Source organism: Parasteatoda tepidariorum, chromosome 7 (assembly GCF_982258835.1).
Source record: "Parasteatoda tepidariorum strain Cologne lab strain chromosome 7, Ptep-v5.0, whole genome shotgun sequence".
Classification (NCBI taxonomy): Eukaryota; Metazoa; Arthropoda; class Arachnida; order Araneae; family Theridiidae; genus Parasteatoda; species Parasteatoda tepidariorum.
Window position 1 is genome coordinate 35,434,518 of NC_141761.1, and position 59,610 is coordinate 35,494,127.

General features: G+C 30.1%; 2 protein-coding genes across 4 annotated transcripts; both read right to left on the minus strand.

Moving 5' to 3' along the window:
* Positions 1 to 453: 453 nt before the first annotated feature.
* LOC107452919 (chymotrypsin B) lies at positions 454 to 34,135 on the minus strand. Of its 3 annotated transcripts, none has more exons than XM_087167661.1 (9): positions 33,984 to 34,095; positions 17,457 to 17,599; positions 13,793 to 14,030; positions 11,418 to 11,528; positions 8,914 to 9,142; positions 6,654 to 6,777; positions 6,157 to 6,316; positions 2,894 to 3,018; positions 454 to 689 (listed from the first exon to the last, which is right to left on the minus strand). In XM_087167661.1, exons 1-9 carry the CDS (start codon positions 34,036 to 34,038, stop codon positions 504 to 506), a joined length of 1,371 nt encoding a protein of 456 aa, XP_087023787.1. In that variant the 5' UTR covers positions 34,039 to 34,095; the 3' UTR covers positions 454 to 503. The 3 variants fall into 3 exon arrangements, with proteins under 3 accessions (XP_087023787.1, XP_087023786.1, XP_071039720.1); XM_087167660.1 differs by lacking the exon at positions 33,984 to 34,095 and adding an exon at positions 18,825 to 18,959; XM_071183619.2 differs by lacking the exons at positions 454 to 689; positions 2,894 to 3,018; positions 6,157 to 6,316; ... (3 more) ...; positions 13,793 to 14,030; positions 17,457 to 17,599 and adding exons at positions 23,489 to 24,727; positions 25,716 to 25,840; positions 26,526 to 26,685; ... (3 more) ...; positions 31,506 to 31,743; positions 32,545 to 32,687 and having other exon boundaries at positions 33,984 to 34,135.
* Positions 34,136 to 39,476: 5,341 nt separating this feature from the next.
* LOC107445558 (chymotrypsin B) lies at positions 39,477 to 58,428 on the minus strand. Its single transcript, XM_087167662.1, has 9 exons — positions 58,274 to 58,428; positions 56,397 to 56,548; positions 54,663 to 54,900; positions 52,766 to 52,876; positions 51,155 to 51,380; positions 47,597 to 47,720; positions 46,396 to 46,555; positions 45,000 to 45,118; positions 39,477 to 39,702 (listed from the first exon to the last, which is right to left on the minus strand). Exons 1-9 carry the CDS (start codon positions 58,323 to 58,325, stop codon positions 39,517 to 39,519), a joined length of 1,368 nt encoding a protein of 455 aa, XP_087023788.1. The 5' UTR covers positions 58,326 to 58,428; the 3' UTR covers positions 39,477 to 39,516.
* Between the last annotated feature and the right edge of the window lie 1,182 nt (positions 58,429 to 59,610).

The following is a 59,610-nucleotide window of genomic DNA, read 5'->3' on the forward strand; positions in this document are numbered from 1 at the left end:
TGAAAGGTTCATGTAGAATGAGAATTCCTTAACTACTCACGTAATGCAAAATTGTACATTTTGGATCCTGAAATATTTTAAAATTAAGTTCGCGGATTAACTAAATTTTGACACACTAACTAATTTTTTAATCATATTATTTTATTGATTAATTAACTTTTTATAGCCGTAGATTATTTCTAATGTGATTTTTTTTAAATATAATTTAATCTAAGCAAAAAAAAACCTGCTAAATGTGGCTTTAAAATTAAAAGAACCTATCGATATCAGTCATAGACTCATTAGGCTTAAAGAAAATATGGCTACTAAGTTAATAACTGTAATTTTAACTACCGGTTAATAACTGTAAGTTTAAATTTCCATGTCTAGTTACGGAAAATCAGTTAAAATTTTTAAACAACGCATTGATAAGTAAATATTTTATTTGACTATCTAATATACATTCACAACGCATAGATAAGCAAATATTTTATTTGACTATCTAATATACATTCAAAATGTATTTAGTTATATTTATTAATAATGTTTTTAATCCAATCAGCTTTGTCAGCTGTTGCAGCAAACACAACTCTATTTTCTGGCAATCCGCAGAGGCCGCCCATGAAATTGGTGGCACTGGCATAGCTTACAGCTCCCATCAAAAACCATTTATCTCCCAGTTTACAAGAAAGGGGTCCACCACTGTCACCCTAAAATAATAAAATTTGACGATTGAAGCTATGTCACTAATTAAAACACTCTCGTTTCAGAAAACACATGTTTCAAATTTCTCATTTCCTTCTTTTTTCTGCATTTATTTTCGTCCTAGCAAGATATTTCAATGAAATATTTCTAATACTTACACTAAAATTTAAAGACAATTTATGCACTGTAAAAATATCGAAAAAGGAAAAAAAATATAGTTTTCTGAATTTTAGTTACAACCTTTGTTTTACACATTTTGAGCATCTTTAAGTTTTTCTTTTGTCAAAAATATAAAGGATCCATGAACATAAAAATAGAAAATATAATAAAAAATGTGAAGAATTACAACTTTAGCATCATGTGTATAGTTAATTTTTTACTATTAAAATTTATATGAAAGCTTTAAACGTATAATTTAGCTTATAAAAAAATCTAATCGAGCTGTAACAAAAATCTAAACCCGTCTAAATATTTATTAATTAAAGGTTAACGCAATAAAAACAATGTGAATAAAGCACAAATGAAAATACATAAATGGGCATACTATAGTTTCGGCTCTATAAATAAGAACCTTCCTCTGTATCAAAACACCAAAAGTGTTAAAACAATGAGATTACACTAGACTCTTAGTGAATTTAGTGCTTAGATACTGAGAAAGGTTCTTGTTTATAGAACCGAAGCTTTATAGTTTGTCCAAATTTATACTTTCATCTGTGCTTTGATCACGTTGTGCTTTGATCTTTGATCACGTTGCTTTTATTGCTTTAATCAAGAAGATTCCAATTATTCCCTATCCTTTTTTGGAGATTTAAAAGATTTGAGACAAGTTCGTAACTATTAAAAGGAAAAAAAAAGAAAAACTTCGTAAGTTAAAAAAAAAAAAAAATTAGTATTAGTAAATGTGTTTAATCAGTAGTTATTGCGAAATGAATTGTACAGAAATAAATACTAAATAAAATATAAAATAAAATTTGACAAAATAAAATGGAACAAAAATTTGAAATACTATTCACTACAAAACGAAGAAAATTGTGATTGCCGCAAGGCGATCACAAGCATCACCCAGTGGCAAAATGATTGTTGTCTAATTGTTTTTGGAAGAGAAACTTTATTGTTACATCTTTACATCTAGTTATTGTTACATTGTTACATCTAGTACATCTTTAACTGTTAATCCTAAACTGCTTGGTAGACAATTTCGCAAACATATTTAAATGCAGCTCAGACACATTCTGTGTAAATTCTTTTGATGACTGAATAGACATTGAAGAGTCAATCGAGATCAATATTAACATTTTCGGCTTGGTACAATGGTGTTTGATGGAGATTGTAAGCTGCATCATACACCCGTTTCAGATTCACAGGTTCATACATGAAATATGATTTGCAAGCTAGGCATTTTTTTAATTTTTCATGAATAGTGAATTAATCATTTAAATTGCGGGGAAGACAGACTACGGTCTTGTGCAAGTTATTGGGTACGTTGACAGTGGATTATTTTATCCCTAACTGGTGATCAACACCCATTTCTTATGTTTGCATGAGAAAGGTTCGGTGAGTCACCATTCGCTCTTTGGTAGGGTTCAATTCTCTCAACCACTTTGGTACTTTTGTGAGGGACGGACTTCATGCATGCGTTTGCGAAAGGAATCCTTTCGTTTTTTCGTTTGTGTGTAACGCTTAAGGTATTCCCGTCTTCGTTATTTGGCTTTTTCAGCCTCAGTAAGTTTAGGCCTCTTCATCGTTTTTTTTTTTTTTTTTTGCTTCAACTCTAACTTTTGGGACCATGTTTGGACTCTCTTAATTTGTGATATTTCCCTGAATTAGTATTGAAAATGATCCAGTAGAATTTCTGATTCCTAATTAAAACAATAAAAACAAAAATAGCGTTCAAATGATGAAATTCTCTTTTATTCACAACTCAAGAAGTATTTATGAGATCTCTCTGGTCCCATATTTCAAAAATGAACTCACAAACTTCATGCATAACAAAATTAAAAGTGAAAAAAAAGAAGTTTAAAGAACTATCAAACAGCAGCAGTCGCCATAGCAACGCATGCGTACTGTTTACTATTACTCTTGATTATTGTAGTTGAAAAGTGCGGGTGCCTTGAAATTCAAACAAAGACCCATTTTGCCAAGGGGTAAAATTATTTTATTGTTGTTAAAATTTATGAAAGCATGCTTAGATAAATTAATAAAATCTTACGTGGCATGGGGAGTTGTTTATTTTGTGAACGCAGATTTGTACTGGTGGACTATAAACATTGTTGCATGTTTCTTCACCTTGCACTACTTGCTCAGTTTGTTTCAGAACATCGGTAAATCCAGATCCTGCAATTTAAATTTTATGTTTTATTTATCAGATACCGTGAGCCCCAATTATCACCAGAGTTTCAAGAAACATTTTTTTTTTTTTAAAAAGAAAGAAAAAAAAGAAAGAAACAGGAGGGTATAGAAATGTACGCGAATTATTATAGAAATGTATGTGAAATTAGAATTTCTTCATTCTATAAAAATTAGATTTGTTTTCACTGAGCTTTAAAATTAGTTACAAGCTTCCTTAAAGAACTTAATGGCTAACTGTGAAAACTATCAAATTATGGTTTTTTTTTTTAAAAAACACATTTTGAAGCAACAACATAGAGCTCTTTGTGGATAGATGATTTTAAAAGATTTAGTTGTAGTGGTGTGCCATACAGCACAAACCTCTCTTGCAAGTTTATTGCTGATATATCCATGTGAGCTTGATGAGACTATTCCCGAGTTAAAATTCTTGATGGTCCCATCAAAAAATTTTGACTTTGGTTTCAATGCGATTCATGATGGTCCAACATCATTTGATGCTCACCTTTGTGGTGAACCACCTTCTCACCAGATGGCGATGAACTTTGCTCGCCAGGTGGCAGTACAAAACTTTCCACTCTAGGAAATGACTTTTCTATAAGAGGGCAACATCTCTGTGTTAAAACCTTAGTTTCAAGAAATGGCAACAGGTAAATTGAAAAACATTCATTCTATCTTGCTGACCGATGGACTTACATCTTTTTTGAAATGCTGCTGTTGCTAATCCTATTTGTTTTTCTATGTTGTAACTTAATATAATTTATTTTATTTTTTATTATTATTAAACTGTGTTGATAGTTAATTTTTATTGAATCAATTTATTTAATATAGTTAACCTAATCACCACACTTTCATACAACATTTTTCATTATGGGTTCATGGTTTTAGATATACCAATAAAATTTCCTCATTTCATGATGGAAAATGCTACTTTAATACTATCATGGTTAATCATCAAGAAAATTTTCATTCTCATTGACCAACAATTCATGATGATCCCGATGATTGCTTCGCAATAATTGTCTTTTCTTGGCAGAAAACAGTTTTTCTACTAAAGTTAAAATTATTCACTTAACATATATGTACTAAAAGGAATTCTGTTTGCTTACTCTGGTGCTATTATTACTATCTATTATTACTATACTAATACAACTACTATACTGCTTTTATTATTATGCTACTATAACTATAGTAATATTACTATCTATTAGTATTTTAAATATTTAGATCTCTTGCTGAACAGAAGTGATTTTTCAAAGTAATCGATTTTTAAAATAGCAATTATGTTCTTATAACATTATATTGTTCAAACTAATTTCATGAGTTCACAACCACAATTTAATATTTTCGTTAATAACAGCAGTATTAGAAAATATCGTTAGAGATACAAAAATATTTAAAGGAAAATAATACCTTAGCGACTTTCGTTAATTTTATGCTGATGACAACCAAAACAATATTGAAATGAATGAGGAGAAACTGGATCCTACCACGTGATTTTCCGGCCAATTAAAATTCGCTGACAACAATGGAAAACGGTGTTATACCATTATGATTTTATGTTATACATATGTTACCGGCAAAGTATGAAATCCGGCATTGTATAGAATGACTAGGCATTGTAGAGAATGCCTAAATTTAGCCGGTAAAGTAGTTGGCGAGCGCCAGCGAGCAGGGGGCGAAGCCTCCTAGTTTAATGAAATTTACATGGAAAAATTTAATGAAATGTAATTCAAAATGTCATTCAAGCCTGCCTTGTTGCAGCAAGTAGGTTAATTTCATATTTTTTATATGAAAATTTTGTTTCCCTTCATAAGAAAGGCTTAAATTCTGTTTTGAATAACTTTTTAATTTTCTTTCCACATTTTGAATAAATGTGGAATATGAAATTGTGAAATGTTTTTCAATGGCCCTCTCAGTATTTTTTCACAATAACATTTTTATTTTTAAGAAATGCATGTTACTGTGAATGATCGAAATCAGTAGTTTTACATCCGATTTGATATTAATTTATTCGTGGATGTAAGTACATTTATTCGATATTTTAATACTTACAGACGATAGATTAGAAGAAACATCACTGTTTGAAGTATCGGGCAAATGTATACCGGGCAGTGGCCCTTGACCTTACAAAAAGCATCAGTGAAAGGTATACCGGCAATAGCACTTAACTAGAACTAGTATGACTGGACCTTTGGTAAATGTCCGAAATATATACTAGATCTAGTTAAGCGCCATTGTCCGGTATACATTTGCCCGGTATACACTGATGTTTTTTTTAAGGTTAAGTGCCATTGCCCGCTATACATTTGCCCGCTGTACCCTAAACTGATGTTTTTTTAAGGTCTGTCACTGCCCGGTATACATTTGCCCGATACTCCAAACACTGATGTTTCTTCTAATCTATTATCAGTAAGTATTAAAACATCGAATAAATGTACTTACTTCCACGAATAAATTAATATCAAATAGGATGTAATAAATATTTCGGACTATCACCGAATCGACTATGTGATTGTCAACATTCACCGGTGAAAGTCAACAACCACCGATTTCGCTCATTCACAGTAACATGCACATCATTTACATAATAACCTCGTTTATTTCATACTTTGACGGTAACATACACACACACACACATATATGTGTATATATATATATATATATATATATATATATATATATATATATATATATATATATCAGCGAGAAAAATTTTATTTTAAATAAATTGAGGGCGCAGATTCCAGAGGAAAGATGTTTGGGAATTTCGAAAAATGAACAATTTCTATTTGATTATTTCCCCCTCGTTTCTACCAAAATGAAAGGCAATAATGATGGACAATAGTTCCTTCATTCCATCACTAAAAAAAATGAAGGAATAAAAGCTAGGGCAACTCACCTACAGTAGTTTGCAATCAACAACTAGAGATAAGACGATCAGAAAACCTTTCGTTCCTTTATAATTTTTTAGCTAGCAGACAAGTGATTAAATGCATCCCCAAAACAATTAAATACATGACGTCTTATTAGTTTTCATTTATCTACTAGGATTATTAGGATATTTTGCTTGCTTTCCTGTAACTGAACTTTTGTCTAAGAATAGGTGACACAAGATGTCCTTACCTCTGGTTTCTCCCCAGCCAGAAGAGTAGCATCTCCATCCTGGTTTTGCCTCCCATCCGAGTTGTGGCAAGCAGGCTGGTTGGATTCCATCATTAAAAGCAACTGGGGCATTCAATTTTATTAAAGTTATATCGTGCAAAGTTATTGACGCTTCTCTCAACTGAAAAAAATATTAAAACAAACGTAGCATATTAAATATCTTTTAAAGTACAAACTTTAACATCCAAGGCTTTGATTGCCTTGGATTGAATGCACGATTTTTGCATGATTTCATTTCATACATTTTTATTCGACATTTTTTGCAGTATTTGTAAAAAGAGCTACAGAGAACATTGCCATGATATGGTCCATTTCATTAGTCTAAATTTATATTTTACTTATACACTCATACTACTGAAAAATTACTGAAAAATTTAGATTCTGTTGATCAGAATAATAGTACATGGAATTTTTCAAGGAATAATAAAAATAAATCTTGAGAATTTATAAGTCATTACCCTGTCTCCCTCCAAATCAGGATAAGATATAATCTTTTCAGCATATCGAACGGCTTCATATTTCGTTCGAATGTACTTGTTATGACCCCCTAGAACAATTTTTAATTCTTTTGGATCAGACTTCCTGCAAAACATAATTCAACAGTGTCAGTTATTATAATTAGAAATTTATATATAAGTATGAAACAAACTACCGTAAAATAGTTTTCTACTGGAAAAACTTAAGATTAAAAAAATGCATTTGGTGAACCATAAAAGATTTGCATTTGGTGAAGATTTCCGAAAATTGCGGAACACTTTTGATGTTTGGCTAATTTACTGGCTAATAATTTGAAATTCTTAACGTGAGCCCTGTATGCATACACTTACAGACCGTGGCCAAATTACTAGACGCACTATAAGATTCTTCGTAAAATCTTAATTATCAGATGATACTATACAGTTTTTTTTTCTTCGTCACTGCTAAAACCGGTTTTCACTTGCGTACGTTCGTGTATCAATTGGTTAAAATTGTAAGGCAATGCGCTAAAAATAAATACAAATAGATAATATATAAAAAAATCTCCTGAATAAAAACAAATTACATGCATGTTCTAATATAAAATTAACACGGATAAACTCCTGCAAAACATGTAATTATTTAAAAACTACAGTGCATCTAATAATTTGATTTAATTATTACAATATAATATAATATATATATATATATATATCAGGTTGAGTAAAAAGTTTTCCGCCAAAGGGAAATACCTCCGTGCTAGCAGCAGCCATTAACGTGGTGGTTAACTTTTTTTGAAACGGGCTTTCGTATTTTAAAGCAGAAAGTTGGAACTACACAACTGTGTAATTTGTTTGTCAAAACTTTATCATCTTGTGCACCAAAAAATTTCTTAAGATGGAGCTATCAAGTTAACAGATCAGACCCATTATGTACTATGAGTTCCGAAATAAACTAAGTGTAACTGAATGCCACAAGAAAATGTGTGAAAGCTTAGGTTTCAATACTGTTTTTTATGAGGATACAGTAAAAGTTTGGTTTCGAAAGTTTAATACTGGGAATTTCAACATTGAAGATGAACCACGTTCTGGCAGCCCTATTGAGGTTGATTGTGACCAGTTAAAGCAAATTATTCTTCAAGACAGAAATTTTCAACACGAACTATTGCGTTAGAGCTTGACATTTGCCAAAAAACAATAGCAAATACTCTCAAACGCATAAATCTAACAGTTAAGTTTAACCGTTGAGTGACTCGCGAATTGACTGCTGAAGACAAGAGCAAGAGAAAAGCGGCCTGTTTGGTTCTGCTCAGAGATCAAAGAAAAGAGGACGCTCTGGACAGAATTGTGACCTGTGATGAAAAATGGGTATATTACAACAGTACTAGCCGTAGAGGAGGGTGGTCAGCATCCGGGGAATCCGCAAGTTCGGTTGCAAGACGAACGCTAACTAACAAGAAGGTCCTTCTCCGTATCTGGTGGGATTGTCGTGGAATTATCTACAAGGAGTACCTGAAAAGCGGGTAGGCTATCAACAGTACAATATACAGCAATATGCTAATCAAAGTTAGCGATGCGATTCGCGAAAAACGAGCTCAAAAGGAAGGTGATTCTCTTTCATCAAGATAACGCTTGGCCACATGTTAGTGCAATGACCGGCATGACGCTCCACACGTTAGAGTGGGATTTGATGCAACATCCACCATATAGCACAGAGATGGCGCCTTCGGATTACTATCTGTTTTCAAATCTGCAGCTGCATCTTGATGGCACAATCTTCCGTTCAAATGACGAGGTCATAAATGAGGTCGATTGCTTTCTCTACTCGCGCACCCCCCAGTTCTTCGCAGAAGGGAATGAAAAGTTGCCAAAACGTTGGCAGACTATTGTTGATTTGAATGGAGATAACTATTATCATTAGCTTTGCTGATTTTGTATGTGTTTGTCATTTGTCAGGATTTTTTTTTTGGCGGAAAACTTTTTACTCAACCCGATATATATATATATATATATATATATATATATATATATATATATATATATATATATATATATATATATATATATATATATATATATATATATATATATATATATATATATATATATATATATATATATATATATATATATATATATATATATATATATATATATATATATATATATATATATATATATATATATTGTAAAAGAAAAAGAGTTACTCTGAAAAAAAGGCAACAATTTGAGATCATGTTTAGTAACATAAAAAAGAACTTACCATACCACGCAATGAGCAGCAGTAACTACCCACTGTGGACTTATGAGAGAACCTCCACAGAAATGGTCATTAGGTTCCTTTCTATTGCTATGCTGTAAGGAAACTTGCCAGGGCCAACTGTTTGGTATGGCTTCAACTCCTCCCACTTGGCGGTCAGGAGAGCCGTAGATGGTGTTTGGCGGTATGGGAGTTGCGCCACAATTGTTAGATGGCAGTGCAATGGGCTTACCTTACACAGAAACATGACTGAAGGTAAATGATTGAAGCATTTGAAGACGTACAAAAAATAATTAACTTTCATGAAATATAATGTTCAATTATAAATGTTCCCGTGCTGTCAGTGGAAGTTTCCAAAAATCCTAATTATGTGTTAAGTTTGCAACGAGATCTTTACTTTATCTATAAAAATTTTACAAAGATTACTGAAATTTTCAATGATAGTATGATTTAAAAGAATTATATCGAATAATTTGATTTAAGAGTATTACACAAAAAAATTTTATGTTTTACACGACTAATCAGTCATCATTACAGTTTGTTTTCAATGATAATAATTTTATTACATTATCATGTTTAAAAAAAAATCAAAGAATGAGACAGTCATTGTCGAAGTGAAAATTCACTTTCATGCAATACCATGAAATCTTGATAAATACCTTACAATTAATTCCTCATAAAAGCATTTTGTCTTTCATAAAATACTAGCTGCCACTGGATATCAGCTGATCTGCCTTTTTAAATCAGTAGGAGTTGAAGTATTTCGAGACTTAAAATCATACTGTCAAAAATCAAGACAATATGTAAGTATAAACTCAAGTAAGAGTGGATTAAGTCTTTGCCTATTGCATGTTCGTATGGTATAATAGTAATTGTAATGAATTTGTTATTAAAACATTCTGCACATCATTTGAAAACATTTAAAAACAAATAAGCTGGCTGTCAAAATGACGCTTTTGACGATAACAATACAAATTGGCAGTGAATATTGCACAAATCTTCGGTAAAATACTTCCACCGCTATTCTGATTCCGCCGATTTTTGACAATAGCGCCACTTTACAGGAACTAATCTAACCAGTCAATTCAGTTCATAACGGTAATGTTAGGGTTTTGTTACGATATTGGTAATGTTATTCAACCGATCTAAACTAAACCTTAAAAGCACCTCAATGTACTGGGCAAATGTTTACTCTGCAGTTGCACTTAAATGTATACAATATTACTGGTATATCGGGCAGTGACACTTAACCTTATGCAATATTATTTGTATACCTGACTGAGTCACTTAACTTTTGAAAAATATCAGTGTAGGGTATACCGAACAAATGTATACTGGTCAGAGGCACTAATACTTAAAAATACATAGTGTAAGGTATACCGGGCAGTGGCACTTCATCATATTAAAATTCAAATAAAATTAAACATTTTCTAATAGAATTAAACATAATAATTCAAATAGAATTAAATATAGTAATTCAAAAAGAAATAAATATATTTTTAAACATTTCATTAAGTATTTCTAATTCCTCATAAAAAGAAAAATGTTATCCCAACACAATCGTTACCGTCACACTCATGATTAAGAAAGCTAAAAGTCACGAGAACTCAGATATTCACCACTTTTTTCTGCTTACTTTTGACAACAGCATCACTTCAGGAACTAACCAATCTAAGCTTCAGTTCAGTTCAGTAGCGGTAACGTTGTTCAATCAATCGGAACTAAACTTTAAAAAATGAGGTAAGAAAGCATCAGAGTGCCAGGTAAATGTACTACATCAAGCAGTGTCACCAAAACTTACGCAATGTTCTTTGCATATCGGGCAGCGACTTTTAATCAATATTATTGCAATATTATTTGCATACCTGCAGTGGCACTTGGACTTATTTATTAAAAGAACCTGCTATGATCAAAATTAACTTTAAAATTGTAAAATTAATTTTATTAATTTTTTATATTATTCCGTTGTTTTATAAGATTTAGGACATTTTTATTTGAAGGAGAGTTATAAGCAGTTAAAGTTAAAAAATTTGTGTTTAATAACGATGTCAAAAATAATAATTAGTATTATTAATATTAATATTTCTGAAACAATAGTTTTAGTCTTTGAATTCAATAAGTTTAAATTTCTTGAAATTGAAATGCCGTTTTGACGTCTAAGAACAGGAATATTTATGTTTTAATATGCTTTTGACGATTAAATATAATATTTCTTTAATTTTCGAATACTTATAAGCCCCCAAATACGTTTCTAGCGCTCGTTTTATTTCTGCATGCGTCTGGCACTTAAAAACAATTATTTACGTCGTAGAGAATAGTTATTTATCAGTGCCATGCCTAAGTATACCTATTTATAAGACAGAATTCTGCTTTAAAGCATATTCTTAATTAGTAAGTAGGTAGTGCAAAATGCTTTACGCTGATCTGCGTAGTTTATAAAATACAGCACAATTTCATCAAAATCGCATGACTTCAAGGTATGAATTCAAAATAATTTGAGCTATTACCACATTTTTCTTCATCCGTTCCATCACCGCAATCGTCTACGCCATCACACTTTTTGTTGAGTCGATAACATCTACGATTTCTGCATACCCCCTCATTCGTTGCACACAACTCTGAAACAAATGTCCATGATGACGTAGAAATGCGACACCAATATGTTTTCATGCAATTTAAAAAATAACTCTCACGTGATTTTTTTTTGTATTTTCTTCAATAATTACACCCTGTTCCAAATGTTAATTTCAAACATTTATTAAAAATAAAAATTCCTGTGTATTTAAGGGTTAAGAAACACATTGAGGCAAAAGAATTTAAAAACAGCTTCAAGCTCACATAAATACGTGATAATCGAAAAGCTTAGCAACAGATTTTGTTGAAGTAATTTTAATAGGCTTATGCCTAAAAGCTGTATTCTTGAACTTTAAGTCAAAATGGATGCAAAATTTCATCTTTTTTCTTAACTGTAAAAACAGTTGTTTTAGTTCATTAAATATTTAAAATTTATACTAATAAGCAATAAGAATAACTACTCACAATTTATGAGAATAACCTTAGATTTTTATCATTCCTTTCATTTTCGCTTTGATAAGACTGAACTTTCATATTGAATTGGGTAAAGATTCGAAATTATAAATGGAATAACTCAAATAAGTAATTATCTCTTCCGCAAACATAAACATTGAATACTTAAATCATTTTGTTTTACGATAAATTACTTTATATCTTTATAATTCTTTCATAATTCATGTGACTTTATACGATTATATCTTAGCTAGCACAACTATTATTTGCCATCATCATTGTGCACATGCAACATAATTGATGTGCAGAGTGTTTCGTAATCACGACTCTTAAAATACATTTTTAGTATCCTTGGAAAAAAATGAAGTTAAGAAAAGGATGTCATAAATTATTGGATGTCATTGGATGTCATAATTGACATCCATGGATGTCATAAATGTCAATGGGTGTGGATGTCATAAATGTCAAACGTCAATGTAAATGGATGTCAATGGATGTTGACACATTGGATGTCATAAATTAAATGAGGAAAACGAAAAGTGCTCTAGAAAACTGATGCAGTACTATTAAGGAGATATAACTTCGAAACTGATTTGATTGTCCAATTTTAAGGAGGGGAGCTAAAAAGCAATTACTTGGAATACCTTAAAATTTATCGGGCAATTAATGGTTTTGCTGTTTCTCATGCCGCCTTTTTCGTTGGTGACTTGACTTTCGATGCATATTTTGTTTTTTCTCCTTCTAAATATTGATTGTGATATTTAAACACTTGAGTTTCACATAAAATTTCGAATTGTTTAAATAATATATTTTAAAGTTGTTTTTTTATTGGTTTAAACAAATAAGTCTTATTTTACTTTATTATTAATTAAATTTTTTTGTGATTTGTTTCATTTCATTCTCCATTCTGGATAAATAATTTCAGCGTTCTTTCAAATGTACCCAGTAGCACTAATTTTTAATTTCCTGCATTTTTTACCAATTTTTTAATTCTTACCATTCCAGCAAAGGGCTGACTCTACCTTCTTGAGAAAGCAATCTGATCCTAACGTTTATTTGTTTATTTATTATTATTTTTTTTTTTTAGCTTTATGTTAAATTTACTTTCTTACTTTGTTTCGTTATTCTTTTTAAACTAATTTACAATTGTGATATTATTTCTTTTTTTTTAGGTATCGTTGCATTATAAAGCGTAACTTTTATCACAGAAGAGTACTTTTATCTTACTTTCTTGAAAAGTATTTCATAAATATGCATTTAGCTTACTCATGACCTATTACACAGTCAAAGCTATTTTCGGCTCTTGTAAATGAAGCAATAAATATTGCTTTGCCTTCATACCGGAGTATCTTTCTCAGTCTAAGACAAAGACCAAAATAAAATTTTGTTATAAAAACTTTGGTCCTAAAATCGGGAAAAATATCCTTTTTAACCTAATCAAAGTTTTGTCAGCTTGCAGTTATGATTCGAAAGCATTGATTTAAAATTTTATAAAATCTGAATTTTCACTCAAAATAAAAAACGAATATATTTTCGAGATTTTTGTACTTTTTCGTAACATGGCCACACGTTTAAGAACGCATGTTCTGCGTACCGCAAGTTCTATAGAGAAAACTCAGTCCCCTCCAGAATTTGTACAGAACGTTGCAAGAAAGTGAGAAAAAAAATCCCTCTTTTAGAGAGAGGATTTAATATTGCCTTGTAGCATCCCATGCGTACTTGTGTACAATGTTGCAGATTTACGATAGGAGGAAAATCTCGGTTCCTTACACAAAACAAACATTCGTGAGCATTCGGCATGCTGCATAAAAGTGCTTAGTAACTCTATTTTTATGAAACTCGACTCGTAACTTACGTAAATGGGGAGCAGACTCATACTGTATTCGAAATCCTTTGGCAGATCCCATTTCGTCTGACGTGAAAAGAAGCTGCATTTCACTCTCTCCAGGAATTGAGAGAATAGGCTGAGGAAGTTGTTTGCCGCAATAAACTCCCAGTCTAACTTCTTTATTTTTTCCATACACGGCTAGACCATCATAACCACAACTATAAGTTGGATCAATGTCCAAGTCTTTGAAAGTCAGCTTTATCATCTGTATGCAAAATAAAGAGGACATTAATTGTTTTATTAGAGCACTTTTAAATCTACAATGAACAGTAGTTAACGGGCGTCTTGAAGAGAGGAATTGAAAATCCAAAGATAAACCTGTTCCTTCATCTTCTTTCATGTTTCGATTTATTTCAAATCGTTGATATTTTTTGGGACACTTGGTGCTTTTGTTATTATTCGCGATCGTAGCGTTTGAATACACCAGCTAGAGAGAATGCCGGTACCATTTCTTGACTTTCCCTCCTTCCCTGTTCAAAGTTGTATGGGAATGTACAACACGTTTTTACCTTTCATTACATTTTTCTCATTTAATTTGACGAAAATATTTTCTAACTACACTTTCTTTAAGAGCTACGTTTAATGCAGTTTTGAATTCCATTTAGTGTTTTTGTCCTATGACTGTCCACAAGGTGATGGTGAAAGCATGCAAAGTGCTGCCATAATAGACAGAGTTCTGCTTTGCGCCACCTATAGACCATTGCAATCGCCAATTGCAAATAAAAAACATCAAAAAACACCAATAGTGTCTACAAAATTAAAATAAACAGCTCTCATGCTTAGTTTGGGAAAATATTTGTATTCTTATAGCTGTACACGTAAAATTATGTGCTCTTATTTCATAAGTTGTGCTAGGATTGCAAATAAGCAACTGTCTTCCGTGCATGCATTTGAAAAATACGGAAAATATATGAAGAATCCAAATAACACCCTGTGGCATAAATATTTGGCTTGCTATTTAAGTGAAATAAAAATAATTATTGAATTCACCTGTATGGCATAAGTACCGTGCAAAAAAAATCCCGATCAAATTACCGTATAAAGTAGCGGCACTTTGGGTACATCATCTGTAAAATCCATTTTTACCGTAAATTATTATACCATAATTTTTACAAAAATATTTATTTAATTATCCATCTTATGGTAATTATTACTGCAAAAATTATGAGATATCAGATTTTTTGTTCCGTAATATGTTCCGGTGGAAATAGATTTTACAGTAAAAAACACCCTATGCGCAGGTACTTTTTACCGTAATTTGATCCGGAATTTTTTACAGTGTAGCATGTTATACTGAAGAAAACGGTAGGTTAAATAAATTATCAGTGCTGAAAAATCAAGAGAAGAACTATATTTGATTTGTTGCTAAGCTTCACAAGAACCTGCGGAAACGGCAATAAGAAATAGTAATTCTTATCTTTTCATATTTGGAAAAGAGAAATTTTATGCACACATTTAAAACGCATTTTTTATTTATTTAAATATACTAATTTATGTTCAGTGTGGGGTTAATTGTTAAATTGCCCCATAATATCAATTTCTATGTCTAATTTAAAAATAGTCAGAGAATTATGTTAACAAAATCTTCCGCTTCAAGCCCATTTTCTTAGCTTATTAAATAAACAAGTTATGTTATTTTAAGTTCTTCACTGAAGAGAAAGTACGATCGAAACTAACAGAATATGGTAAAAATTACTGCGCTTCTGGCTCTATAGAAGCACCAAAAATCTTGATAATTTTTACCGAAGAGCATTGGTAATGCCTTAGGTAAAACTAACAAAATAAGGACGGTTTCGAATTATGTGATAAAATTTAGTAAATGTGACAAAATTTGGAAATTTCGTCATTCCCTATAACATGACATAAGTATAATTTATTCATTACCACGTTTATATAAACTTGCCTTCGTGTATGTCTGTCCGGGTGGAATTTTGTAATCAGTATTAAACTAACTTCCCGACTAGCTACAAACTTCAAATTTGGTACATAGTTCAGAATTGGATGACAATGCATGAAAATGAAGAGAAAGAACACATACAAAGTAAAATAAAATTAAAATTTAAAAAGAAATATTATTTTCGAGATTGTCTTTTGTTGTCGATTCCATTATTTCAAATTAGTATTACATGTCAGGTGAAAAGATTTTTATTGTCGGAGTATTTTTATTGGCTGAAAAATCACGTGGTAGGATCCAGTTTTTCCTCATTCATTTCCAGATTTTTTTGGTTGTCATCAGCGTAAAACTAATGAAAATCGTAAAGGTATTGTTTTTCTATAAGGATTTTTGTATCCCTAATTTAAAATGAAAGTTCTATTATTTTAGTAGTGGTCTTGTAGTAGTCTTGACTACTCTTGACTAAGAAAAATAATCTAAATAAAAATATATATTTTTAAAAACCACGTTTTTTACAGTGAAGAATAATAATTGAAAAGTAATAATTTTTGAAAAATATAAAATAAAAATTAAAAAAATTATAATTTAAAATAAAAAAATTCAAAATAAATAATTCAAAATAAAAAATAATATTTTTAAAAACCGCGTTTTTGTAGTGTAGAATAATAATTAAAAAAAAATTTGAAAAACAAAAAACGTGGGGCGCATGAAATACATAACAGTACATATACACATACATGTGCACATTTTCTTACTCATACACCTGCACAGCCACATATACATCCACATACATATGCATCTACACAAACATATTCCACATCCACATTCAGATACAATTACAATTACAGATATACATACACATATTCTCAAGAGCACACATACACACACTAATATAACATTACTGTTACATATTTCATGCACCCCACGTTTTTCGTTTTTCAATTTTTTTTTTTAATTACTATTCTCCACTACAAAAACGTGGTTTTTAAAAATATTATTTTTTATTTTGTTTAAATTTACTATTTAATTTCATATTTTTGCTAAGTGTGAATCGTAATATATATATAATAGAGAGAGAGAACCATTTAAGTTTACAATTTCTACAGCCCTTTTAAAAAGGATCAAACACAAATCTCAATAGGTTCTCCGTAACTAAGTTTTGATTTCATTAAAAATATAAAGGGTGCCGCAATCATGGTATTTCAGGTCACCATGACGGGTTTGGTGATGACTGGAGGGTCTCCACTGATGACGAGCTCGTCACAGAAGTGGGCGGATTGGTGACGGATTTGGATGTTCAGCAAGTTTAAAATATCTGGCAAAACACTGGCATCTGACCATCTAAAGCTTGTTTACTTCAATAGTTTCATAGTGCTTATTGCATTTCTCTTTTCTCCTTTAATTTGACTTCCTTTCTTCAAATTTTTAAAAAAATGGCTTTGGAGAAGAAAAAAAACTTCCGAATAGGAAATGATAATTGAACATTACGAGAGTGAGTTTTATTTTATTATTATAAAAATATATTTTATAAAGTTATAACGATGTTATGTTAAGTTGCCATAAATAGAGAAATATCCCAGTTTATCACGCCACACAATAGAAATATTTACAGATTTACCGAAAAGCTTTAATTTTTTCCTTTCTTTTTATTCTAATGTCTGGGTAAAATAACGACATATCGTTACGTGGTACGAATGAGGAAAACTCATGATACTCATAAAAAAATTATTCACTAACATGTCCCTCCGGAGCTGTAATCTTGTACTGGCACCAAAGTCTGTTAGGGTAGGCTCCATCGTCGTAAAAAGGACTTTTGATTTCTCCAGTAGTGCTTGCGTCGTATTCATAGATATCTCTACAGTAGAATTCTTCAGCAATAACTAAAAAATTAAATAAATTAACTATAGGTTGTTCAACAGTTTCGAACATATTTTTTGAACGCTTGTTTATTTCTTAAATAATATAAAACATTCTAATCATCCCCACTCCCCTGTTCTCTGATCTCTCCAACCCCTCAAATCTACTTCTGCAGTTAATTTCAGATTGCTTCGCTCGCTCATTGGATACTAATGCATTTAAATCTAGTTTTGCATGGCTGATGGTAATTATTTTAAAGTTCAAAAAGTATGCAACGCATTCACCCTGCAAAACCATTGATTTATATGCAATTCGTTCTATTTATGTGATTTTCAATATCAGATGGAGATATTTAAAACAAGTGATTCATAGAATTTCCCTATCAACACAATTATAAATTTCAGTGTTTGAAGATAACAATAAATTACAGTTCCAATAAAATTAATTTAACAGTTCCAATTAAATTAGCATAAAATTTATAAAAACTTGATAAAATTAAAAATAACAACAGCTCTCTATTTTTTTTTGACGAAATTGTCTTTTTCTACTTCGTTAATTATAAACATCATTGCGTTGAAAAAATTTTTATTCCAAAATAGGCGAATATGTATTTCAAATCAAGTGCCAATCGAATGGTTCAAATGGGTCACCTCAAACATGTTAATTAATTAAAGCTAAATATTTTTTAAGCTACAGAAACAGTCCCAAAACCGTACTTTCTCTGAGGCAAAAATTTTTTTCAGCTTAATTCGGGTTTTAATCATTAAAATGTTGGGTTAGTTGCAATCTGAAAAGTATTGTCCCAATATCTTCAACTAAAGAACTACCAAAAATGTGGGACTTTTATTGCTAATTTCAGTTTTTTCGTATTTAGCCATAGATCGAGAAATTTTAAATTGAATCGAAAAAATTTTGCACTCTAAGATTAAATTCGATTATCTGAAAATAATTCCATGCATAAAAAAATTCATTATTAATATTTTATTCAATGACGGTCAAAAAATTAGTGAAATGAAGGGTATACAAATTTTTAAATAGTTTTAAAGTATGTAATTTTAAATGACAATATGCAAAACTTGAAAGAAATCTATCGAATGACAAATCAAGTTTTTTGATACAAGATTTTATTTTGTATGAAATGTTTCGTAAATAAAAATAATTCTCATTTTCAAAATAGTATCAAAATAATTTTTATTTTAGCAACTTTCTTTTTACATAATTACTGTCTCTATGTAGAAATTTACTTACCCAAATTATTGCTTAGAATAAATATAGAAATCAAAAATCCTATCAAAATCATCGTTCCACAAGAAGATGTGTCCAAATGATAAGGAATTTTACAAATCATGTACTCAGCGGGAACAGGTGAAAAACATTACACGGATATACAATCTCATGTTATGATAACAGGTATGGATACTCTACAGGTATGGACACTTAAGTATTTGTTAATGAAAAATTCATTAACAAATACTTAATTATTCAATTAATTAAGTATGTGTTAATGAAAAATGTAAAATAATGTATGTAATTATTCATTAACAAATGCTTAATTATTCAATTAATTAAGTATTTGTTAATGAGTATTGTAAAAGAATATAATGTAATGTAATTCATTAACAAATACTTAATTATTCTATTTAGATTATTTTTTACAAATTCTACTATTCAAATGTGGGACATTCTGTAATGTGTATTTGCACTGTCTATGAAAGCCAATAGATATCTGCATTGTATCGATATTTGTTATGCATTTTATGTCTCAAAATTTGTGCAGTTAAAAAATGTGATAAAGGATTAAGTTCTTAATTTTGCGAATCTTACCGAATTAACTTTTTAGAATGATTAAGCTTAAAAATGCTTGTTTTATAAATCATAACAAAAAAAAATATTTGAGTGAAAAAAAATAAGACCGGAATAAAATCAGGAAAAAAATAATTCACATTTCAATTCAACGAGTCTAGGACTCATTTTGCAGTGGAGATGTTTTTGAATGGCTTTCTACTCCTTTCAGATCCAAACTTCAATTAAAAAATTCATAGAATAATTAACTAAAACATTTTTATAATTTAGTTTTGACTCTACAGATCTGTCCGTAATCATCGTCTTAAATATATATTTTGGAATACTTGTCAAAACTATAGTTAAAAAAGGCATAGTCTAGCATTTAAGCGAGAGAAAAAATTCTAAATTTGTTGAATTACTTTTAATTAAGGAAAAATAACAGAACCATTTTGTGTGCAGGATGAATCTTGAGTGTACATTCAATTATCTCTTTTAATCTTATTTCAGTTTTTTTTTTTCAAATTAAGCAGGATTTTTTTTTATCTCACCTTACATTCAGGGGCTCGTTATACTTTAATGGTAGCTTTACGCTTTTTATTACTTAAATACCAATTTGCGAGCTCATGCATGCATATTTGTTTTATTTCTCTTTAAAAATGAATATTAGAGATGGTGATTGTGAATTACCCCGCATGTTCAATGCTGCGTTGAAGAGCCTCTCTTGAGTACATATTAATTGTTAAAAAGCGCTAAGTATTCCCTGTGTATCCACTTTTGTGGGATATACAAACTAAAGAACCTTCTATGCATATTAGGGCTTGATAATTCCTTGTAATGACGTTGAAAAAAAAAGTTATGCAATTGTTGCACGATTCTTGAAGATTTCTATAAGATTTTTGATTTTATCTTTTCGATAAAGCCACAAAAATTTGGTGTTGAAAACATTTCATGCCAAAAGAAAAAGAATTATTAGTATTAAACAGCAAAGTTAAGCTTCAAAATGAAAAGCAAGAAATTTGAATGCGCGCGAATTGAAGGAAAACTTGCACTATAAACTATATTTCACTGAAAATGCTGAACATTATTTTATTTAAGTGCTATAGCATTTTTAGACGCTGTTTTTAATGCATAATTGTTTTAATGTACTATTTTATATTTATTTACTATTCTTATCTATATATATATTTCTCTTACACGGCACCAAAAAAAGCCTCATTACAACTCCCCGAATGGCAACGTTAGAAAATCTACCAATGATTGCTGCTAAAAATGTCACATGGCAAATGTCACATGAGGTGGCTCAACATATAGCGCTTAAAAAACGGAAACAATAACCAGAGTGAACATTGTCAGGTTGTTCAATTCAGATTCATGCACTAAAAACATGATAATATTTAATTCAAACTCAATTAGGAATTAATTAGGCTGGCCTTCTCCATGACTATAAATAAGTCACAAGGTCAGACTTTTGAGAAAATCAGTTTAGTATTGACTAAGCAAGTTTTTAGTCATGGACAACTTTATGTTGGCCTGTCAAGAGTTAAGTCATTTGACAGCCTTTCAGTAATTGCTCCAAGATGCCAAATCTATAATTGTGTTTTCAAAGAAATTCTAAATGCTTAGTGTTAATTTCTTAGAGCTTTGCAGAAAAAAATGTTTTTTGGAAAAAATTTAATTGAAACTTCTATTGGCAGTAGGCAAAGGGAACTGCCAAAATCAAAACTCCCCGATTAGAAATGCAGCATGGCGACCTCCACGTGATATTTCTCGGGTAATGCTAACAGCCATGCATTTTAATTTATTGTATGTAAAACATCCTTATTTTGTTCTAAAATGTTATCTACTTTATCACAAATGTTATTTAATATAGAAATTGATTTCAATAATGCTGATCACCAAAAAATATTTCATTTAGAGATAAAACAAGTTTTTGTGTTCCTGAAAATGAAAGACTTTTTGAGGGTTATTATCTCACAAGGAAAAGTTAGGGTTTAAAGTTTATATTTTTAAATAATAATTTTTTTTTCTAAAACTTTCAGAATTTCTAGCATTAACTAATTTATTATTCACATTTAGTTGAATTTAGGTGAGTAACTGCAACATTTGATAATTTATTTTGCTAATATGTTTCTCATTTAGCTAATGTTGTGATTTTTTCACCATGTACAATCTAAATAGCTAATATACTTTTTTAAAAGCCAATAAGAACATTGATAGAATTCTTCTACATTGGTACAATACTATGCCTTTGATGATAAAATACTATGTCTTTGATGATAAAATACTATGTCCTTGATGATAAAATACTATGTCTTTGATGATAAAATACTATGTCTTTGATGATAATATACTATGTCTTTGTGCTAGAACATCGTGTTCATTGGCGAGCTAGCGCAGCGAGCCATGGTTCACGGCGTGAACCACATAGGATTGCGTAGCAATTCTCGGGGGCTGGCAAGCGATAGCGAGCAGGGGGCGGAGCCTCCTAGTTTTATATAATTCCTTGAAATAGAAAATACAAATGTTACTGTGGGAGAGGCATAAAAAAAGGGTGATTTAACAGATTGAGCTATCCATTATCTTTTATGAAGAACTGTTTAACCAATTGCGTGATTTTGTCTTTTAAAAATACACTGCTTTAAATTATGTGATTATTTGTATAATTTAGAATCAAAATAATTTCGTTTATTTAAATTGCAATACGAATAACTTCAAAAAATTTTTTTTTCCTTTGAATCTTATTTTATTAAATCATAGCATTTGTAATCGTGTCCAAAACAATTTAATCATGGAAATAGTTTTAGAAGTTAAATCTACATTGCAGAGCTTAAACTTTCAACCATTCTCTTAAGCAAATTAATAGGTCTCTACTAGTCAAAAAGCGATAACTTCTGTATTTTAAACGTAATTTTCTGTCTATGTTAGCATATTTCAGATTATTTGATTTCATCAGCATATTAAGACGAAAAAAAAGAAAACGCAAAGACGTGAACTGATTAAACAAGTCTAAGGAAGTAAATATTTCACTCCATTAAAGCTTTATAAAAAGTAATAAAAGTGAGACATGATCTTCATTTCCTCAAATTCAGATTTATTTATTTTTAAATAAATGAAATGCTCTACACCTCCATTCACCAGCCCCCATGACTGCCTTAATCATTTTTTCGTTTAAAAGTAGATATTTCACACACAAATATTTTGTTAATAAAATTTATAATTTTTTTTAAAAACATTTGTTAATATGCTACTCATAATTTGAGATTTGTATCATTGTAACAGTTCAAATTGCTTCACGTGTATGGCAACAAATAATCTCTCACTCTCTTGTTCTTTTTTTTTTCTTCTTTCGACAACTTAATGCAAACTTACAAAATAATGATCTGTACATAATTATTTTTAAACAAAAGCCTTGCAAGTCAAAACTTTTTAATTTAAATAAAAATGAGATTTATTTTTCAACAACTTTCAATGAGAAGATTTTATAATTTCAACACGACACAAAAAGTTCCTGTGAAGTTTAAAAATAAAAATAGGTCTTTCAGTACGTCAAATTTAACTTTGTAAGGTTTCGCTAGAGGGCGTACTCAAGCGTTGCGATCGCGAATAAAGATTCATTGTTTTCAGTATCATGTAGGTCAACTCATAATATTCAAATTTCACCACCATCAGGTAATTTTCTCCAGTACTTGTCACTTTCATGGCGAAGGGGGGCTAAGAGCCGATAATCATAGTACCTATTATCTTAGAAAGTTTTTCACAGTTACTTAGCGAAATTGTTAGTCAGTTAGTAAGCTTAATGCAGGTCAAGGGGAAGAATCTCGGGCGCCTCAGTTTGGCGATAAATTTTGTATAGTTTCGCTGAAACCCCATTTCTAGTTACCATGATATTCTTTGACGTCAACTTCAGATTACTGCATTCTTTTTTTCTTCTCTGTGTGATTGGTTCTTAGTTCATTTTCGTAAATATTGGTTTATTTTTTAATTGTGGATTGTAAACTATTACTAAGTCATATTGAAATAATTGCGGTGCTGGCGGTTTCCATTGCTCATAACATTGATTATTGAGTGATTATTTTTTTTAATGAAAAATTATCTTCGTGTAGCATTGTAAATAGAATAGAAAAACAGCCTTCTGAAGTCAAATTTTATTGTTAAAACATATCCATTCAAATGTAATATTATTTCAAGTGCAAATATACAATGTTTGTATTCAAATCATTTTTTGCATTTATACTAAAGGAATTGCTCGTTACAGTAAATCAGTATTTGTTCTATACATGCAATTACCTTATAAAAAGCCCATTTTTTTACCGATGTATTTAAAATACTTAAAAAAATTTTCATCCGTAAGAAACCAGCTTGAATCAATATTACTTATTGTTGCAATGATATAAAACAATATGGATATAAAACTAGATATATTTATAGATAAAATTCGGAGTGAACTTCGAGACATTCAAGATTGTCGAGTTCAAAGTATCTGATTAGTTAGTTACCGTTAGACCTGAAAATAATAACTCGACATGTGGCGAATCAATTAAAAAAAAAGTGGCGCTTTAAATTAATGAGACAACCGGTCACTTTTTCCAATAGTTTTTTTTTCCTTCTGAAAATGGTTTAATGATAAAAATAAATCAATGCAGAAATATTCTGGAAAACAGAATTTTTATTAAACCCTTCAATGTTTCCATTAAAAATTTTGAACCGTCAGAATACATCAATTTGTAATTGAAAGGTTTATGTAGAATGAGAATTCTTTAACTACTCACATATTTCAAAACTGTATATTCTGCCTCCTCTTTTTAAATTAAGTTCGTTAAAGTCAGTGTGTGTAACTAAATTTTCACACTCAAACTATTTTTTTAATCATATTATTTTATTGATTGATTAACTTCTTATAGCCGTAGATTATTTCTAATATGACTTTTTAAAAAATATAATTTATTCCCAGCAAAAAAAAGCTGCTAAATGTGACTTTAAAATTAAAAGAACCTATCGACATCAGTCATAGACTCATTAGGCTTAAAGAAAATATGGCTGCTGAGTTATTAGCGCCTACCGGTAAGTAAGTGTAAATTTAAATTTTCAGGTCCAGTTAAGGTAAACTAGTTCAATATTTTAAACTACGCATATATAAGAAAATGTTTTATTTGTCCATCTGATACACACTCGAAATGTATTTAGTTATATTTATTAATGATGTTTTTTATCCAATCCGCTTTGTCAGCTGTTGCAGCAAACACAACTCTATTTTCTGGCAATCCGCAGAGGCCGCCCATGAAATTGGTGGCACTGGCATAGCTTACAGCTCCCATCAGAAACCATTTATCTCCTAGTTTACAAGAAAGGGGTCCACCACTGTCACCCTAAAATAATAAAATTTGACGATTGAAGCTATGTCACTAATTAAGACACGCTCATTTCAGAAAACACGTGTTTCAAATTTCTCATTTCCTTCTTTTTTTCCATATTTATTTTCGTCCTATCATGATATTTGAATGAAATATTCTAATACTAGCACTACAATTTAAAGACTAATTAATACACTAAAAAATTTCTAAAGAGAAAAAAAATTTAGTTTTCTAAATTTTAGTTACAACCTTTGTTTTACACAATTTAAGTATCTTTAAGTTGTTTTTTTTTAAGAAATATAAAGATCTATGAATATAAGAATAGAAAATATAAAAATCGAAAAAATAAGAAAAAATTTTAAGAATTAAAACATTTGGCATCAAGTGTATAGTTAACTTTTTTCATTTGAAATTAAATGAAAGCTTTAAACGTATAATTTAGCTTGTAAAAAATCTAATCGTGCTGTTAAAACAATCTAAACTCGTCTAAATATCTATTAATTAAAGGTTAACGCAATAAAAACAATGTGCATAAAGCACAAATGAAAGTACAGAAGTGGGCATACTATAATTTCGGCTCTATAATCATGAACCTTCCTTTGTATCAGAACACCAAAAGCGTTAAAACAATGAGATTACACAAGACTCTTAGTGAATTTAGAGCTTAGATACTGAGAAAGGTTATTATTTATAGAATCAAAACTTAAGTATGTCCAAATTTATACTTTCATCTGCGTTTTGTTCACGTTCTTTTTATTGCTTTAATCTATAAAATACAAAATATTCCCTATCCTTTTTTGGAGATTTAAAAGATTTGAAACATATTCGTATAAATTAAAATTCAAAAATTTAAAAACTTCGTAAGTGAAAAAAAATTAGTTTTCGTAAATGTGTTTAATCTGTAGTTATTACGAAATGAATTGTACAGAAATAAGTACTAAAAATTATTTTGCTATTGTTAAAATTTATGAAAGCATGCTTAGAGAAATTAATAAAATCTTACGTGGCATGGGGAGTTATTTATTTTGTGAACGCAGATTTGTACTGGTGGACGGAAAACATTTTTGCATGTGTCTTCACCTTGCACTACTTGTTCAGTTTGTTTCAGAACATCGTCAAATCCAGATCCTGCAATTTAAATTTTATGTTTTATTTATCAGATACCGTATAGTTAAAACAGTATAACAGTTTAAGTAAAATCATTTCTTAAGGGTCTGAAGTATGGTTCAAAAATCGGGTCAGAATAATTAATAAACTTAAAAAGATCTAAAGAATACCACTATTGAACATAGGGCTTATAGACATCATATAGCTTATAACATCGGTACTTCAGGTGTTGCCTGGGAAGGTTCCGTTGCAGCTCATTATTCAGACAAATCCTGATATGGCTAATCTATATTTATATATAGATTAGCCATATCAAATGATATATATATATGTGTGTGTGCGCGTGCGTGTGTGTGTGTGTGTGAAAGCTTTTAGGAAGTGGGGAAAATGTTCAACTCACTCCGTTCCCTCGTTCCGTTACTACAAAAAATGAAGGAATAAAAGCTAGGGAAACTCACCTACAGTAGTTCAGAAAACTTGCGATCAACAACTAGGACGTTCAATAAGACGTTCAGTAAATCTTTAGTTCTATTATAATTTTTTAGCTAGCAGACAAATGATTAAATAAATCCCCAAAACAATTAAATACATGATGTCTCTAATCTGTCTTTAGTTTTTGTTTATGTACTAGGATTATTCAGGATATTTTGCTATCTTTTATGTAACTAAACTTTTATCTAAGAATAGGTGATACAAGATGTCTTACCTCTGGTTTCTCCCCAGCCAGAAGAGTAGCAGCTCATTCCTGATTTTACCTCCCATCCGAGTTGTGGCAAGCAGGCTGGTTGGATTCCATCATTAAAAGCAACTGGGGCATTCAATTTTATTAAAGTTATATCGTGCAAAGTTATTGACGCTTCTCTCAACTGAAAAAAATATTAAAACAAACGTAGCATATTAAATATCTTTTAAAGTACAAACTGTAATACGCAAAAGGTAATCAAACGAATGCAAGATTTTTGTATTATTTCATTTCATACATTTTTATTCGACATTTTTTGCAGTATTTGAAAAAAGAACTACTGAGAATATGGCTATGATATGGTCTATTTCATTAGTCTAAATTTATATTTTACTTATACACTCATACTACTGAAAAATTATTTAAAAAAAATTATTTTCACTTTACGATATGCTTTTTAACAAAAATTTCGGATTCTGCTGATCAGAATAACAGTACATGGAATTTTTCAAGGAATAATAAAAATAAATCTTGATAATTTATAAGTCATTACCCTGTCTCCCTCCAAATCAGGATAAGATATAATCTTTTCAGCATATCGAACGGTTTCATATTCTGTTCGAGTGTACTTGTTATGACTCCCTAGAACTATTTTCAATTCTTTTGGATCAGACTTCCTGCAAAACATAATTCAACAGTGTCAATTTTTATAATTAGAAATTTATAATTTATTTGAATTTCTGAATAATTGAGAAGCAGTTCTTATGATATATCACGTAACATTGTTTATCTTCTCATTCTCTTTAATTTATAAATTTCCTCATTTATCATAAAAGGATAATTGTCTTCTCATGCATGGGACGGAAAATATGATCGTCAAGCTATAAAATAAGTATGCAGTGTTTACCTGTTATTTAATTATCCTTGTTTAATGATATTTTAAGGATATTTATTCGTAATATTTAATTCCTTCCTAATATTATGCTTTGTTTTATTATGTTTTTGATATTGGTTACTTATAACTGAACACGAAAACATTATTCATTATTGCAATATGATTGAATTCTATAATCTTACCTCAATATGCAATATTTTATGACAAAAATATATATAGTCACCCTTTTACAATTATGAAAAGGCAAATTACTGAAATTTCTCTTTTATTAAGTTATATTTACTTTAAAATGCATTTTATAAGAAACTGTGTTCATTCAACGTTTGTAACGCTAATTATAGTTGTTAAAAACTATTTAAAATTCTACAGTAATATTAAAACTTTTCGCATTGATACAAATTAATCTCTTAGACAAAAATTAGTTTACACGTTTTTACACAGTTAAAAATTAATTAAGAATTAATGACGAAACACGGTTTTTGAGAATGTGTGACATGGTAACTTAGAAAAGTTATTTGTTATTCGAAATGGTAGTTAAAGTTGTGGAACCAATTCTGTACTAACAACATTGGTGCAATAATTTACAATTATATGGCATATTATTAGATCAATAATTCGTGATTGTGTTAAAATCACTTGTTTTTAATAGAAGTAAAGTGTTATTAGCAATGGGTCTAGTAATAAAGCTCACTTCACTGTAAAACATTCCTGATCAAATTACGATAAAAAGTAACGGCAATCAGGGCGCCGGTACTTTTTACAGAAAAATCCATTTTTAGCGGAACAGGTTACAGAAAAAAAATCTGATATACCGTAATCTTTACAGTAATAATCGTCATAAAATGACTGAATCATTTCTATGAATCATTCTCACAGGGACCATGACTGAAAACGAGAAGGAAAATTTTGCGATATTTGAGAGAAAGATCATTAGAGGCAACTTTGGAGAAAAAATGTGATGAAACTCAATGGAGAAAAAGGACTGATATAGAACAAATAGATTGTTCAAAGATCCCGACATTATAAAGTATATTGCTATTCCAGGGATAAAATGAGCAGGATATTTGACAAGAATGAGTGATACTCAAATCACAAACAAACAAAAAAATATCGTTTCGGTTAAGTCAATCACCACTATAAAATAAAACTAACACTTAAGAGATCTGACTGTTTAAAAAATTACTTAAAAACTAAAACTTACTATTTTCCGAAAAGTCCCTTATTAATCTGATAAATTATTAGAAGAGGAGGGGGAAGCAGAGTTTGTCCCCGGGTACTGTAAGCCCTAGCTACGTATCTGCATTACAGACATAATAATTAGACGCTTAAGATTTAAAATTTGTATAGCGTCATTAATTCAAAAAGAACTTACCATACCACGCAATGAGCAGCAGTAACTACCCACTGTGGACTTATAAGAGAACCTCCACAGAAATGGTCATTAGGCTCTTTTTTATTGCTATGCTGTAAGGAAACTTGCCAGGGCCAACTGTTTGGTACGGCTTCAACTCCTCCCACTTGGCGATCAGGAGAGCCGTACATAGTGTCTGGTGGTATGGGTGTTGCGCCACAATTGTTAGATGGCAGTGCAATGGGTTTACCTTACACAGAAACATGAATAAAATGCATAGCTTAAAAATACTGAAAAGTACACTGCTTAAAAATACATACATATGATATTTCTTTAACTTTCGAATACTTATGTGAACCTCAGAATATGTTTCTGGCACGCGTGTTGTTTCTGCACGCGTCTGACACTGATAAATTAATGTTTACGCCATAGAGAATAGTTATTTATCAGTGTCATGCCTTAGTATGACTGTTTATAAGCCATAATTCTGTCTTAAAGCACTGAATAAAAGATTACAAGTACTGAATATGAATATTGTTTCGCGAATTGAAATATTGAACAAAATTTAATACTTTTTAACTGAGCGGTTGAAATATATTTTATCTATACTTAAATATTACTTTTGGAGTAAGTTAAAGTAGTGAGAATGTAGCGAAAAATGCTTTATGCTGATCTGCCTAGTTTATAAAATACAGCACAATTTTATCAAAACTGTATGACTTTAAAATAAATTAAGCAACTACCACATTTTTCTTCATCTGTACCATCACCGCAATCGTCTACGCCATCACACTTCTTGTCGAGGCGATAACATCTACGATTTCTGCATACACCTTCATTCGTTGCACACAACTCTGAAGAAATAAAAGTATTCATAAGTCTCATAAAAAATAATTTAATTCTTAATCGACTTTTTCATCTCAATTTTCATAGAGGTTAGTAGAGGTGCTTAGATTTGGCAAAATCAGTACTCCATAATATTAAACACTGAAATAATAAGTTGTAAATGTGAAAATAATATTGAAAGTATTTGATGAAATTTATTGCGATTTTACCCTTAAATGCATAGCTATATAGATATGTATCGTATGTTTAAAACTTCATATTTCTTTATATGGCAACCTTTTTTGCAGAGTTTTTTTTATATTTTAATTTTACCAAAGCTATTTTATCATTTCCAAATGCAACTGGAATCTTCTACAGTTGATTTCTTTACCTGGAGAAGTTTTCATTCTTGGCTGATTCTCTGAGTACAATTTCATTTGAGTGGGTGTTACTAATTATGGTTATTTATATAAAATAATTATGTTTGAAAACGATTATTTATATGAAAATTTCGGTTTGAAATATTCTATTCTTATTCGCAGTAGATTTTCAAAACTCAAGGCGGGATTGTTCGTGATGACATAGAAATACGATGCCAATGCGTTTTTATGAAATGTAAAAAATAATTCTGATGTGATTTTTTTTTGTGTGTTTTCCTGAATAATTACACACTGTTCCAAGTTGATTTCAAACATTATTTATTAATAATAAAAATTCGCGTATTTAAGGGTTAACAAACAAATTGATGCAAAAAATTTAAAGACAGCTTCAAGCTGATATGAATGTGTGATAATGAAAAAGTTTAGCACCAGATTTTGTTGAGGTATTTTTAATAGGCTTATGCTTAAAAGCTGTGTTTCTGCAACATTAAGTCCAAAGTGGAAGCTAAATTTTATCCTTTTTCTTAACTATCAAAATTGTACTTTTAGTAAATTAAATATTTAAAATTTATATTAATAAACATTGAAAATAACCACTCTTAATTAATGAGAATAACCTTAGATTTTTATCATTACTTTTATTTAGACTCAACTTTCATATTAAATTGAGAAAAAAAATTATAAATGAAAAAACTCAAATGAATAATTATCTATTCCGCAAACATAAACATTGAATATGGAAACCATTTTGTTTTCCGATAAATGAATTTATACACTTATAATTCGTACATAATAAGTTCTGACATTATACAATTATATTTTAACCAGCACAGCTCAGATTTCCCTTCATCATTGTACACATGAAGCATTATTGATGTGCAGAGCGTTCCATATTCACGACACTTAAAATACATTTTTAGTATTCTTGACAAAAAATTAAGTAAAAAAAAGTACACATTGGATGTCATAAATTAAATGAGGAAAACGAAAAATGCTCTAGAATATTGATGCACCACTAATAAGGAGATATAACTTCAAAACTGATTTGATTGTCCGAATGTAAAGAAGGGAGCGGAAAAGTAATTAATAGGAATACCTTAAAATTTATCAGGCAATTAATGATTTTGTTGTTTGCATGTCGCCTCCCTACTTAGTGACTCTAATTTCGAAATATATTTTGTTTCTTCCCCTTCTAAATATTGCTTGAGATATTTAAATACTTCAGTTTCAAATGAAATTTCGGATTGCTTAAAAAATATATTTTGAAGTTTTTTTTTTCTAGTTTAAACAAATAAGTTTTATTTTACTTTATTATTAATTTAATTTTTTTATGATTTATTTAATTCCATTTTCCTTTCTGGATAAACAATTTTAACATTCTTTCAATTGTACCACTTATTTTTAATTTCCTGCATTTTTTTACCAATTTTTTAATTTTACCATCCCAGCTAAAAGCACTGTTCTTTACACTGAACAAACATTCGCGAGCGTTCAGAAGGCTGCATAAAAGCACTTAGTCTCTCGATTTTAGTGAAACTCGACTCGTAACTTACGTAATTGGGGAGCAGACTCATACTGTATTCGAAATCCTCTGGCAGATCCCATTTCGTCTGACGTGAAAAGAAGCTGCATTTCACTCTCTCCAGGAATTGAGAGAATAGGCTGAGGAAGTTGTTTGCCGCAAAAAACTCCCAGTTTCACTTCTTGATTTTTTCCATACACGGCTAGACCGTCAAAACCACAACTACCAGTTGGATCAATGTCCAAATCCTTGAAAGTCAGCTTTATCATCTACATGCACAATAAAAAGGACATTAATTGTTTTATTAGAACACTTCTAAATCTACTATGAACAGTAGTTAACGGTTTCCTTACGACTATTCCTAGCATTTAGAATTTTTACCTAACTGATTTATAAAAACTTCATTACCCTATTAAAAAAACACAATGAAATAGAAAGTTCGTTTTAGCTGAAATCTTTAATAATATGATAAAAACACAGTCTTTCATTCAAGTAAATGTTGAGTTCAATAATAAAAAAAGGTTCCCCCCTAAAAAAGGGTATTGAGGGGTCCTCCTCTATATTCTTTGACTGGGGGTCACCACTGATGACGAGCTCGTCACCGAAGTGGGCGGATCGGTGACGGATTTGGATGTTCAGCAAAATTAAAATATCTGGCAAGACACTGGCTTCTGGCTAAAACTTGTTTACTTCTATAGTTTTCTAGTGTTTATTACATTTATTTTTTCTCCTTTAATTTGACTTCCTTTCTTCAAATTTTTAAAAAAAATGGCTTTGGAGAAGAAAAAAAACTTCCGAATAGGAAATGATAATTGAACATTACAGAAGTGAGTTTTATTTTATTACTATTAATTTTAAAAGTCTTAACAATATTATGTTAAGTTGCAATAATTAGAGAAATATCCTAATTTATCATGAGAGAAATATTTATAGATTTTCAAAAAGCTTTATTTATTATTTTTTTGTTTTGGATTTTTTTTATTCTAATGTCTGCGTAAAATAACGACATATCGTTACGTGGTACGAATGAAGAAAAATCGTGATACTCATTAAAAAAATTATTCACTAACATGTCCCTCCGGAGCTGTAATCTTGTACTGGCACCAAAGTCTGTTAGGGTAAGCTCCATCGTCGTAAAAAGGACTTTTGATTTCTCCAGTTGTTCTTGCGTCGTATTCATAGATATCCCTACAGTAGAATTCTTCAGCAATAACTAAAAAATAAAATAAATTAACTATTGGTAATTCAACAGTTTAGAACATATTTTTTGAACGTTTGCATATTTCTTAAATAATATAAAACGCTCTAATTAACCCCACTTCCCTGTTCTCTGAAATCTCCAACCCCACACATCTACTTCTACAGTTCATTTCAGATTGCTTCGCTCTCTCATTGGATACTAATGTATTTAAATCTACAGTTTTGTATGGCTGATGGTGATTATTCTAAAGTTTAAAATGTATGCAACGCATTCATCCTGTAAAACCATTGATTTATTTGCAATTCATTCTATTTATATGCTTTTCAATGTCAGATGGAGATATTTGAAACAAGTGATTCATAGAATTTCCCTATCAACACAATTATAAATTTCAGTGTTTGAAGATACAACACTTCCAAGTCCTTCATTCTTACACAAACTCATAAAATTTATAAAAACTAAACAAAATTAGGAATAACAATAGCTCCCGATTTTTGATGACAAAATTGTTTTTTTTTCCCTTTGTTAATTATAAACATCATTGCGTCGAAAAAAATTTTCTTCCGAAATAGGCGAATATGTACTTCAAACCAAATGCCAATCGAATGGTTCAAATGGGTGACTCAAACATGTTAATTAATTAAAGCTAATTATTTGTTAAGTTACAGAAACAGAAAAAAAACGTACTTTCTCTGAAACAAAATTTTTTTTCTGCTTGTTTGAGTTTTTAATCATTAAAATATGGGGTTAGTTGCAATCTGAAAAATATTGTCCCAATAGCTTCTGCAAAAGAACTGTCAAAAATGTGGGCCTTTTATTGTTAATTTCAGTTTTTGTGTATTTAGTCATATATCGAGAAATTTTAAATCGAATTGAAACAATTTTGCACTCAATGATTAAATTCGTTTATCTGAAGATAATTCCATGCATAAAAATTATTAATAATTTATTTATCATTATTATTTATTTATTTATCATTATTAATAATTTATTCAGTAACGGTCAAAAAATTATTAAAATGTAAGGTATACAAATTTTTAAATAATTTTAAAGTATGTAATTTTAGATGACAATATGCAAAATTTGAAAGAAATCAGTCGAATAGTTCTTGACAAATCAAATTTTTTAATATAAGACTTTATTTATTATGAAATGTTTTGTAAATATAAAATAATTCTTATTTTCAAATTATTAACAAAATTATTTTTATTAAAAATAATTCTTATTTTCAAAATATCTTCAAAATTATTTTTATTTCAGTAACTTTCTTTTTACATAATTACTATCTCTTTGTAGAAATTCACTTACCCAAATTATTGCTTAGAACAAATATAGGAATCAAAAATCCTAACACAATCATCATACCACGAGAAGAAGTGTCCAAATGATAAGTAAAAATTTACAAATCACGTACTCAATGGGAACAGATGCAACATTTTACACGTCAAGTTATGATAACAGGTTACAATCTCAAGCTATGATAACAGGTATGGATACTCTTTTACATTATTCCTTAAATACTTAATCATTCAATTTAGTTTATTTCTACGCCTATTTAAATGTGGGACATTCTGTAATGTGTATTTGCATTGTCTACGAAAGCCAATAGATGTTTGCATTGTATCGATATTTGTTATGCATTTTATGTCTCAAAATTTGACAATTAAAAAATGCGATAAAGGTTTAAGCTCTTACTCTTGCGAATTTTATCGAATTAACTTTTTAGAATTATTAAGTTTAAAAATGCTTGCCTCATAACAAAAAAATATTTGAGTGAAAAAAAAATAAGACCGGAATAAAATCAGGGAAAAAATAATTCACAGTTCAATTCAAAGAGTCTAGGGCTCATTTTGTAGTGGAGATGTTATTGAGTGGCTTTCTACTCCTTTCAGATCCAAACTTCAATTAAAAAATTCATGGAATAATTAACTGAAACATTTTTATAATTTAGTTTTGACTCTACAGATCTATCCGTAATCATCGTCTTGTATATATATTTTAGAATCCTTGTCAAAACTATAGTTAAAAAAAGCGTTTTTTAGCATTTAAGCAAGAAAAAAAAATTCTAAATTTGTTAAATTACCTTTAAGGAAGGAAAAAGAACAAAACCATTTTGTGTGCAGGATGAGCCTTGAGTGTACATTCAATTATTTCTTTTAATCTTATTTCAGTTTTTTTTTTCTAATTAAGCAGGATTTTTTTTTAATCTCACCTTTCCTACAGGGCAGGGATGGCGAACCAATAGCACGCGTGCCATTTATGGCACGCGACACAATATTTTGGGCACGCCACCGATCACAAAGTTTACTATGAAGCATATTAACAATTAAATTAAAATTCACAAAAAAATGAACAATTAATACCAAAAAAGCAATTAATAACCATAAAAAAACAAGCTAACAATAAATAACTAGCAAAAGCGAATTGACAGCTCTGCTTAAACTAACATCTTTAACGTTATAACCCTAATATAAGTTATTTGTAATCTAATCTGGAACAACATAAGTCGCACTGATGTTACTTTAACTTGAATTACGCGTATAACTGAGACATTGCAATTTTTTTTCGTAGTAAATAAAGAGTTTTCAGTTGATAGCATTTAGTATTTTTATTTACCTAATAATCATGAAGTCAAAACTATCTGTCCGCATGTCTATGAACTCATTAAAAAAATTTTTAGAAAAAATGCACTTTGGTGCATAAAAGTTCGCCACCCCTGCTATACGGACTCGTTATACTTTAATGGTATTTTTACGTTTTTTATTACTTAAATATGAATTTCCGAGCTCATACATGGATATTTGTTTTATTTCATATTGAAAATGACTCTAAAAATGAATATTAGAGATGGTGATTGTGAATTACCCTGTATGATCAATGCTGCGTTGAAGAGCCTCTCTTGAGTACATATTAATTGTTAAAATGCGTCAAGTATGTCCTGTGTATAAACTTTTGTGGGATAAACAACCTCAAGAACCTTCTACGCATATTAGGACTTAATAATTCCCTGTAATGACATTGGAAAAAAAAGATATGCAATTGTTGCATGATTTTTGAAGATTTTTATAAGATTTTTGATTTTGTCTTTTCGATAAAGCCACAAAAAGGTTATGTTGAAAACATTTCATGCCAAAAGAAAAAGAATTATTATTATCAAACAGCAAAGTTGAGCTTCAAAATGAAAAGCAAGAAATTTGGATGCATATGAATTGAAGGAAAACTTGCACTATAAACTATGTTTCAATGAAAATGATGAACATCATTTTATTTAAGTGCTATTTCTTTCTTAGACACTATTTTTAATGCATAAATGTTTTAATGTACAGTTTCATATTTAGTTACTCTTTTTATTTTATATAATTACGTGAAACGGAAAATACAAATGTTATTGCGAGAGATGCATGAAAAAAAGTGTGATTTAACAGAATGAGCTATAAAAAAGTCTATTATCTTTTATGAAGAACTGTTTAACCAATTGCGTGATTTTTGTCTTTTAAAATTACACAGTTTTAAATTATGTGATTATTTGTATAATTTGGAATCAAGATAATTTCGTTTATTGAAATTGTAATACGAATAACTTCAAGAAAAGTTTTTTTCCCCATTGAATCTTACTTTATTAAATGATATTTGTAATTGGGTCCAAAACTTTTTAATCACAGAAATAGTTCGAAAAGTTAAATCTACATTACAGGGCTTAAACTTTCAATCATTCTCTTAAGTAAATTAATAGGTCCATACAAGTAAAAGAGTGATTACTTCTGTATTTTAAAGGTAGCTTTCTCTCTATGTCAGCATATTTCAGATTATTCGATTTCATCAGCAAATTAAGACGAAAAAAGTGAAAACTCAAAGACGTGAACTGATTAAACAAATATAAGGAAGTAAATATTTCACTTTTTCAAAGCTTTATAAAAAGTAATAAAAGGGAGACATTATCTTCATTTCCTCAAATTCCGATTTACTTTTTTTAAAATAAATGAGATGCTCTGCACCTCCACTCACCAGCCCCCATGACTACTTTAATCATTTTTTTCCCTAAAAGTAGATATTTTACACAAAATATTTTGCTAATAAAATTTAAAATTTTTTCAAAAATCATTTGTCAATATGCTACTCATAATTTGAGATTTGTATCATTGTAACAGTTCAAATTGCTTCAAATTGGAAAAGGTTTTTAATTACACGATTCATGTCAATATAAATTTCAATATAAATGTTACGTGTTTGGAAAAAAATAATCTCTCACTCTCTTGTTCCTTTTTTTCTTGCTACTTTTGATAACTTAAGTGCAAACTTACAAAATAAAGATCTCGACATAGGTAAATAATTATTTTTAAGCAAAAGCCTTGCATGTCAAAACTTTTAAATTTAAATGAAAGTGAGATTTTCAACAACTTTCAATGAGAAGATTTTATAATATCAACGTACAAAAGAAGTTACTGTTAAGTTTACAAATAAAAATAGACCTTTTAGAACGTCAAATTTAAATTTGTAGTTGTATTTCTGCGAGATGCAGAGCGGTCTGCAGGCTTACACAAGTTTAACAATTAATCTCGAACAAATTGTCCAATATTTTTATTCCATCCAAATCTCAGTACATTTTTTTACATAGTTTTCTACAGAAGTACAACACATCAAATGTAATGTAAAATTAAGTAAAGCAAAAAATCTGAGATAAAAGCACTAAAAATTTACAATAATTTTCCATCAAATTTAAATTCATTTCTTGTAAAATGAAAATAAAAAACTCGTTTTAAGTTTATAAATAGAAATGGCTCTTTTAGCACATTAAATTTCAACTCTGTATAGTATCATTTCTGTGTATTATAGAGCTATCAGGTTTGTATGTTCCTACTACAAGTTTAACAGATAATTCTTATTGAACATTAAATTTCTAGATTTTAACGTACTTCCTATCTATTTTTCTACGCACCTTAATTAAGCATCGTAATCTAATGTTTTTAAGTCTTGCAGTTTTTAGGTGACAAAACTAAATGTAACATGCGGTTGAATCCCCAAAACTTTCGTTCTCAAAATTTACCTTCTTTTAATACAGAATAAATAACTGAATTCTTGCACTGTTTTTCGCTCACAGATAAAAGAAAAATTAGAATTCACCGGAAAAAAAGTGCACTTACCTAAAAAATAGCATTTTTTATTCTGTTTTCCATAAATATCCGACCATCTAAAATTATTCCATTTTTTTTTACTTTGCCAACTTTATATATACGAATTTCTAACAAAAGTGAATAAATTAAGAATAGAAGCACGTGTTATTTATTTAAAAATCAATACAAATACTTATCCATGAAAAGAGATCGGGCAAAATGATTGTACCATTAAATTTAAATGTTATACCTTCACAGATAAACCAAAAACACAGAGATTGTGTAAAATTACAAAAAAGTGCTACGTATAAACTTTATTGCTAATTTACTCGAGCCTCGATAAGATATCCCGGCGCTTTCCTTCTCTCTGCTCTTGACTTAACCCTTTTGAAGGCCGTGACAAGTATACTTACCACCACGTTTTACCACTTTTAATTTAGGTTTCCATTTTTCAATAACTTCAGCTTTCTTGAAGAGAGTTTGAATAAAATTGATAACCATTTGTCACTTTTACAAAAACGTATAAAAGCTATAAAATACATAATTCCTTTTGAAGTTTGTAGCATTTAAGGAATTTATTTCATAAGTAAAGAAAAATAAAAGTCAGTAAGTTCCTAATAGGTTATGTTAAATATATTTACCACCAAAATAATGGCATTTTTATAAACTAAATGAGGTTGTTTTTTTTTATATCAATTACTGTTCTTAGAACAATTTCAATTCCAAAAATACTTTAAATTACCTTTACTAGAAATAAAGGTCCCATTAAAGGGTTAATCTATGAGCAGCATATAAAAATATAATAATATAAGAGGCATATAATATATTACATCCATGCTTTTATTTCGTTTCCGGATAGATGAAAGTTTAGCCCGATATCTCTTCAGTTGTTAATGTGCAGTAAACCATATTTGTTACGTGAATGCAGCATTTTAATACTGTTTTAAAACACATATCATTCAAATTTACATAGAAAAACAAAATTTATCTTACTAAATTTCAAAAATAACGAAATAATAATAATACAAATGAAGTAAAAATAATTTTCATACAATATGCTGAGTTGTATGGCCCTAAAAACGAAAGTTTTCATAATTTTTAAAACTTTTGATATTCCTAAAATAATTTATTTCAGTTTTTTCCATTATTATTATTATTTCTGTTAGTTTCATCATTCTATTTCTTGTTCGTTCTTCTCAATCCATCCACGCTTTTACTTCTTGTCCGAATATATGAAAGTTTAACCCTTCGATATCTTTTTAGGTCATAATGTGCTGTAAATCATCTTTCTTTCGCGAATACCGCATTTTAATACTATTTTAAAATACATATCATTAAACTTTACATGAAATAAACAAAATTTATTTTACTAAATTTCAAAAATAGGAAATAATAATTATACAAATTACGTAAAAATAGTTTTCCTTCAATATGTGTTGTATGGTCCTGAAAACAAAAATTGTTTTAATTTTTAAAAAACTTTAATTTCCCCAAAATAATTTATTTCAGTTTTCTCCGCTATTATTAGTATTTCCGTTTGTTTATTTACTCCATTTTTTGTTCGTCCTTTTAAATTCTGTACCTTTATTAACAGAAGTTGCAAACATATAACTAATTTATTTTATCCTGGTAAAAGTTTCGCTGCACGTTTTTATACAAATAATAAAATAACAAAAAACTCATATTTTAATGAATGTCTTAATTATTTTTATTATATCTTTTAAACAGATTTAATTATGTTTTTCAATAATATTTTTAATCCAGTCAGTTTTATCAGCAACTGAAGCGAAAACAACATTATTTTCAGGCATTCCACAGAGGCCACTCATCCAATTGTTGCCAGTGGCATAACTCACAGCTCCCATCAGAAGCCATTTATCTCCTTGTTTACACACCAAAGGACCGCCACTGTCACCCTAAAATTACATAATAAAAAATGTAATATATGTAATAAAATGTTGATATATATATATATATATATATATATATATATATATATATATCTAACAGTTGGGCTGAAAAGTTCGTAGGCTGACACATAGATGGGGCTACTATTATTAAAAACATATGATTTTTAGTTAGTTCTAACCATCAAAAGCCACGTATATAAATTTGACAGCTGTCGGACTAACAGTTTGTGAGATATAGTATTTTTAGTGAGGCAACTTTTGTTAGTTTAAAAACAATGGATAAAAAGGAATTTCGCGTGTTTATAAAGCATTGCTTTCTAGCGAAAAAAAATGTTCTTGAAGCCAAGGCTTGGCTTGAGAAACATTATTCGAACTCTGTACCAGGAAAATCAACCATTGAGAAGTGGTTTGCTAAGTTTAAACGAATCGAAATGAACACTGACGAAGATGCGCACCGTGGACGCCCCAAAGAGGCTGTTAGCGACGAAAATATCAAAAAAGTCTGCAAAATAATTTTAGATTACCGTAAAGTGAAGTTGATCAAAATATCTGAGACTCTAAAGATATCAAAGGAAAGTGTTAGACATATCGTGAATGAATATTTGGGTATGAGAAAGCTCTAGGCAAAGTGGGTGCCGCACGAGCTCACAATTGACCAAAAACAACAACGAATTGATGATTCTGAGCTGTGTTTGAAGCTGTTTAATCGTAATAAATCTGAATTTATGTGGCGATATATGACAATGGGTGAAACATGGCTCCACAATTTCACACCGAAGTCCAATCGACCGTCAGCGAGTGAACTGTACGAGATGAACCAACTCCAAAGCTTGGAAAGATGCAAAAGTCAACTGGCAAAGTTATGGCGTCAGTATTTTAGAATGCTCAAGGTTTAATATTCATTCACTATCTTGAATAAGGAACAACCATCAACATCGACTATTATATAGCGTTATTGGAGTGTTTGAACTTCGAAATCGCAGAAAAACGGCCCCATTTGAAGAAGAAGAGAGTGCTGTTTCATCAAGACAATGCACCATGTCACAAGTCAATGAAAACGATGGCAAAATTATATAAATTGGTCTTCAAATTGCTTCCGCATCCACGGTATTCTCCATATCTGGTCCCCAGGGACTTTTTCCTGCTCTCAGACCTCAAGAGAATACTCGCTGAAAAGAAATTTAGCGCCGGTGAAGAAGTAGTCACCGAAACTAAGCCATATTTTGAGGCTAAAGACAAATCGTAGTACAAAAATGGTATCGAAAAATTATATGACCGCTATAATTGTTGTATCGCCCTTGAAGGAAACTATATTGAATTATAAAATGAAATTTTATCAAAAAAATTTTTTTTTCTATGTTAGCCTACGAACTTTTCAGCCCACCTATATATATATATATATATATATATATATATATATATATATATATATATATATATATATATAACAGGATTTTTTGAACCGAAATAACCGAAATTTTGGTTCACTATAACCGGGAGTTCACTATATCCGTTACGCAGGCAATTTAACTAATGGTTCCCAAACTCCTGCTTTTTATCACACATTATTCAAATAAATGACAGGAAAATACAATGTAGTAGTAAAAAATTTGTTATTTTTCATTACTTGCGTACAAATAAAAATTAGTAATCTTTAGCTGATGAACAATCCTCAACATCAGATGTGGAAACACTTCCCGACTCTCAGATAATTTCTGTTATTCCGCTTTTTAAACCTGTCTAACTTGCCTTTTTGAGCACATAAAAGTAGTCTCATAAAATCGCTTAGCTAATTCATCGACATTTGTCCTGAAACTGGAAGATTGCGGCGTCTTCGATTGATGAACCACTTCAGTAATGCCTATTCAACATCCTTGTGTTCTGCTTTTCTCAACTTTTATCTGCCATCTAAATTTTTTTCATGAGCAGAAATTATTAATTGCCTATTTTTGCATATGTTACAAACTGCAGATTTGGATAGTTTATATTCCTTGCAAATATCAGCTTGATTGCATCCATTTTCAATTTTTCTGATTATGCCCATTTTATCATCAATGGAGAATGTTTTATGTTTACTGCAAGGCCATAGTTAAATTTGAGACACCTGTTTGCAGGATTTTTTTAACTGAACAGAGAGCAAAATGGAGTTGAATTGGGGCCTCATCAACACATATTAGTGTCCAACCTTTTGACCAATAATGAATAATTACTCATTCCCTCTGACAGAAAATGCATATTGATCACACTGACACCTTACAGGTGCATCATCTGCCTGGGTTGGAAACACCTGCTTGATTTGTTTAGGGATGGGAGAGTGAGATAAAAGAAGCAAACAAGAAAAATGCTTATCGCAACATCCCCCTCTACAGATGGTTTTAAAAAATGGTATATGTATTTATTTTGAAGTAGAAATTTCAAAATTATTACAAAAAAATTGGGGGGGGGGGGGGGGGAATCAGTCGAAGACAGAAAAAAGTTCATTATATCCAACTTCCTCACTTTTTTGGTTCACTATATCTGGGAGTTCACTATAAACCGTGTTCACTATAGCGGGGTTTACTTATACATACATATATATATATATATATATATATATATATATATATATATATATATATATATATATATATATATATATATATATATATAGAATAATAAATAAAAGAACAGGAAGAAAATTAAGAAAAACAATAAGTTTTATTTATTGCGCATAAGCTGCAAGTAAATAGAACTCATAAAATAAGTTCAAAATGTGGAGAAAACAAGGGAAAAATTGCAGAACAATGAAAAAAGAGGAAAAAAATAAAAATGAAAATAGCAAAAAACCGGAAAAAAAGGACAAAAAAGTTTAAAAAATCCGGAAAATAAAAGATATAATCACACGATTAAATCCGCAAAAAAGAGTGCTTTCTAATATTGCCATCAATATAGCCAAAGCAACTATTGTATTGATATATTTTGAGTTGGTTATATATATATATATATATATATATATATATATATATATATATATATATATATATATATATATATATATATATATATATATATATATATATATATATATATATATATATATATATATATATATATATATATATATATATATATATATATATATATGTTATCACTGATGTTTATCAGCCAATTTTGCGGCCATATAGAATTTCCACACTGTAAAATAGCCAAAAAAATTCGTCTAAAGGGCCTAAGAGCAGGGTTAAGTATTGGCGTAGTTGTTCAATACTGTAGCCTTGTTAACTTAGCCGAGAAGACTCCTGGACTTATAAAAATATGGAGTTATTATCTTTTTTACTAGTTTCTACAGTGTGACTTTCATTGCATAATTCTAATTCTCTTATAGCTCGTCGAAATTATTAAAATTTAATACTAGAAGAATTAATGACTGTGGCATAAGTATTTTAAGACTTGTAACATAAGCATTGCTTCACTTATATTTGACAATAATGTAAACGATTGAATTTGATATTATTTTTATAACTTAAACACGTTTTATAATAGCTGCGAATTCAGATCAAAGTTGGTGTGAAAAATGCATAACTCCTCTCAGGATAAGGCTTCCGGACTTTGAAAGAGGGAAAAAGTCTTTTTCTCGGATCCTGAGGTTGTCAGATTTCTTCTACCTTTATAAACATCAGAAAAACATGATGTCATGTTTTTCTGAGACATCAGGAAAGCATGACAGAACACTTCGGGTAATCAGCTCCACGAAATTCCATCTCCACTATTATTCTATATTTTCAGTATATTCGGTGCATTCTACATCTCCCAAGTACCTACAACTTCATCATTACCAGGTTGTTCCTTCTAGTGCTACCTTTTTGTACTCATCCTTCGTTTCCACTGATTCCGTGTTTATTTTGAAGTAGGCGTTACCTCACATCTATGCCCCGCCTACTTACTATTCATCTTGGCCACTCCTTATTTTACCGATCATCATTTTTCCATACTGCAGCTGAGCACTTAGAAGAAACTTTCACGCCATTCTTTTCACTTTTATTTACTTTCTACAGAGAGTTTGCCTGATTGATTTTTGTCTATATTTTTCATTAGAATAAAGTTCTTGATAAGTAAGTGATGACCCGGTGAACATAGTAAATTAATTTTAAAGAGATGCGTTAAATGATTTAGAACTTGATGATCTGCGTCATACACAATGTGATGCTCAAATTGTATGTAATATATCAACCTGCTTGGTAAAGGAAAATATTAAATTATAGTTTTGAACGCACCAAATTTGTTATAATAATAAAATTTCTAATTTTATGTTATTTAAAAAAATATTACTGAACAAAATTAATTATGTTCACCAATAGATCTTAATAGAATCATAAGTAAAATAGAATTACACGAATACAAATCAAACTTGATATGGGAAAAGGGCCGTAAGGCCTCAGACTCGCAGTTCCACTACAACGAACGAACGAACGAAATCAAACTTGACTCAAGATACACATTTAATTTTGAAGAAATGAATATTAGGCGAGGCAAGGTAGGGCACAAACGTAAGCAAACAGAATTCTTTAAAGAAGATATATTTTAAGTGAATTGTTCTTAGGATAAAAAACTTTTTTATCCTAAGAAACAGCAATTATTGCGAAGCTACCATCGGGGTTGGTAAGCGGCAGTGAGCAAGGTACTTATCCCCCTAGCTCTTAACTAAAATTTTAGTTCAAATTTTCCTACCTGCTTATTCCAGTTTTTGAAGGGAATAGAGTGCTCGCCTTCCAATGAGGTAGAACGGGCTCGAATCTCAGCGATGGCTAGTCGATACGAATTCTGCACTCGGCTCGCACCGACCACAGTGCTGACATAAAATATTCTCAGTAGTAGACGGAATCATGGGTTAGAGTCCCCTTGACGTCACGAAAACTTGGAGAGGTTTTCGTGGTTTTCCTTCCCACGTAACGCAAATGCGGTTTAGTTTCATCAGAAAGTCCTCCACTAAGACAAATTTTCTCGTAATTCTTGATTCAGGTGTTCCCTCGTCTTCTGGTTTGGGCTCAAAATTACAAGGCTACGGAGTTGAACATTCGTAGTCGTAAACCCAAAAAATTGCGTCGTTTGTTCAACGATGGTTTTAAAATATAAAATATTTTTGTGTTCAATGGTTCATTTGCACAAATTAATAAATAGATTTAAAGTTAAACCCTTAAAATATAAGACAGCATCTTAGTATGCGAAAATCCAATGAATATATAAAAAGTTATTCAAGTGTTCTGTTTCTTATAATGCGGACTATATGATATGATAACATATAAATACGTAAAATATATTCTTACATGGCATGGAGAGTTGAATGTTTTGTGTACGCAAATTTGTGCTTTTGCATCAAAAGTACACTTTTCTTTGCTTAGAACTACTTGCTCAGTTTGTTTCAATGCATCAGAAAATCCAGATCCTGTGAATGTTAGTACTGTATATAGCAGTCAGTTTATAAGCTTAGAATAATTCATGCATTGATGTAAAATTATTATTGAAAAATTAAAACCGAATAAAGAGTGTTTTGAAACTTCTATTGAAAATTATAAACTATATAAATAAGATTTTTCTGAATCATATAAATGTTTAACAAAATTATGTTTCTTATATCTATTTTACTAGACATGATTTTAAAACCAGAAACTAAGTAGCGAAAATTTGTGTTGAAATTAATTTTCTAAGTCAGTGATAAAGGCTATCTAGACAAAACTTGGACATAATATTGAAATTATTAAGCATAACCTTTACTTTTCATTTTAATGCATTTCTAACAAAATATCACGTCTAGTGTATTCTTAAAATTAGCATTGCGTATTATCAAAAAACTCTAAATTAAAATTTTGTCTTTGAATTGGAATTCCATAAAAATCTTGATACCCAACTTTTTATGTATTTTTTTAAGAAGAAAACAATTTTTATTTGCAGCACATTAAAAGAAGTTACTTGTTTCGAAAAGTGTGGTATGTTTTCAACTTTTTATGTATTTTAAGAAGAAAACAATTTTTATTTGCAGCACATTAAAAAAAGTTACTTGTTTCGAAAGTGTGGTAAAAATTTTGAAGCAATATAAATGAACACAACATAGCTATATGCTTTAGAGTTGAATTGAAAATTACACCTATAAGCAAAACTTTCAGTACACAATTTTTTTCTTAAATAAGGGAATCAATACTCACCCAAAAGTTGATCAAGTGTTAAAAATATATGTCCTATTCGTTTAAATTGAACTTATATAGATAACTTTATTAGAATGTCCGTTCTCTAAAAATATTAGGTATTAGGTAATACCTCTGAGACTCGATGGCTCAGGGTATAGAGAGTTCGCCTTCCAATAAGGCGAACAGGGTTCGAATCCCAGTCAATACAAATTCTGCATCCGGCTTGCACCGACCACAGTGCTGACATGAAATATCCACAAAGGTAGATGGATCATGGGTTCGAGTTCCCTTGCCGTTAGGCTAACAGTGGGAAGCTCTCGCGGTCTTCGTCTCTAAGTAATGCAAGTGCGGGTTAGCTCCATCAAAAAGTCCTCCATGAAGGCAAATTTCTCCCAATACTCGATCCAGGAGTTCTCTTGTCTTCTGGATTGGGTTCCAAATTACAAGGCAACGGAGTTGAACATTAGTAGTCGTAAGCCAATGAAATTGGGTCTGCTGTTCAACGACGGTCATGAAAAAAAATAATAATAATAAGCACCTCTGGTTTCTCCCCAGCCAGATGAATAACACACCCATCCTGGTTGAGCCGTCAATCCGAGTGTTGGCAAGCAGGCCGGCTGTATGCCGTCATTGTAGGCAACTGGTGCATTCAGTTTGATTAAGGCTATATCGTGAAGGTGAGTTGACGCTTCCCACAACTTAAAAAAAAGATAAAGATTTAATGAAACTAATAACTTTACTGCTTTTTTAGACATGTTTTTTAATGTTGAACACAATCTGTTGAAACCTAAGTAGGGTTTCATGTTGAAACCGATTATTGTTTAAGCATTCTGTTTTAACATTTAAAGACGAAACTTGAATTGTTAAAATTTGAATAAAGTTTAACTTGAATTGTTAATTTATGATGCAACATTCTAATATAATTAGTTCGGTATTGTGGTTCACACTTTGTACCATAAATGCTTTTGATTTTAAAGTACCGATATTGTTATTCAACCTTGATCCGAGTTTGCTCATAATTTATAACGAAACAAATAATAAAGTAAGAAGAAATTTTAAAACTATGTTTTTAAAGAGAATAAAAACGTAATCACTTTATTACCGGTTATGACAAAAATTTATTTCGAAAGCGGTGCCTCTTAAATTTATTGTTTTATAGACTTGCATTTACTGTAAACATTTACATTTATTGTAAACAAAAATTAAATTATTTTCATGTTTCAAGATAATTTTTTTAAAAGAACGTAGCATTTCAAGTTTTTATTTTACTTTTACTTCAAGTTTTATGGTCGAAATTTTTATTGGTGATAAAGTTACTTTGTTCCTTAAGTTATGCATATCATTTTCCTCTGTTCAGTATTAAAGAAACTTTGTGCTTTAATAATTGCTCGCTATTATTCTTTATTTTTATTGTTTAATATTATACCTATTTAATAATTTTATTTAACTTCTTTAATAACAGCAACTCGAATTTTGCATATATATTCCATTATTGTTAAATTAAAAATTCAAAATGCTTAAATAAACTTTAATTATAATTTTAACATTTGCTTTAAACTTCATAACCCAGTTTCGCATTCTGAGGTATCAAAAATCTATAAATGACTCTTTTTATTTCTGATAAAGCTTTAATCAATATCCAAACTCTAATGTCACAAAAAAAATTTAAGAAAGAGGAAAATATTATTAAAATAATAAAAAAAAAATATTAATAAGCTAAGAAATTCTTAAATAAATACCCTATCACCCTCTAAATCTGGATATGCAATAATTTTTTCAGCATTTCTGACCACTTCGTATTCTGTTCGACTGTATTTGTTATGACTCCCTAGAACAATTTTCAATTCTTGAGCCTTTGTCTTGCTGAAAATGTATTTGAACAGTAAGTTAATTAATAACAAATTCTTAAAATAATGCTTTAAGGAAATAATACATAAATATTTAATGATTTTATGAACTATATAGAATTGTTAATATAAAATAACTGATTTATCTTATATTTAAGAAGAATCCGTTTGGCTCTTAATTTCTGCGAAAATCATACAGAGATCTCTTACAATTCATCATACACTACATGTACCAATCTTTAAAACCAAACCATAAAACTGAAATAGAAATTTGATATCAATAAAAATTTCATAAATTGTTAAATATGAAACAAATAGTTATTGTCTTAAAATATTTAAATGGCGTTTATTTAACTGGCAAATGCACTAAAATCACACATTAAACTCTCTAAGCACATTTTCTCAGATTTCTTTCTTGTTAGATTCAGAAAATCTTTTTTTGTTATGGTTATAATTTTACATTTAATATATAAATCCTGTTAATAATAAATAAGTTTATTTTCACGTTATTTTAAAAGTTCTTTGGTTTTATTCTGTGTTTTACATATTCACACTCTTTTCAAATAAAATAGTTTAAGTTACTTATAATGATAATGCTGTTATTCTGAAACTACATCAAAATTACAAAAATCGCAATATCTCGGATTTGATAAAATCGATATCAGAATCGGTAGTTTCGAGCCCTGGTTTCGATCGATATTAAAACGTCATCAACTGTAGATTTATATTTTTATACTATTTAGGGGTATTCTTCCCTTCGTATGATGTTCAAAAGAGGAAAGAGTCCTTATCATTCGTATTTATTGTTGAATTCTTAGCTACATCATTAAAGTTGAGCGTATTATAAGATTCACATATAACAACTAAATACTAGCTTTCAACCGCAAACTTTTAACAAGACTTTCAACTTTTAACACAAAACTCACCCAGAATTTTATGGGTTTAAGAAGAAAGTTTGATGCAATCATTGAATCATATCATTTACCAATGCAAGGCAGGATTTATGCAGACAAAACTATTTTTAAAAAAATTAAACTAAGTATATACTAATTTTTCACAAGTATTAGCTATTTCTTTCTCTCACTCTATTTGTTTTGTTATAAATAGTGATAGAAATATTTGAATTATTTTGCAAGTTACAGAAAATATACCGTATTACTTGATAGCTTTAAAAAATATGCAGATAAAAAAAGTGGACACGTTTCAAGCGCTCGGAAATAGGTGCCCACTCTCAAGACTTGCCAGATGTGAATGAGAAGAAACAAAAGTGATTTGAAACATAAAACGTGAAATTGCCTGCGAAAAGTGAAAAGTAAAGATGAAGAAACGACAAAAAAAGAATTGTGGAGGAGAGGGGCGAATCATGGTAGAGTGGATTTCCCCAAGCTACGGAAAGATGGTGAGGAATTAATGTTGTTAAGAAGGAAATCAGCACACATATGAATAAAATAAGACTAAAGAGCATCAAGATGACCTGATGTGAATGGGGAGGAAATTGAATTATCTCCAAGATTCCAACATTGTACAGCATCTGATGCTTTGTCATATTCTTGATAATGGGCTCATCTGTTCTGTTATGTTCCTTAAGTCAAAATTTTAAAGCGGGTCTGGTTAGTCCGACAGGAATCTATTTTTGAGCATATGAAACATGCCAACTTTTATTTTAATCTAAATATTTTTGTAGCCAATGAAGTTTTTAATCACAGTGTTATTCCATGTTCTTTTTTCATTTTTATTTTTGTTTCACTCTCGACTACTGCGGTTTTTCCAGTTTTGTTTCTCTTCTTTATTTTCCATTCTTTTCTGGCGCTTTATATTGAAATCACTTTCGTTTCTTCTCATTCATGTCTGGCTAGTCTTGAGAATGGGTATCTATTTTTGAGCACTTGAAACATGTTGACCCTCATTCCCCTCTGCATATTTTTTAGACCAATGAAATTTTTAATCAAGTAATGTTTTAACGCTTCAGTTTCTTGGAATTATTTAGTTATAATAGACTGTATATTGTTCACGTTCCTTAAATTTTACATTTTACAATATATATTCTACGAAATACAAGGTATCATGATATTTCCTTGAAGATAATTTGTTTGTTTTTCCAAATACAAAAATATCTTCTTTGAAAAATCCTCACTTTGAAAATGCTTAATTATATTCTATTTTACCGTGAATTCGAATTCCTAACAATTAATTTCGAAGCTGCTGAAACTAATTCTGAATTTCCGAAACTTTTATGCACGTTTTATACTGCTTTTTGTGCATTAAAAAATGTAAATTAGTCCCGCAGGGGACTGATCGTTAAGACACGATTCCCAGCAGATCACAGAAGTCAAGCATCATTGGCTGCGGTCAGTGTGCGGGTGGGTGACCACTTGGATCATTTGCGTAGGGACCGAGGGTGTGCGGTATTGGTCCTTGTTAAACTGTTCTACCGTAAAGTGCTCGACTTCGCGTGCAGGTCGTCGGGCTACCGAAGCGGGGGTGCCATGTTCTCTGCAGAGGATCAAAATTGTGATGGTATGTCTTCGGATCATCCTCAGGGATGTTTCCCAGACCGTCGCCAATAGCCCATTGTGCAGCTCTAGTGCGACGTAAATGAACTACAACTACAACAACTACAAATGTAAATTAAAAATCGATATCAGTTGGGATAGATCACCCTTACAAAAAATAAGTAATTTTAGGTTCGATAGATGTAAAAAAAAGTACGTCTGAGGTTGAAAATAAGGTTTTGTTTAACACCCAAAATAACCTCATCAATAAAATGTATCTGAACCTCATTTACACCTCACAAAATCAACCTAATATATAACTCGGAAATAATTTTAGTTTAGATCGGGTGAAATTATTCACACTTCAAATATACGTATTTGCTTTAAGTGTTGCAAAAATAATTAGTATACCTCAAGAACAACCTCCCAAAGCTGGTTGCTCTAAAGTAGATTTCCATCAACCTCAAAATAACTTCAAGTGTGAATAAAGCAACTTCATACACTCTAATTATAAACCTCGGGAGGTTGATCTTTTAAAGTTGTTTTTGAAATCAACTTCAAATAAACATCAAATCAACTTGATGTTTATTTGAAGTTGGTTTGTATGAGGTTCTTTGGAGGAACTTTAACACCTAAAAAAGACCTCATATAAACCTCAAAAAACCTTAAATTTTTGTAAGAGCAGGATTCCATCAGCTGTGAGTTACATGTCTTATCCATCCGGTCACCAATACGTTCTCTACCAGTTTTATTTTAATGTTAATGTTAATAAAACGATAAAACTTTGAAAGCCTATATCTTGATCCAGAGACCGCACTGTAGAGAAATTTTTATCACATCGTGTGTTTTAACATGCTCTCTAATTTGAGCTTAGTTTCGCTTCAATAGGGATTTTAAAGATGCATAATACTGCCTTTGTTAGTCATCAGAGCGTCTGTACATTTCAGAAAGAACTTACGATCTGACACAATGAGCGGCAGTGACTACCCACTGCGGACTTATGAGAGAACCACCGCAATAATGAGCGTTAGGCTCCTTCCCGGTATGTTGCAGAGACACCTGCCAAGGCCAGCTGTTAGGTATGGCTTCAATGCCTCCTACCTGACGATCAAGTGAAATATGCATGGTCATAGGTTGTATAGGAGTTGCGCCACATTTGTCAGAAGGCAAGGCGATAGGTTTACCTAACACACAAACATAATTTTCAATTAATCATCAGTATTTAAATAATCATCAATATGCAGACCTACACATAACTAGATAAAAATTAGCTTGTTGGTGTTTAATGTGGTTGAAAATTGGATCGCATTTGGCGATCTTTCTTTAAAAAGAGAAAAAAATTGTTAAAACTTTGTTTTTATTTTGCTTCTACTGGAATCTGAAGCAGCCCCTCTTTGAAAAATGTATACCCTTTTATGTATTTTGAAGGTAGAAGACAAATAAATTAATAAATCCATGTATTTTAAGCCATAATGAAGTATTTGTCGTTTACGAAACAGGGTCAAGATTTGAATACTGTAGGAGAGTTTTTCTTTTGCTTTATTTATTTATTTACTTATTTTAGCTGTGCATAATACAATGCAAATTTAAAAACAGATCAATATTGTCTTACCATGCTAACATCATAGTATAGAGATGCTCTGACAACATGCTTTAAGGTTTACAGAGGTAATCAGAATCAAATTGACAAAGCACCGATTTGTTGACATGTGTAGTTTTCGGTGTGCCTTAAAAATTGTCTGATTATTACTTAAACCAATAATGCTAAATTAACTAATGAAAATGTATCTATTAGGCACCTTTTGCAAAAATACAGTAGAACCAGTTACCCCTATCAATTAAGCATCACTGGCGTAATTTAGTATTTTTTTAACAGTTTCCAAGAAACAGAATAGTACCAAAATAATTGTTAAGACACGTAGGTGTGTGATGCCTTTATGGCTCATCCTATCGGTAAAAAAATTATCACCTGGTCAAAGAAGAGGTCTGCAAAGCTTTACCTGAATATCTTTCAGGTAAATAAATACTACAGTATACATAAATAGTTCAAGGATTTTCGTTCCATATTTGTCTGGCAAAAGGCAAAACTCTAACTTAGTGAATGTATGGATCGATTTAAACAAATACCCTGTTTTTGAACCAGCGCTAGTATTTAAGAGGGATTTCGTGAATTTTTCCCTTCAAACAAGATAACTTTTTTAATTTAAAAGAACTTCTTTTCGTCATTTTCTAAAAATGACCTAAAATAAGCAGTGTATAAAAATTTTTTATACAGCTTTAAAATAAGCAATATATCACTCTCGTTTGAAGGAAAAAATCCACAAAACAAGTACACATATAAGTGCTGACGTTTAACATGAATTCTAAGGCAAATATGGAAATTATATTATTAAAAAGAACTTTTTCTACCTCAAATCTTAAAATAGTTTGAATAGTAATTTTAAATTAACGATAAGTGTCTGTTTTATGACATGTACTCAAATAATATTAGATTATTATTTTTATTAACAATTTATTTATTTCTACTATTTATTTGTTTGTTTCGTTTAAAATAAACTGAGTCGGTTACCACATTCTTCTTCATCTGTTCCATCCCCACAATCGTCTATACCATCACACTTTTTCTCGATACGATAACATCTACGATTTTTGCATGTACTCTCATTTTCTGCACACAACTCTAAAAAAAGTACATATTTTTTTTGATAAATCAATGCTTTCACAAAAGTTATAATTAGAAATACAATAATTTTTGTCCTTCTAATTTGAAGAAATAATTTGTTAGCAGAGGATTTTTAAAATAATCCGAGAATGTTGCAATTAAATTTGCAAAATGATATGTGTAAAATAAATACTACTTACAAAAAAAATTCTTTTTTCTTTTGAACTCCAGTGATATAGTATCTACCGAAATCTAGATCCAAACTGATAGTTATTGATTACTAAAAAGTGTAATGTGAGTATTGCGGAATTTAAATTTCAAGATATTGTACTAAAACAATACTTTTATGAGAAACATATGCAATATACTAAATGCATTATTTTTACACGAATGCGGTTGTAGTATTAGTAATGGGAAAATGTTATTATACATTTATGTGAGTAGCATTAATCGAGTGCCTATAGACTTCAAAATTGAATTTAAAATCAATTGATAACATTTTAAAACATCTTCACTATAATACTATACCAGGCATTAATCAAAAATCTAGAATACTTTGAACACTTTTTTCTTTTACCAATTCCAGATAGGTCAGCAGTAGAACGCTAAATTAACACGCTTATGAAATATTCCAAGATTTTCCTATCAAGAAAGGTATATTTCCTACAAGGTATATCCTAGATATAAATACCAGAAAAATGTTTGAAATTTTGTGTCGAATCGAACTATAATGCCGTTTAAATTTGGTGCCGTCATAATACGCTGTCGAATTTAACAATATAATCGTACAGTACAAGCTTAAGCTAATAATAATTCTATAAATTGATTGCATGATAGTATAGTTCAACCTGAAAGAGAACATATCTAGTTAACATTATATAGTTGCGGCAAATTTGTACGAATAGAATATTCCTGAATAAATTATCAATGTAATGGTTCAACTTTTGGAATGTGAAACTTTTCTGAAAGTGAAGTAGCAGTTCTGATTGATTAGTTTCCCGTTGTGAGTGTGAGCTGGTTTGGATGTCTTCAAAGAGTTGGTTTAAATTTCAGAAAGAAGATGGTTACATTAATGCTATTGCGAGAAAAAGTTTTGATATGAAATTTTCCTAACGACTGTGTTAATTTTACTGATGAATGGTTAAATACTATTTGCTGGAAATATTATATGCATAAATTCTAGTGCTTCTAGTTAACTTTTGTGTTGAAAAAAACATTCTGGACAGTCACTTATACAACATACGATATTCGACCAGCGTTTTTCTCGTAGTTCTTCGGAGTTTTGTGGACAAATGTCTTCTACTGCCGAAAACCTTATCCAAGTCCCTATCATTGCAAAAAGAAAGTAATTTGTTACTAGTTGGATATTTTTGGTTATCATAGGTAGTCACTTTGAGAATTTGCCGACCTCGCTGTCTCAACGATGTTCATTAAGTCATCACCCTACTAGTTTATTTTTAATCTCATTACCATACTTAATTTTTCTCTGTCTCTCTTACTGTTCTAAAGAATCCGTACCCTGCAGTGCACTTGTCCTAGATTTGCTCAAACAGCTCTGTCAAGACTTAGGACCGGCCATATAAAGTGTTTGACCTTCAGAGCGGAAGAAAAGACTAGGCATATTGTCATTGCTCGGCCATCGCTTCTCCATCTCATCTTTGGGATTGCATTGGTGCCTCTGTGATGAGTGATGGAGAGACTGTCTATGACTTGCTGATGCGACATGATCTTCTGGACTTGGTCTAGGGCTCTAGACCAAGGGGGTAAGCAACAACAACAAAAACAGAATCTATAGACTACTTACGCAGAAGTGGGGCAGATTCATACTGTATTCGGAATCCTCTTCCAGATCCTATATCATCGGAGGCAAAATGAATCCTCATCTCACTCTCTCCAGGATTTGACAGGATAGGTTGAGGAAGTTGTTTACCACAGTACACTCCTAGGGTGCTCTGTTTGTCTTTTCCGTAAACTGTCAATTTATGAAAATTACAACTGCCGGTTGGATAAATATCCATGTCTTTGAAAGTCAACTTTATCATCTGCACATCGAAAAAAAAGAAAGAAATAAGTTTAGTCATAAATTATTTATACATATCTGAAACAAACGGATAAAAGCACGTGTATTTTCACTACATAGTTTTGAAAGCCAATTCTGGTAATTATTGCAATCTTGTAGCATTGCTCTTAATACTTACCGAGGTGATTTTCAAAATTGAAGTTCAACTTATTGCTTACATAGTTGCATGTGTTTGTGTTTGGAATAGAAGTTAAATTGAATTTTTATAATGAAATGAATGAACTGAATTGCATTGATTGAATTGAAAGACGTGAGTAGTTAAATCTTTATGTCATTTTTCGTCAGTTCACATGATGTTGTAGAAATGCAACAGACTATTATTTTTTCAATGATTTTTTAATTTAAGAGTGTATGTTTTTATTATTATTTTTTATGTGCTTAAAATGATTTATTCTAACACATTAGCGTTTTTTTTAAATCTGAGGGGTTGAGACAAAAAGGGTTAAGTTGAATTAATAATTTTTTTCGTTATGTTTCAAATGGGAGGATGAGACTTTTCTCTTGGAAAAGCATATTCAATTTGCATTGAATGATTGAATGCAAATTTCATTACCTTCTGAAATTAATGACTGTATAAATATGCTGAAGGATAAAATGTCGATAACGCTGATTTTCAAATTATAATTTACAATTGTAAAACTAACTTTCTTCGCTATTTTACCCCACGCACAGCCAATGATGGTCACTTTTTCTAACATACTTATTAACATATTTATTATAACCACGTCATTAAATTTCCTTTTGACATTTAATTGTACTTTGTGTATTTTTGCTATCAAAATATCATCAACCACTGACGAGGAAGATGAAACAGAGAACTTCAAAATATGTTTTATTATCTAAGAAAGCAGGAAGAGGTTGATAGGTGGTTATTAGCAGCACCTTTACCAACTTTATTTTGCCCTGAATTTTAATTCACCAAATAAATTATTTACGCTCTTTTACACCATGCGCTAATGCTATTATCTGGCATTCAAGCTATTTTACCCATGCTTAGCCAGACAACCAAACCGGCTTTGGTGATTTCAGCCCTGCCTTCCTCTGTGGTTAAAAATTAGTTAGATTTCGTTGTTATTTTTATTTTTCCTCCTTTAAATACTGATTTGCGAACCCTAATGTTCATTATTTTTTCTTAATTTCTATGCATGAATATATAAATATATATATGATATATAATATATTATTTATATATATATAATATATTATTTATGTATATATATATATATATATATATATATATATATATATATATATATATATATATATATATATATATATATATAATATATTATTTATGTATATATATATATATATATATATATATATATATATATATATATATATATATATATATATATATATATATATATATATATATATATATATATATATATATATATATATATATATATATATATATATATATATATATATATATATATATATAAATGAACGAACGTATCCATCCGGGGCTGTGATTTTATATTCGCACCACAATCCATGTGGATACACAGGATCATCATCATAAAAAGGACTTTTGATTTCTCCTAATGTTGTGGCATCGTATTCGTACACCTGAGGGCACTGGAACTGCCTATCTTGAGCAAAAACTAAAAAGAAAAATACCATTTATTTCAACATAAAACAAATGGTAATCATTTCGTATAATTTAAGAGCATTTTTCAAAAATATATTTAGTGTAAAAATGATAAACAAATAACTTCGTAAGATAATTTCGATATTAAAACGCACAACCTATATTGATGTTATTTTAATACAGGATTGTGAAATTGTTATTAGAGAAATTTTACTCCCAGAATTAGAGAAGCCATTTTCGTTTTGGATCCATCATAAAAAATTGTTGGAAAAACTCAGTCCCATTAAAGTTGAAAATGTATAACAAGTATATATAAATAAACATATAAATAAGTGCTAAATACGATTCAAAACTCATATAATTTCTGTTTCTTTATTTATTATTTGCTAAATCACGATGATTTTTAAGGCTTCTCGTACAAACAATGTCATGTATGGACATGGTTTTTTTAAGAACAACTTCATAAAGTCGGTAACGACATTTAGGGTAATTTATATTCATTAAACTTTTCTGACACTTAAATTTTGTTCTCCCGCCCGATAAGAGATAGTCTCTGGATAAATAGTTGGTTAATAAAGTAAGACAGATTACAAATATAAAACAAATATGGTACTATTCGTATTGAGTTTTGCGAAAACTTATAGTGTGTTAAAATGAATTTAAAAATTTGATCTCGCAAAGAAAATAAAGGTACAGAAGTGCATAACAAGCGTTAGCGTACAAATCATCGAACTTTAATCTAATTTTATAAGACTTCATATTTTACACCTTTCTTGAATTGAAATATCTGATACTGATCACCAAATATTCATTTTTAATGGGATTATTGGTAATCAAATTTTTCTTTAATGCTCACTTTTGTAACACTTTTCTCAATTATCGAATTTTTGCACGAAGTCCATTTTTTCTCTTGTTTTCTGAAGTTAGAATATGAAATCTCTAAAGCAGCAGTTTAGTAAATTTAAGTAAATTAACTTTAAACATACATGCTAATCTTTTTTTTGTGTGTGGAAAAGATTGCTACTTGTTTTTATTCCTTTCCCGCAATCATCCATCTGAGGAAATCTATAAATCTTCACATTTCCCTCAAACTTTTATTATCGTTTTGAATTCTGCCAGAAGACCGAGTTTTTAAGGCTGTCGTTGCCAACTGCACTCAAAATAATTCAAAAATCTCAGACTTTTGATCCGAGACTTTTCCAAAGATCTCTGAATGAATTGAAAAAATAAATCGATTTTGCATAGTTAAATAAGAGTAAAATTGAAAATTTCAGTGCTTCAAAAATATCCATTAAGAAGATTTTCACCGTTACTCTAAATTAGAAGCCCGCTCTTATATATTAGTTGCATTCATGAATGGTAATTGATCAAAATAAATGAAATTTTAATTATACATTTTCTGAAAATTATTACATTTTATATTTAGATTTTCACGTATATATTTTGTGAAAAATCTATAAAACATAGAAATAGATAGATCTTAGAAGTAAATTTGACTATTAAATCTGTTTTAATCATTAGTAAACATGTAAAAATAGCTATACTGTAGTAAATAATAAATTGAGAAAGAACATAAGTTCCTGCATAAAAATTAAAATCTTTACTCTTATGTAGTAGAATTTGTTTTTCATTTTTTTTTTTTTTTTTTGTTATAGATGTTTTTTTTTCTTTTTTCTTTTTTTTTTCTTTGTATGGAGAACGCAATACACAAATATTAAAGAAATACATTCTCACTTACCGAGATCATTGGTTAGAAACAAGGTAGAAATCAAAACTCCGATAACAATCATCTTTAAGAAAATTGTAATACATAAATGATAATGTTCAAGTTTCTAATCACAAAAACAGGTGAAAAATTTCTCACGCTATCAAAGTTGCCGATTGCAGTGAACATGAATAACGTATTATGGAATGCGCTTGTAATATGTAACATATTTAACTCGCATAGATTTATAACTCAGTCTAGTCTAGAGACAGCGAATAATGAATTTTGAAAAACTTGAGTTCTTAAATCTTTTCTCTTTCAATAACAGCCACTTTTCTTTTCTTTTTGTCAGTGTATTTTATACGGCATCCCTTTCTTTAATTTTTTTTTGTTTTATTATTAATTCATTTATATTAATTCTTTTCTTTCTTTTCCTTTTGTACCCAAATGCTCAATAATAGGCATTTTTTTTCTGCCAAACAAATGTCATTTTTATCTCATATAGCCTTCTACCTCTGTCGATAATATATCAATCATTCAAACAATTCTCCAGGTGCAAAATCAATCCACAACCTCAGTATCCTTTAATTGCTTTGAGCAGATTGATTAATAAAATTAAGTGGAAATTTATCAGAAATCAACTTAGTTTTAAAATTATCAACATCCTACTTAAAGTTGGATTTATTGATACATATACGTTTAAATCTATGCAAAATTTGTCGATGAAAGACTCAAGGACGTCGGTAAGGGAGAGGCTTAGGGGGTTCAAATACCCCCCATTGTAAATTTTAATTTTTGATACTTTCTGAAATTACTCATTTTTTTTAAAAAAATTTCGAAAATTTTTTTTGCTTCCTTCAAAGTTTTTGTTAGGTTTCACCATCTTAAAATTCATTTTAAAACAAGGCGAAAGCAATGCACCTATCCTTGTCACTCCCTTACAAAGATTTTTTTTTATTTCCAATGAGCTGCGCAATCGGTCTTGCCGATGAGCAGACCTAATGCGTTCTCCAGAGTTGGTATCCACTCTTTCAGGACCACCACAATGGGTGAGATACCGTTGGTCATGTTAATTTGGACGTCTAGTTTCTGCCACACTAGATGGCAGCACCGAGACTCTATTCCCTTACAAAGATAGCCGATTCCTTTTTACTACGGAAAAATGTCCACAGCTTTAAATGACCATGTCTTAACTATCCATATCTTGATATCTATGGGTACAGGTTGTAAGAGAAGATAACTTTTTTGCTTCAATTTGGTTATAAATGCTCCGCAGGGAATATTTTCTAGAATTTTGAGGGAGCGATTTTGGGATTGAAATAAGATGTAACCAGTGGATGGAGAAAGCATCACTTATAGGTAAGTTTAAA

What these genes read in the sequence shown, in the direction of transcription:
- LOC107452919 (XM_087167660.1), bottom strand. Translation starts at nt 18,924, where the DNA reads ATGATTTGTAAAATTCCTTATCATTTGGACACATCTTCTTGTGGAACG. An exon ending in TGAGTCTGCTCCCCATTTAC is followed by an intron (nt 11,529 to 13,792) that starts GTAAGTTACGAG and finishes CATTTGTTTCAG; the next exon opens with AGTTGTGTGCAACGAATGAG. An exon ending in TAAACAACTCCCCATGCCAC is followed by an intron (nt 690 to 2,893) that starts GTAAGATTTTAT and finishes TTATTATTTTAG; the next exon opens with GGTGACAGTGGTGGACCCCT.
- LOC107445558 (XM_087167662.1), bottom strand. Translation starts at nt 58,325, where the DNA reads ATGATTGTTATCGGAGTTTTGATTTCTACCTTGTTTCTAACCAATGAT. An exon ending in GCCGCTCATTGTGTCAGATC is followed by an intron (nt 47,721 to 51,154) that starts GTAAGTTCTTTC and finishes ATACATTTTCAG; the next exon opens with CAAGACAAAGGCTCAAGAAT. An exon ending in TGGCTGGGGAGAAACCAGAG is followed by an intron (nt 45,119 to 46,395) that starts GTGCTTATTATT and finishes TAACATTCACAG; the next exon opens with GATCTGGATTTTCTGATGCA.